General features: G+C 33.2%; 1 protein-coding gene across 1 annotated transcript; it reads left to right on the forward strand.

Moving 5' to 3' along the window:
* The first annotated feature begins 548 nt into the window (after positions 1-548).
* LOC118200566 (translational activator of cytochrome c oxidase 1) lies at positions 549-46845 on the forward strand. The gene is made up of 5 exons (XM_035372530.2): positions 549-990; positions 12985-13091; positions 16363-16490; positions 40121-40304; positions 46608-46845. Exons 1-5 carry the CDS (start codon positions 678-680, stop codon positions 46803-46805), a joined length of 930 nt encoding a protein of 309 aa, XP_035228421.2. The 5' UTR covers positions 549-677; the 3' UTR covers positions 46806-46845.
* The last annotated feature ends 13964 nt before the right edge of the window (positions 46846-60809 follow it).

The following is a 60809-nucleotide window of genomic DNA, read 5'->3' on the forward strand; positions in this document are numbered from 1 at the left end:
TTATTCCGTTTTTATCTGATTATATTTCTGATTTTGGCCATTCACGCTATTAATATTATATCTTATTACATCATTTTTTATTTATAGTAATTCAATATCTTTCACTTATGATGCATGAATGTTCCAGGTACAAAGGTGCATTTTGTCTTTCGAATGTTTTTCTTTTCTCAATAGCAATATTCGAAATATGATTTGGTTTAGAATCGGCAGATTTTTGGACGACAAAGAGTCACTCATAATCATTAAAAGTTAAACATGCTAATTAAAAGTTCCACTTTCAGTCGAATGACCTCCTAACTAAAATCGACCAGCACAATGCCAAATTGGCGAAAAACGTCGCCAGTTTGGAGTAATTCCAGTCAACGACTTCATATAACAGTATATTATCTCGTTGATTCCAGTAGCAGTGGCAGACGTCGGTCATAGACAGTACCTCCTATATATAGGAGGTACTGTCATAGAAGCGGCGGATCATACTGCGCATGCTCGCTGCATCATGACCTGCTGGCCGTAGACGCTTGTAGAAAATCTCGTAGCTCTTCCTATTTTTCCCTCTCTCTCGTGAAGATTCCCTGCGAATAGCGAGTCCCTTTGCAAACGAATGGGAAGGTTATTTATTTTGTATTAAGATTTATGTTGAGTAATGGCTTTGATTAATTTTATTAAGTAAATTAAATATGCTGTTGTTGTTTCCTGCTTGTTGTCGAAATTCAGTGATGGCGAATTTTAGTTCTTTTGTGTGCCGTCAATTTGTCATCGGGAATAGATGGATTTCAATATTTTCTCAATCATTTAAAAAAGAATCAAAATTTCAGTCCCAGATGATTTTTTTAAAAATCAATAAATTAAATTTGCATGGCATAACTAGCTGTAGGCAGATGGCAGGACATGCTAAATGGCAAAACATAAAGCATATAAAAGCGGAAAAAGACAAACAAAAACAAATTTTATGCAATAGGTATGCTCGTTTAGTTGCATTAGCTGTTCGAGGTAAGTAAACGCACAGTATGTTTTGGTATATTATTTAATGTTGAACCTTGAAAACTTCCTTTGTTTCTCTTTAGTGAAATAAATACAATAAAAAATAAAGACTTTTGTTTCTTTTGGTGCAAATTAACGTAGCTAAGTGAAGTTGCTTAATCTGTTTATATATATTTATTCAGCAGTGCTGAATTGAAACTTAGAATTTTTCTTTAGTCTCAAATTAAATCTAAAGTTACTGGTTTTTCATAAAATTTCAGTGACTTTGTGTGCAGATGTGGTCAAATAAGCGTATTTCCTCGTGCAGCGAATTTAATATACAAAGTTATTGCATAAATACACTGGTGTGCAAAAATTAAGGATGAGACAGTTTTTTCAATATAACTTTGTACAAAAGCTTTCCAAATCAACAAATTTAATACCGTAAGATCCCCAATACGTAAGGACATGAGTAATGTAAGCAACACTTACTAAAAGAGAAATCAGAGGGATAAAAAGAAGCTTTATTGAAAAAGTAGCATGGAACGCAATGCGACTGAAGGCCGAAACATCCCTGTGATGGGTGTCCAGCAAGAAACATCCGGTCTTTAATAGGGGATATGATCTTCCCTGACTGCTAGGCAGGTTTCACAGTGTTTGCCCATGCTGAGAATGAGGGTGTCAATGAGTTGTTGAGGCATTGCTGCCCATTCGTCTTGCAGCGCCAATCAAAGCTCCGGAATTGTTACTGGTAGTAAGGTATGAGCTGCCAAGCATCTGCCTAGAAAATCCCATACATGCTCGATGGGATTGAGATCTGGAGATCGTGCCGGCCAATCCACACGTTCAATATCCTCATTCTCTAAGAGCTGTTCGGCAGCTACTGTGCGAAGACATGGTGCATTGTCGTCCATGAAAAGGAACTGCGGACCCATAGTGCCTCTAAAAAGACACACATATGGAAGAAGAATCTCGTTACAATAACGGGTCCCGTTGACTGAACCTGGGTCGAAGATGTGGAGGTCTGTACGACTACCAAGCATGATGCCTCCCCAAACGAGAACATCGCCACCTCCATAAATGTCCCTTTCAATGATGTTCGAGGGATGATTGCGGCTTCCCCGTTCTCTCCAGATGAGTATGCGATGAGAATCGCTACTCAGACTGAATCTGCTCTCATCTGTAAAGAGTACTCGTCCCCATTCATTGTCTCTCCAATTCCGGTGTTCCCGGCACCACAGAGAACGTCTTCTCCGATGGGCAGGCGTTAGAGGTACAGGGTGTCGTGCAAACAGACCAGCACCGTGCAGTCTTCTGGCCACGGTAAAACGCGATATCGGTCATCCAGTCGCCTGTGTCATGTGTCTAGCGATTTCTCCCACTGTCTGCCGCCTGTTTCTTTTGGCCTGTAAAGCAATATACTGGTCATCTGCGGGTGTGGTTCCTCGTGGACGACCACTACTAAAACCCCGGATAGCTGTTCCTGTAGTTTGAAATTGTCTCCAAAGTAGTGAAACAATGCTGTGAGCAATTCCGAACTCTGCAGCCACACTTGTCACACTGCGGCCTTCCTACAACTTCCCAAAGATTCGACCTCGGGTAAAAGCATCCAGATGTCGTCTAACAGATTGATTATTCGCCATTTCTCGCTGAGGCAGCAACTCGGTGTGATTTTAACTGCTATACGGTGTGCAATTTCTTTGCCAGAAATACTGATCTTACACCGACAACATGCTTTATACTACTCAGACACTCCCCCATTACGTCTACCTGCATATCTGCGTATGTGCTACTGTACATCACCTTACTTAATCTCCTGATTGGTCTTTCTGTCTGCTCTGCCTCTTCGTTCAGCTGATATGCTAATTTTTCGACTTCGTCCTTAATTTTTGCACACCAGTGTATTTAAAGAAATAAAATTGGATAAAAAAATTAAAGATTCCTTCGCTTCAGCAGCATTTAAATATTTTAGAACTCCGATATTTGACAATGGGGTCAGCAAGAGGAGTTTCTGTTGGCGATCAGGGGTAACCAGCAGAATTGCTACTTTTTAAATGGAATATTATTATATAGTGTTCTGACCTTTTAGGCCATTCCAGTAATAGTCTCCAATTGTAATGACAGTTACTGTACCAAGAGTTATATCTGAAGTTATTTTGTCTTATTTTTATTGCTGAACATGTTTTCTAATAATTTTTAATCTTTCTTTTATATTTTTGTACATCTGTTTCCTATATAGATTGCAAGTGTTGAATGCTATTAATGTTTGGGAATTGTTTTTAACCGCTCGTCTAATCTGGAAAAGTCACATTTTTTACATTATATGCTATGTACTCTGATTTTTGTTAGCTGTGTAAATTATTGTTCAAGCTTGCACAGTAGCTCTCGACGTTTGACCCATACACCCCTTTCATCATTGCTAGATGACTATCGGCCTTCTCTTTTCTAGAACTAAAAAAATACATGTACATTTATTTAAATTAAAATTATTTTTAATATATTTCTTAAATTAAACAAGAAAAGGTATAGAAAAGTTTGATAATATAAATTTGATTGATAAATACTAAAACTTGAATAAAAGTGGTTTTTTTTTTACTTCCCGAAGTAAAGGAAGTATTGTAATCGTAAAAAATTTTCGATATCATATTTATCCTGCTCTCGAACCCATTTGAGTGAAATTTTTTTTGTGACTTCTGCACATATAAATAGAATAAAGGACTATTTTTCTCAAAATTGATTGTAGAAGGGATTTAAAATGGATTGAGAAAGAGTTTTGTTTCCTATACATCTGTATGTGCATCTGTATATATCTCGCATAACTCAAAAATGAGTAGCTGTAGACCATTGAAATTTTGTGTGTAGGAATACTGTAACATCTAGTTGTGTATCTTCCTTTTTTTGTTGTAATCGGCCATACCAAATGTATATATAAGATAAAGATCTGTATCTGTTATATCAGATGTTTCAAAACAAAAATAAATACAGTCAAAAGTCGTTAATTCGGACACCCATAATTCGGAATGATCTATAATCTGGACCTCAAAGCTAAAAACTTTCTGCGCATGCGCCGCGTTGACACATGCGCATAGGCGTTTACGCGTGCGCATAAGACCTTTTACGACTGCGCATATGAGTTTGCGCAAGCGCAGAATACGTTTTCGCGTGCGCGTTTTATGTATAACGGACAGTATAAGCTAAAATTATCTAATTATCTATTTCAGTTAATGTTGATTGCATTGTTCCTAATTTTCGAATTGGATCCAGCTTGTTACTTTTTGCAGACTGTAAGAGCAATACTATAAAAGTAAACTTGAACTGTCGATTATGTCAAATAGAATTTCCAATTCTGGAGCTCCCAAAGGATCATACAAAACGAAAGTATGTTTCGATGTTCATCAAACAAAAAGTGGAATTGCTGCAAAAAATGGATAAAGACATGAAGAATGTGACAGAGAGGTTAGTGAAAACGAAAAAATTTCGATTGACAAGTTAGTCGGTATTCTCAGCACAGCAATTAATGGGACTTGAACAGCGGAACTTTGTAACTGAACAAGAAATCATGTCTGTTTATAGAATTAAAGAGAAAGTATTATCACATAAAACGAAGCAACTTAAACAACTTACATTGAAAGAAATGTTTAATAAAGTAAACAAATAAATATTAAGCTTTTTTTTTTTCGTAAATTTTGATACCCTTTAGATCATAATTGTTCCTTATTTCATAAATTACGGTTTCATATTTTTAATTTTAGAATTTCTGCATGCCATCTTACGAGATTTAAACTGATGATCTATAATCCGGAAAAATCAATAATCCGGAATTGCCAAAGTCCCGACGAGTCCGGATTAACGACTTTTGAATGTAAGAATTATACCTAATTTTTGTATTTCAATATTAAAAATGGCATTCATCTTAAGATTTTAAGTTTATATTCTATTGAACTGCAGGAATTGTATCAGATTGCTTGTTGCATATTATATTGGAAAACAGTTTGCATTAAAAAATTTCAGCGTTATCAGCAGATAATACTAGTATGAATTTTGGTCGACTTAGTGGAAGCGGTGTCGGTCAATCTTTGGATTATGGTAACTTGTCGATTTTTGGGCGAAAATTTGTCGACCAACCCTGCTACAGCAACATGCTAGTTTTTGTTTGGACGCCATTTTGTATTCACGAAGTAAAAGCATTTTTTTAACTAAACATTTTTTTCCAACAATCTGTTAGCCGAATTATACTTATGCTAGAACGGTTGATCTTTACATTATGGTAACTTGGCGTTTTTTTGGCGAAAATTTGGCGACCAACTCTCCTACAGCAACCCTCTATTTTTTTTTTTCCCGCCGCCATTTTGTCTTCACGAAGTAAAGATATGTTTCTTTTGTTTTTATGTACTGAACACTTCTTCCAACAGTCTACTAGCCGAATTACACTTATGCTAGAAATTTTATCTTACAAAACTGCTTAATCATGACAAATATTCACTGCAAAATTGGGAAAAAGTGCACAATACCATAATCCTTACGCATTTTTCAAAATAACACATACACATAAACCATGTACACGTCGACTTATTTTTACTTAAAAAAACATCCCAGAATTACACAAAAATGGCATTGCGCACACTCTTCACTATATCCATGTACACTGCTTTTTTCTCATATATTAGAAAAATTTCACGAAAATACATGACAATATTCTGAATCTTTAAACCCGGTAAAAAGAACATATATGAAATTATCTGATCGTGAAAAAGTATATACCCTTTCCAAATATCAACATTTCCACGTATAAAATAAATAAAATATCCAAAAACTTTTACCTCTAAATCATCTATTATATTATAAACGTCACCAACGAATTCATACCGTAAGCATTACAAATACTTAGTGTCAAATATTTAAATTATTTCCATGCACGTTTACTTCAACTAAAACGTATACCAAATTCCTACAAACATAAAATTCATTCACAAAATAACTATCATTTAATTAAAATATCACTAAACCATGTACACGTCGACTTATTTTTACTTAAAACAAAAATCCCAGAATTGCACAAAAATGGCATTGCGCACACTCTTCACCATATCCATGTACACTGGTCAAAAAAAAAAAAATGGGACAGTACTATATCTCCTGTCCTACTGGGCTGATTGACAAAATTCAAATTGCGTTTTTCATGTCTCGAAAGCGCGACATAGGATATATATTAAATTTATATATAGCACTATTCTAACATAGGTATTTTGGCACAAAATCGGACTTTTTCTGAAATAACATACCAATTTTTTTCCATATTTCGATTCTACGACTCAATTTATGCCAGAATACCAAGTTTTGTAAAAATCGTACGACCAGTTTTTAAAATATTAGCTCTCAAAATTTTAGCTCCTCAATGTTAATTGAATTTGGCAAATATTTATTAATATCTCTTTTTTTATTGAACTTTTTTGATTTTTTCTCTCACATTTCGAAATTTAGGTTCATTCCAAATAAAATTTACGCATTTTTTGTGTTTTATTTTTTAAATTTCTATTTTTAAATAATTTTTATAAATTTTTCGAAAAAAAATTTGAATTATAACCTATAAAATTTTTACCATCATCATAAAGTAGGTGTATTTTTAAGCATATCTGCAAAAAATTAGACTTTTTTTATTCAAAATTTTCTAAGATATACACGAATTTACATATTTTCGTGTTTTGAAATTTGGCACCTATTTTTTGAGCGATAATAACGCCAAATGTGGTCTATGGATTTTTGTTACACTGAATTGCCACAGCTATTTTTAACCTTAAATTTCAAGTAAAATTTTACGGAGAATTATTTATATGAAATTTTTTCCCTCAATAAGGCGTAATAAATTTTTTATTAATACTATATGAAAAGCTATTTTTTTTTAAATTATAGATGATGATATTCAAATTTTAACAATGTTTTTTAATTTCTCTCTTTCTTCCTTTTTTTAAAAAAAATAAGAGTACATTTTTCTAAGAGTAAATTTTTACCTTCGGCGTTTTATCGTCTGCTACTTTACTTCGTTTAAATCGAATTGTCTAAAACTGAGAATTTTCGTTTAATGTTTATTTGAATTTTATGAAAATATTTTATGACATTAACTGCATAATTTATTTCTAAACAAACTGTTGCTTTTGAAGTGGCTGAAAGAGCGGCAGATACTATCATCCATATTTTTAAAGCACAGTATATTTTTATAGAAACATAAGGTTTAGAATAATTATTTATATAAGTCAAATTTTGATATAAACATACAACCCTTTAGAGACTGAATTAGTGGAAGTTCAATGGTTATGTAGAAATGATCTGCAGCTACTTAATGGCTGGATAAGTCAGTAGCTTCTGTGGACAAGTAAGAATAATTATATAAACGACACACAACATTCTGGACTCAATTAACAACAAGGATACGATGTTTATTAAATGAATTTAAGAAGTTTTAAAACATAAAAAATCAACTCATTTTTTATCCTAAAATGTATTTTTGTGCGTAGCGTATTTTCAATATATCCTTAAAATTCTAATTTAGAATGTAATTGTCAAGAACTGAATCCTAATCATCAGTAATATAATAAGTAATTATTACGGTTATTAATAAATCCTTCTTATAATGTAATTGCAAATATTTCAAAAAACTTTCTGTGAATGCAAATATTTTTCTATGCAAAATTTTTAATTTTATATCAATCAAGATTGCACACGATATTATTTATTTGCACTTAAATTTTTACTGTCAGCTCTAGTAGAAGTTACAAATCAATTATATTTAATTAAGGATTGAATTGGATCATTTAATTATGGCGAAGCACACGAGGGCTATCTGCCTAAAGGGAGGGATGACTTTGTGGAGGACTTTCTAAGGTAAACTGGCTCGTATACACATTACAGACGGGGAAAACCACGAAAACGCCCATACAGCCAGCCCGTTCGCGGGATTCGAACTTCAGACCGAACTACCAGGGCTCAGCGTCTTTACCGCTCGGCCGCTGGTGGGCTATTTAATTAAGGAATGGCCATCTAAATTTAGAAACAGCCAACCTCACCACCAGGAGGGAAATGGCGCTGTATGCAATATTTTTAAATGAAACATGGGTCGGAATCTAACTTAACCTTTTGTTACACGGGTTTAATATGTTGTATACCCTTAAGAAATTTTGAAGTAAGCAAATTACCATTTAAAGGCGTTAAATTCGTGGAAACCACGAATTAGCGATTAGAAAATGTGAAATCGCAAATCACTCGCACAAATGCGTACAAGCTGCAAATCGTTTTCCTACAGATCGCTAATTTGTAATTTTTGAAGCCTGAATTTGGCCCTAAAACATGAAGATACTGATTCAAAACGCTTTTAATCGATTTGGGCCAAAGAAATCAATCATTTTATCTATCTAGTTCCATTGGATTCTCCTACTGCTTTTGACTGCATAGTAGTCATTCCACGCCGTCTAGTTTTGAATGACAGCTAGTTTTATAACTGAACCATTTTTCTCTGAAGAGCTGTCGATACCTGGACCACTGTGATTGCAGCTCACTTAGAGTCAATGTTAAAATATTTCGTGATACATGAACTGCAGTAATGTGGCATTTTAGATACTAAAATTTTTATGCAGGGCTGGGCCCCACCTCAGATGTGTCGCACAGCTACTTAGGGAACATTTCATGAATGAACGTCTTAGAGGCCGACACTTCCCATCTTCCCACCAGGACATCAACCTCTGTGAATTTTAGCTATGGGGTTATCTCAAAAGCACTGTTTATGGTGATAATCTAAACAATTTGGCAGAAATGAAAAATGTGATACACCGACATATCCTTAACATTCCTCCTGATATGCTAAGAGCTGCTGTTGAGAATGTGGTAACAGGATTTAACTTGCTTTCGGAAAATGCTTATTCTTGGCAGGCAAAATAATGGGATGTCTTTGACTATAACTTAAATTTGAATTCTTGGTTTATCTTTAGATTATGGTAACTTGGCAATTTTTTGGCGAAAATTTCGCGACCAACTCTCCTACAGCAACCTTCTATTTTTTTTTGTCCCGCCGCCATTTTGTCTTCACGAAGTAAAGACATGTTTCTTTTCTTTTTATCTACTGAACACTTCTTCCAACAATCTACTAGCCGAATTACACTTATGCTAGAAATTTTATCTAACAAAACTGCTTAATCATGACAAATATTCACTGCAAAATTGGGAAAAAGTTCACAATACCGTACTCCTTACGCGTTTTTCAAAATAACACATACACATAAACCATGTACACGCCGACTTATTTTTACTTAAAAAAACATCCCAGAATTACACAAAAATGGCATTGCGCACACTCTTCACTATATCCATGTACACTGCTTTTTTCTCATAAATTAGAAAAATTTCACGAAAATACATGACAATTTTCTGAATCTTTCAACCCGGTAAAAAGAACATATATGAAATTACTTGATCGCGAAAAAGTTTATACCCTTTCCAAATATGAACATTTCCACATATAAAATAAATAAAATATCCAAAAACTTTTACCTCTAAATCATCTATTATATTATACACGTCACCAACGAATTCATACCGCAAGCATTACAAATACTTAGTGTCAAATATTTAAATTATTTCCATGCACGTTTACTTCAACTTAAATGTATACTAAATTCCTACAAACATAAAATTCACAAAATAACTATCATTTAATTAAAATATCACTAAACCATGTACACGTCGACTTATTTTTACTTAAAAAAACATCCCAGAATTGCACAAAAATGGCATTGCGCACACTCTTCACTATATCCATGTACACTGCTTTTTTCTCATAAATTAGAAAAATTTCACGAAAATGCATAACAATTTTCTGAATCTTTAAACCCGGTAAAAAGAACATATATCTGATCGCGAAAAAGTATATACCCTTTCCAATTATGAACATTTTCCCGTATAAAATAAATAAAATATCCAAAAACTTTTACCTCTACATTATCTATTATATTACAAACGTCACTAACTAATTCATACCGCAAACATTAGAAATACTTAGTGTCAAATATTTAAATTATTTCCATGCACATTTACGCAAATTACTTTACTTCCACCTTACATTTAGAACAATGCATAAAAATAATATCCTCAAATAATTAAAAATACTAACTTACCTATTCTTCTTCAGAATCTTGATTACGTGTCCGATAAACTTTTCTTATTTCTGTTTCAGGATCTTTAAAATCATACTTATAGTTCACACCAAGGTACCCGGTAAAATAAATAACTTAATAAAACATCTTTACTTCTATCTCGCACAACCTTAAAGAAACACTTATTATTACCCCTTTCAATCCCACTAAATACCCATTTCAAATTCACTTTAGTTAGGGCCATGGGATCCAAAAATTAACGAACACTACTGTTTCACACAACCCAGAATAAAGCCAAATACAAAATTTCCCGATTTCCCCCCTTTTCCGATTAAAGAACCGTAATTTGTCCATTAATATCACATGACATATCCCATGATCTCTCATTTCCCTCACACAAAATAATGCGTAATCGGAACTGAGTACTGCTGACATTATTGCCAAAGTCCCAGGTAGTAACCTTTATCGCCTCCAAAATGTCGCCAAACTACCAGTTACCATATTCTAAAGATCAGCCGCTAGAACCTTTATGGAACAAAAGTGCTTAATCATGACAAAGATTAGGTGCGAAATTGGGAGAAAGTACAGAATCGCAAACTGCTGCCGCGTTTTTAAGAATTGCACATACACGGTATCCATGTACACGTCGACCTATTTTCACTTTAAAAAAAATCCCAGAATTGCACAAAAATGGCATTGCGCACACTCTTGACTTTATCCATGTACACTGCTAAAGTAACCTTTATCGCCTTACCAAAATGTCGCCAATCAAAGATTAGCCGCAGTGTCACCTGTTACCATATCAAAGATTACCATATCAACCTGTTACCATATCAAAGATTAGCCGCAGTGTCAATAATGTACACCAAGAGCAGATATTTTGACTCAAGAAGAAATAGTTTGGAAATAGGTTGCAATACATGCATTTTTTTCAAATGCCATTAATACAGCTTCTAGTTCCATGTTGATTGATGTGGAAGTTATAAATACTACTAACATGTATTTATATTGTAGCCCCTTCAGGGGTTTGAATTAGAAAGTGAATTGAATTTTGTTCAGTATAACAAGCTTCTTAGCTATTCAAAGTGAGGTGGCTTCCTTTGACTCCAACAGCAGAGCACATTTAACAATTATTTGATGTGCTCCAATCACTTTTTTTTTTTTTTTTTTTTTAACTTTCGAAAAATGCTTCACACTTAAGAAAGTGGTTTTTCAAAATGATACATCAGAACGTGTGCTTTATTTCATCCATATTTTTTTTTTCATAATATTATCCTAATATTAAATGTGATAAAATTTCAGTTGTGGAAGTTGGTTTTATTTTACAATGTAGAACAAGACATGATGGTGGAATACATTGAACAATGATTGGTCAACTTCAGTGGACTAAATTGCTTCAAAGGGACTTTTTTAAAAAGTATTATTGAATGCGAAAATATTTCTTCAACAATCATATTCATGATGAAAGAAATTGACGACAGTTTTTTGGATGAAAAAATTCAAGGAGTAAATACATATTTAAATGAAGAAATAAATAGATGAAAAAGTGAGGATGGATAGAAGGTGGGGTAGAAATATTTTCACATTTACCCCAAACAAAAATTTATCCCCTAAAATACTCTAGAATTATTGATTGAATATGCAAAATTTTGGCCCTGCAATAATGTTGCTGTAGAGGTGATATTTTTGCTTGGTAATGATTACTGGTGCAGTGAAAAATCACAACTGTGCATACAAACTGTAGCTGCAGTTTTAACAGTTAAAAGCAATTTAGGGAATGGAAGTTCTGATGTGTGTGTACTTTTCGAAAAAATTCACAGAATTCGAAAATGTGATTTCAATTGTTACGTTATTTACAAGTAAAATATTAGAATTATAGTCATTTTGAAATTTAAAAAATATGTAATGAAATGGAGAAAACTCGGTTTCCTCCCCAACAATCCCAATCACCTTATGTAATGAAATTCCACTTGTACCGTATTTGTACAAAAAATACTTGGTCACTTTAATTACAGTTAAATTTTTTTAATCGCAGTGCTGCTTGTGTTTGCTTGAACTAAACTACCAGCAACTTTTAAGTGATTAAATTGAAGTTTAGTATCGGAAGCAGGGCATTAACATAATTTAAAAGAATTAATAATCTGTTCACAATTTATATAAGTAATGAAACTGGCTACGAAGTAGTGAGAAATTGATCAGATAAATGTTACAATTCAATTTTAATAACCATTTTATTAAGCTAAGAGCATTTTAGAAACTGGTTCCACTATATTAGTGACAACTGACTGAATCCTGTTACTGGAGTAGGCTAAAATGAAAGTATTTTCATATTCTGAGTGAGCATTGGAGTACTTTAAATATAACAAACAGTGCAAGAGAAAAGTACATATTTATGCACTTTACTTCAAAAAGACAAAATAGGAATATAATGTAATGTACATTAAGGTATAATATTTTCTCAAAATTAATAATGCTGCGCCAGTGGCTGAGTTGTTAAGACGGTTAACTGTTGGGAATTCAACCTAGGTTCCCAGGCAAACAGACTGACCACATAATTGAATTTCTCCATCTATAATGTGAATATGAGCCACTTTCCCTTAGAAAAATCTTCCTGAAAGGCATCTGTTTCCCTGGGTACATAGCCTTTGTGTGCTTTGCCATATTCAAATACTCAAATTAATAATTTGCATATAACAGTTCAGGCTTTCATTGTTAAGCCTCACTGTTTAGCTAATCTCTTAATTTGATGCTGACTTGGAGTAAAAAATATTTTGGCGGAGGAAAAAAAAGCAAATATGTAATAATACTTTTAGTTTAAAATAGCTTTTCGTTTTTGTACCTGAATAACTTACCTTTTTCATTATTATTATTTTTTTTTTTTTAGAAAAAGGACCTGATCCCAAAACTAATCATAAACTAGCAACTATTTTGGAAGACGCAAAGAAAAATAATGTTCCTTCATCAACTTTAGAAAATGCAATGAAAACAGGGGTAGGTCTAAAAATTTAGTGATAATTAATTACAGTTAAACTCCATTATGACTATGTTCCTTGGAACCTAATTTTATTAAGGTTGGAGATACAGTACAAAGTCTGAAATCCGGACGTCCATTATCCGGAATGATCTAAAATCCGGACCTCAAAGCCACAAAAATATTTTTTTTTGGGGGGGGGGGTGTTTTACACATGTGCATTTGATTTTTCCTTCCATAATAAAACGTGGAGATTTTCACTTAAAGGTTCCGATTCTTAATTTCACTTAGGCACTAAATAAAATAGCTGGTTATAGAAAAACAATCATGTAAGCATAAATTTGTGAGATTTATAATTTGGCTCCGTAGCTGAGTATCTGCTTGGCATACATCTGAAACCAAAACATTCGCCTTTTTTATATCCCTGACGCCGACCTGGCAAGTCATTATTTATTATATTTTGCTTTCATCTCCACATGTTTATCAGTAGATGACAGTTTCAGTAATAACTCATGCAGTGACTTCTAAACTTTTTTTAATATTAGTACAGTCAAAAGTCGTTAATCCGGACTCGTCGGGACTTCGGCGATTCCGGATTATAGATCATCAGTTTTCGTAAGATGGCATGCAGAAATTCTAAAATTAAAAATATGAAACCGTAATTTTTGAAATAAAGAACAATTATGATCTAAAGGGTATCAAAATTTACAAAAAAAAAAAAAAAAAAAAAAAAAGCTTAATGTTTATTTACTTTATTAAACATTTCTTTCAATGTAAGTTGTTTAAGTTGCTTCGTTTTATGTGATAATACTTTCTCTTTAATTCTATAAACAGACATAATTTCTTGTTCAGTTACAAAGTTCCGCTGTTCAAGTCCCGTTAATTGCTGTTCCGAGAATACCGACTAACTTGCCAAATGAAATTTTTTCGTTTTCACTAACCTCTCTGTCACATTCTTCATGTCTTTATCCATTTTTTGCAGCAATTCCACTTTTTGTTTGTTGGACATCAAAACACACTTTCGTTTTGTAGATCCTTTGGAAGTTCCAGCATCAGAAATTCTATTTGACATAATCGAAAGTTCAAGTTTACTTTTATAAAATTGCTCTTACAGTCTGCAAAAAATAATAAGCGCGATCCAATTCGAAGATTAAGGAACAACGCAATCATTAACATTAACTGAAATAGATAATTAGATAATTTTAGCTTACACCATTCGTTATACATTAAACGCGCAGGCGGAAATGTATTCTGCACTTGCGCACACACATATGCGCAGTAGTCAAGGTCTTATGCGCACGCGTAAAACGCCTGTGCGCATGTGCCAACACGGCGCATGCGCAGAAAGATTTTAGCTTTGAGGTCCGGATTATGGGTGTCCGAATTAACGACTTTTGACTGTAATTGAATAACAAGAGTATTGCAACCTTTTCTGCTAACATTATGCTTGGCGATAATTATAGATTTTTAAATGCTCTAAGAAATGTTGACGAGGAAAAATTTCAACAAACATTTCTTTTCATGTGCTAAAAATAGATTTTGTTAATGAAACTCATATGCCAAAAGATTACATTTAGTGCTATTTTAATTAAGAATAACTGATATATTTGTTCACTATAAACCCAGCCCACCAGCGGCTGAGCGGTAAAGTCGCTGAACACTGGTAGTTCGGTCCGAGGTTCGAATCTCGCGAGCGGGCTAGCTGCATGGGCGTTTTCGTGGTTTTCTCCATTTGTAACGTGTATACGAACCGATTTCCCTTAGAAAATCCTCCACGAAGGCATCCCTACCCTTAGGCAGATAGCCCTCGAGGCTTTGCCATAATCACACACACACACTATAAACCCAGAAGCGGCGGCAAAATATGTAGGCACCAGACAGTAGAATTTAGGGAAGGCGAAATTTTTGGAATTTTGGGAAGCATCAAGCGGCAAAATTAAGGGATGAGAAGTTTTTTATGATTTAGGTAAAGCACTGGGATGCAAAGTTTAGGTGTGGTGAAAATTTAGAACTTAGGAAAGCGGTTTGTAGCAGAATTTAGGACATGTAGAGACTGCACCAAGCGGTATCGAGCTCAGGCACTAGATAAAGCTTTAAGTATATGTGGGAGTTTATTTATTCAGGACTCTGAATAAATAAACTAGTTTGAAGCATATGCAAGAAATAAATGTAAATATAGTAAATAACTAAACTAATATAATTCAGGCTTAATTCAGTATGCAATAGGAGGAGCAGAACAACTTGGCTTTCGTCGCCAATCTTGTGATATACAGCCAATAATGTATAATGGGCACTATTAAGCTAGGCTAAAATTATCTCTACTGATTCTAAGGCATTTCAAGTAATGTAGCAGACTGCGCTACTCCCTGATCTTCTAATTTGATCCAGCTTATTATTTTTTGCAGACTGTTATTATTACAGCAATTTTATAAAAACTAAGCTTGAACTTTCGATTATGTCAAAAAGAGTTTCCAATTCTGGAGTTGCCAAAGGACCTACAAAGAGAAACCATGTTTCGATGTCCATTAAACAAAAAGTGGAATAGCTGCAAAAAATGGATAAAGGCATATCTGTCTCAAAATTCTGCGAGGAGTATGGCATCGGAAAGTCCACTCTATATGATGCAAGAAAAAAGAAAAAGGAACTTTTTGAATTTTTGTGGAAGCATCTTTAACAACTTACATTGAAAGAAATGCTTAATAAAGTAAACAAATAAATATTAAGCTTTTTTTTTTTTTTTTTTTTTTTTTTTTTTTGTTGTTGTAAATTTTGATACTCTTTAGATCATAATTGTTCTTTATTTCATAAATTACGATTTCATATTTTTAATTGTATAATTTCTGCATGCCATCTTACCAAATTTAAATTGATGATCTATTATCAGGAAAAATCCCCAAAACCGAAATCGCCGAAGTCCCGACCAGTCTGGATTTTCTGACTGCGACGCACGCGCAGAAAGTTTGTAGCTTTGAGGTCCGGATTATGGGTGTCCGAATTAATGACTTTTGACTGTATATCAGCATTCGTACTAAAGAAATTTACATTAAGTGTCAGAGATTTGAATTTCCCACCTCTATTAGATTTAGCAACACTTTGAATTATTCACAGCTATTCAGTCATTGCATGTCGTCAATTTTCATTTAAAACCTTTCCTTCATCTTATATAACTCTGTGATTACTTAATGCAAGTAATTAATGACAGTGATTACTACTTAGTAAATAATATATATTAAAATATTATTGTACTGTATGAAAATGTTCATAACTCTATTACATTTTTTCTCTGTATAGAATAAGAAAACCAAGGTTGGAACAATTGAAGTTCTGGGTCCTGGAGGTTGTCTTTTGGTTATTGATTATGAAGCTGAAAATATATCAACAATGAGGCATGATATCAAAGTAATTTGTAAAAAATACAGGTACATATTTAGATTTTTATTTAACTGCAGATGATATTATCCTTATGTATTTAATCTTCTCAAGATGTTTTTTCCATTATAGTGTAAAATGTGTCTTTGTTATAAGCTATCAGAATTTTGTCTAGAAATCTTATAACAGCCAGTAATTAACTAGTTTTGCCTTTCATCAGAATGTGAAAATGTTAACAATATAAAATTGCTGTTAGGACTTATTAAATTGAGTATATAAGTTAAAGGGTTCCACCCTTTTATCTGACAGCTAAATGTTGAGGAGCGTGATGAATAGCTAAACGAATAATCGCTTTAGTTCAGGAACAGAGACGTAAACTCAAGAAGGGTTAATTACCCTTTATTGTTCAAAATAAGAGTTTAACAGATGAGCCCTGTCTCAGGGTGTACAGCAAAGCCTTCACTTGGGCTTGAACTCAAAATAATAAGACTTAACTAATGCTTAACTAAAGAGATATAGCCGGAGCTGTCAAAATTCTAAGCAGTTGGCCCCTAAATATCGAATAAGCTAGCGAAGCTATCAAGGGCCTGTAATACAGTCGAACTTATTGACAGCTTAGAGATAGTTAACCAAATGGCAAACACGCGTGTGGTAATGATTCTTTCGTTGGTTGTGGTGGCAAACGTATATGTCACATGTTATGATAAACAGGAATATAGTGGCAACTTACCCCAGGACAAGATCCAGGTCTATAGCCCGCCGTGACGAGAGAGTGACAAACACGTGAAAACAGATTTAATTCTTGCTTTATTGGATACCAACAATACTGAAGAGATATTCCTTTTTTTTTGTAATCCGGTATGTCACATGACGATATGAGGCCTCCTCACTCAGAACAAAAAAAAAATAGGTCAATTCTTCCACAGAGCCCTTCGAAGACTTGGTGTATTTCAGCTCATACACATGCAGGTACTCTTCATCGGGATGCCGGGCGAAAATGCCAAGCCCGGGAAAAAGGAGATTAGCTTAAATTTTGCAGCTACAATATCAAAGAGAAAGAAACTCGCTTCTTTCATACATACTGGGAGACTAAAGAAAGCTTGCACGATAAACTCCTAAAAGTTTGCATTTTACCTCCACTCTTACTGTCTTTCTCTATGCAGCGTCTCCATCTCGCACCTTCACAATCTCCTCCTTCTCCTCCCTCCTGGTAGACAAAAAATACCGCCTTTTATAAAGTTCCACAGTTAAGTTTTGCCGCCCAATGAAAAAAGATCCAGCGTCAGAAGGCAACCAATCGCAAAATACCTTCAGCTACCCAGGCAAACAGAAGTGAAGACGCTAGTTGTCTGACGCAATACTTTCTTCCGCTTACAACAGTTGTCTGATGCAATACTTTCCTCCGCTTACAACAGTTGTCTGATGAAATCTGTTCCTCACCTTACAACACAAGTTAGCGAAAAAAATGAAACTGTCACCAAAGGAATCTGATGCAAATATCTAAATATTGCCATAACGTAGTAAATAATTAATTCAATGTGACCTCGTCACATATCCACCCCTCGTTCGGAAAAAAAAAGGGTAAAAAAAGAAAAAAAAAATTCCTATGTACTCGAAGAACATTCCTAGTGTTAAGAGGGAGCCTCATATCAACACATGCCAATTCATGTGAAAGTGCTGGTTAAAAATACATATATTACACACAAATTGCTATTTACATAATAAATAAAAGTACATAGTATACAAATGCCAGACAAATAACATAATCAAATGCGCTATAAATAAACATACAATTTCTAACATATTGAAACATGGAGATCACTTGGTTACATTGCTATCGTTTAACACCAAAGTATATGGATAATTGTGCAAAGAATCCAATTTTACACTTTTGGCACAGATGATTAAAGTTCAATTGATAGTCTTCTGTGCATCACGCACAGTAATCGAAGCATTCATTTTAAAAGTCCATGAAAAATGTTAGAGTCCATAATATCAAAAAGTCTATAAATTTAGCATAATTACCGTACTGAGTATTCAGGCACTGTCTCCAACACGTGTACTCAGTAATAAGTGATATAATCATTGCGCATTCACATAATTTGTCCAAAATATTGAAGAACCAGGCACATAATTGATAATAAGTGTGCGTTAAATAAGTACACAGTCCACAAAAGTAGTCGAGATGTCAAACAATTTGAACATTGTTCATATAGTTCATAACCTACATTCTGTTCTATTTGCACAGAATTCAGCATTTAAGAGGATATATGGATACACAAACACAGAAATATCATGTGTAAACAAAGTTAACTTGCAAGACATAAGACAGTTGTGGTGGTAAATGCATTAACAGTGAGTCCTCAAAGGCACAGTAATAGAATATCATGACATACAATACTTCTCATGCTATACAACAAACAAAATTCACATACCAACTTTTGATGCAAAACATGTTTCATGCTATAAATATGTAGTATAACACATACAGTTTCAAGATAAAAGTAGGGCGTATAAAATCTCATGGTGACTAAAGATTAGAGAACTGTTACAATAAAATAAGAAAACATTCTTTATGATAAAGCAAAATTGCAATTTTTACATAAACCTAGTTACACTTAATAAATAGCATTTATGATGACAAAATATTATAAGACAACTATAATCACATCATACAGAGAGATTTTGAAAAATAAAACACCTTTAATCATTTTAAATATGTTAGGCACAATGTTGTTGAATCTATAATTGATATTTAAGGGTGATCAAGCCTTAAATACTAATGATTATGCCTGCACAATCATAAGAATTCAACAAAAGAGGCGCAACAGAATAAATTTGGTACAATTAGATATAAATACGCTACTTAATAATATAATAACTTTTCATATATATCAACATTCTCCAATACACTACTATGTTAAGACGAGAAGAAAATTTAAACGTGCTGTCTTTTTCTTAGATTATACTGATGTGTAACTTGAGGAGCAGGAGGTGGATTTTGAACTAAGTGAGAGAATCGTTTTGGAGCTAAACGAAGGCGATTGATGTGAATTTTGAATGGTTGAGCAAACTCATTGTCAAGTGCTCGAATAGTGTAGTTTACATCACTTGATTTTGAAACAATACAGAATGGTCCAGAAAATCTGGGTTTAAATGTATCCTTAGATTTCAGATACACTACGTCATCAATACTGAATGATCTTAATTTGGCATTTTTCAGTTGACGAGTATTTTGTTCTACTTGTTTTCGCTCAAGCGTCTCATAGGCATGTTCATAAGTTAATTTCAGCTGTGTTAGAAGATCACACAAATAATGGGATTTATCCAATTGAGCTGGCCTTGGATCAGGATGAAATATATCAAAAAGTAAAGATAAGTTTCTTCCAAAATGCAAAATATTAGGAGAATAGCCTGTTGAAGGATGAATAGTACCATTGTAAATATTCTGATGGATTAACAATGCATTTTGAAATGAAACACCTTTTTCATGAAGGGTAAGTAAAGAAGTTTTGATTTGAAGTATTAACTCATTCACTTTGTGCATTGCATTCCGGTCTCTGAGGAGTACAATGAGATAATTTAATACCTAATGATTTTGTAATTGATTCAAACACTAATGAAGTGAATTGTGTGCCCAAATCAGTCAAGATCATTTCCGGTTGTCCATGTACAGATATATATTGTAATAAATGCCCTGTAATAGTTTCAGCAGTGAGATTTTTAAGTGGATATAAAGCAAGATGCTTAGAAAAATGATCTAAAACAGTAAGAACATGGCCACAATTCCTTATAGGACCGACAATATCCATGGAAATAAAGTCATTTGGGTACTTAGGTATTCTGGTGGCTTTATATGGTGCTTGTTTAGGAGTGAACGACTTATATTTGTTGCATAAATGACACGAGAGGACAAAGTTCTTTGTGTCGTTATACATGCCCTTCCAAAAGTAACGTTTCGATAAAATCTCATAAGTCTTTTGCATCCCAAGATGGGATATATGGGAAATTTCTAACACTTTAGATTTCAGTGCTTGTGGAACAACAATTAACTCAGCATTATTTTGTTTGTTTGAAATAAACATAAGAAGCTTGCTTGACTCATTAATGAAGAAATTATGTACCTGTGCAGCATTAAGCAAGGAAGGATTTTTCAAAATTGTGATAATTTCTGAAGTAAAAGGATCCGAACTTTGCTCAGCAAGAAACGTTGACTCAGAAATTTCATGAGCAGGATCTCCAGAAGAAACCAGGGCATTCACTTGGGGTCGTTCAAGATTTGTTTCAACAAACGGAAGAATAACTGAGTTATCTTCAGAGTTTTCAGCCAACACTGGCTGATTATGATCAGGATCTTGCATACGTGACATGTAATCAGCTAGAGAATTTAATTTTCTAGGAATGTGCTTAAATTCAAAAGTATATTCACTTAACTCCATATGCCACCTAGTCGTGTTGTCAGCAGGTAACGTAGATTTTTGATAATGCAACAGAGGTTTACTATCAGTCAAAATTGTAAACTTTCGATTATATAAATATGATTTGAAAGCAGTAACACACCGATAAATGGCATAAAGTTCCAATTTTATAGCTGGGTATTTTCTTTCAGATGGTGACAATGTTCGACTATAATATGATACAGGATGCAATTCATTGTTGTGCTCCTGCAGTAGAACTCCCGAAATAGCATGACCACTGGCATCAGTATTCAGTATAAATTCCTTGTCCCATTGTGGTAAGATAACAAAAGGTTCAGAAAAGAATATATGCTGAAGTTTCTCAAATGCAACGCTATGCGCATCAGTCCATTTAAATGTATTCTTCTTACTGGTCAATTGTATCAAAATATCAGTAAGTTCGGCATAATTTGGTATGAGATGCCTATAGAAACCACAAAGGCCTAGAAATTTTCTGACCTGGCGGACAGTCTTAGGTGGTTGAAAGTTAGTGATCTTAGCAATATTAGTTGAAATGGGTTTAATTAAGTTATGAGAGATGTGAAATCCTAAATAATCTATAGCTGTTTTGAAAAAGACACATTTTGTAGGAGACAGTGTTATGTTATATTTAGATAAAAGTTTCAATACTGCAGTCAACTTAGTCATCATATCATCAAAGTCAGAAGCACCTATTACAATATCATCCTGATATGCATGCACACCTATGATGCCGTCCATTTTTAGTTCATCAATAAGCGTATCCACTAAAGCTTGAAAAGTACTGGCGGCAGTCTTTAAGCCAAAAACTAGCCTTCTATTAGCAAAGGATCCAAAAGGTGTAGTAAATGTTAACACATCCTGCAAGTGATCGGGAAGTTTAATTTGCCAATAAGCATTTTTTAAGTCAAGTACTGAATAGTACTTGTAAGTGGAGATGTTGTTTATAAGCGTTGAAATCTTTGGAAGAGGATATGTTGAATGTTCAATAATAGAATTAAGCAATCTTAAATCAAGAGCCATGCGGTATTTGGGTGGATTATTAGGGTATTTGGGATCTGGCTTCTTTTTTACTAATAGCATGGGACAAGTCCATTCAGCAACATTTCGATGAATTAAACCAGCTTCCTGCAATTCCTGAAGATCCTCTTTAACTTGGGATTGCAATGAATAAGGAATTTCAAAAGGGAGGGTCCTAATGGGATTCGAAGACCTAAAACAAATTTGTGGGGTTATCCTATCAGTGCAGCCAAGTGATTTTAAAGATTTGGAAAAAGCTGCATAATTAGAGATTAACACATCCAATAAACACTGCCTTTGTTCAGGAGAAAGATGGTTAAGATCAAAGTCAGTTGGTAACAATTCTTGTTTCCTTATTTCTAAAACCTCTTTTGATGGAGTTATAAGATTGCAATACTCATTTTGAGGAGTATCTGAATTTACGGAATCAGGTATGGTCTCAGCAAATTCAATATCAGATGTGACTTGACCTAGCTTCTGATTTTTGTTTATATGAACATTGTTCGAACCAATATTTTTGATGACAGTAATGAAGGAATTGTCATTTAGAGTGTGGATCGCAGGATGCAATTCAATATTGTGTTTACTTACAGTTGGTTGAAAAAGGACAGGTTGATTGTTAGCATGAGAACTATTGACTCTTAAGTGCGCAATTGTCGATTCTCCAGGATCTAACATAATTTTGTGTTTCAAAATTGCATAACATTCTGAAGGTACAGGATTACAATTATAATTTTTTACATTAGCCATATTAATTAGAGGTACATCAAAATTATTAAATTTTGCAACTGCACTTTTAGCACATATTAAGACATCATGTTTGGATAAAAAGTCATAACCTAAAATTCCATGAAAATTTTGTTAAAAAGCATCAGATACATAAAAGGCGTGTTTAAAATGCTGCTTGTTTATCTTAAATGATATTTCTGCACAGGCTGAAAAATGTAAATTGGAATTGATAGTTTTAATTTGAACATGTCTGGATAAAAATCTAACTTTAGTATCCAATCTTATTGTATCAAACACGGCTTTTGATAACAATGACACAGAACTTCCTGAATCAAGTAATAAAGTGCACAAATTTTTACCAAATGTTGCATGAATCAAAGGAAGAGTACAATCAGAAAAGACATCATTTATATGCGCAATAAGTAAACAATTACTTTTACTTTTGACATGAAATTGTTGCAAAAACTCTTTGATAGAACTCGAGGGTTTACCACTGATTATCATTTGCTTATTTAAATATGTTTCAATACTCTCCGATTCTTTGCTCGTATGATAGTTGGTTTTTGGTGACTTGGTTGAAACATTAGAGGTCACATCGCCACCTACTTGTGAACTCCCCTTGCGTGGGGTACTGTATCTTGGCTGATTATAATAATTTGGTCTCCGACCATAAGATGGAAATCTGTTAACATTTGAGTTATCACCTTGTCGCAAACTATTGCTATAGAACTGTGGTCTAGTGAGATTAGGACGACTGCTAACATAGTTACTCGAACTTCTAACCTGGTTCTGACGAGGGCTACACATCGCCAAATACGCACGACATACTGACATTGAATGTCCAAATTTATGACAGTATAGGCATGGAAGTGGATATGGAGGATATATGGGAGTTTCTTGCATCCAATTTACACACTGGTCATTTGCATCATGAGCATGTGTGGGATTACTGGTCCGTAAAGACAAAACAGCATTACATTGATTTAAGGGATGCTTATCTAAATTACAAAACTGACATTTTTCATTCTGTAATGCAATTTGAAGACTGAGGTTTTCAACTTGACTTTTTAAACTCTCAATTGTATCATCTTTGCTATTCAAAGCAATGGAATGTGTTTGCATTATTTTCAAATTTTGCGAATTAGAATGATGTTGCTGAGCTAAATTCACAAGCTGATCAAAATTATCTGTAGATTCACTAATTAATTTTTCTTTGAGTTCTATTGGTAAAGCAGCTAGAAACTGCAAAGATTTTATTTGGTTCAATGCTTTGCTATTTTGAACATGGTTGTATGTAGCATGAGCCAAAGTTTCAATGCGATGAGCAAGACTTTTCATTGACTCACCAGGTAACAGCTGAATGGTCTGGAAAGCAATTAAATTAGATGAAGAGTTAGAATCCTTCGAAAAGAAATTTATCAGTTTTTCACAAGCCTCGTCTAGGGAAGTCACATTTTGACAAGCAGGCGATTCTGCAAAGAATTGCTGTGCAGCACCAACAAGTTTACTTTTCAGATATAATAGTGCTACTTTATCATTCCAATTATTAAGAGTTTTATATTCTTTAATCTGGCTAGTGAACCAGCGAACGGTATCAGGATCACCAGAAAATGATGCAATATTAAATGTGAATGTTTTAGTTTCCATTTGTTCAGGAGATTTTTGTCGTGTCTTAGGCATACTCAATTAAACAAAATAACATTCTATGAAATGACACATATGATAAATATGCAAATTTTTGCCTAATAAAGGCATATACAATAAATCATATGTATAATACAAATAAAAATAAAATCAAACAAATTTACCACTGCAGCATAAGACTTAAGTTAGACTTTGAATTATTCATGTGATTAATACAATCTATATTCACTTTAAATACATTCATAAATACAACTGCTTTAAATACAGTCTTAGAATAGATACAGTTCAATGCAACGTTAATGTAATTGCCACAGCACACGAAACGGTTGGTCACGGCACCAAGTGTGGTAATGATTCTTTCATTGGTTGTGGTGGCAAACGTATATGTCACATGTTATGATAAACAGGAATATAGTGGCAACTTACCCCAGGACAAGATCCAGGTCTATAGCCCGCCGTGACGAGAGAGTGACAAACACGTGAAAACAGATTTAATTCTTGCTTTATTGGATACCAACAATACTGAAGAGATATTCCTTTTTTTTTTGTAATCCGGTATGTCACATGACGATATGAGGCCTCCTCACTCAGAACAAAAAAAAAATAGGTCAATTCTTCCACAGAGCCCTTCGAAGACTTGGTGTATTTCAGCTCATACACATGCAGGTACTCTTCATCGGGATGCCGGGCGAAAATGCCAAGCCCGGGAAAAAGGAGATTAGCTTAAATTTTGCAGCTACAATATCAAAGAGAAAGAAACTCGCTTCTTTCATACATACTGGGAGACTAAAGAAAGCTTGCACGATAAACTCCTAAAAGTTTGCATTTTACCTCCACTCTTACTGTCTTTCTCTATGCAGCGTCTCCATCTCGCACCTTCACAATCTCCTCCTTCTCCTCCCTCCTGGTAGACAAAAAATACCGCCTTTTATAAAGTTCCACAGTTAAGTTTTGCCGCCCAATGAAAAAAGATCCAGCGTCAGAAGGCAACCAATCGCAAAATACCTTCAGCTACCCAGGCAAACAGAAGTGAAGACGCTAGTTGTCTGACGCAATACTTTCTTCCGCTTACAACAGTTGTCTGATGCAATACTTTCCTCCGCTTACAACAGTTGTCTGATGAAATCTGTTCCTCACCTTACAACACAAGTTAGCGAAAAAAATGAAACTGTCACCAAAGGAATCTGATGCAAATATCTAAATATTGCCATAACATAGTAAATAATTAATTCAATGTGACCTCGTCACATATCCACCCCTCGTTCGGAAAAAAAAAGGGTAAAAAAAGAAAAAAAAAAATTCCTATGTACTCGAAGAACATTCCTAGTGTTAAGAGGGAGCCTCATATCAACACATGCCAATTCATGTGAAAGTGCTGGTTAAAAATACATATATTACACACAAATTGCTATTTACATAATAAATAAAAGTACATAGTATACAAATGCCAGACAAATAACATAATCAAATGCGCTATAAATAAACATACAATTTCTAACATATTGAAACATGGAGATCACTTGGTTACATTGCTATCGTTTAACACCAAAGTATATGGATAATTGTGCAAAGAATCCAATTTTACACTGTTGGCACAGATGATTAAAGTTCAATTGATAGTCTTCTGTGCATCACGCACAGTAATCGAAGCATTCATTTTAAAAGTCCATGAAAAATGTTAGAGTCCATAATATCAAAAAGTCTATAAATTTAGCATAATTACCGTACTGAGTATTCAGGCACTGTCTCCAACACGTGTACTCAGTAATAAGTGATATAATCATTGCGCATTCACATAATTTGTCCAAAATATTGAAGAACCAGGCACATAATTGATAATAAGTGTGCGTTAAATAAGTACACAGTCCACAAAAGTAGTCGAGATGTCAAACAATTTGAACATTGTTCATATAGTTCATAACCTACATTCTGTTCTATTTGCACAGAATTCAGCATTTAAGAGGATATATGGATACACAAACACAGAAATATCATGTGTAAACAAAGTTAACTTGCAAGACATAAGACAGTTGTGGTGGTAAATGCATTAACAGTGAGTCCTCAAAGGCACAGTAATAGAATATCATGACATACAATACTTCTCATGCTATACAACAAACAAAATTCACATACCACCTTTTGATGCAAAACATGTTTCATGCTATATAAAGTTCCACAGTTAAGTTTTGCCGCCCAATGAAAAAAGATCCAGCGTCAGAAGGCAACCAATCGCAAAATACCTTCAGCTACCCAGGCAAACAGAAGTGAAGACGCTAGTTGTCTGACGCAATACTTTCTTCCGCTTACAACAGTTGTCTGATGCAATATTTTCCTCCGCTTACAACAGTTGTCTGATGAAATCTGTTCCTCACCTTAGAACACAAGTTGGCGAAAAAAATGAAACTGTCACCAAAGGAATCTGATGCAAATATCTAAATATTGCCATAACGTAGTAAATAATTAATTCAATGTGACCTCGTCACAACGCGTTAGTCTGAAACTCTGAGGCTCTCTCTCGAAGTCAGTGGAACTTTGACTTAAATACTAATCTTACTCATTTGCATTAAACATGATTCTAAAAACACATAGAAACATAGGTAGGAAAGTGTAAGCTGAAATTAGGAAGGACAAGAAAGTAGCTTTAACTAAAATTATCTATTAGAAACTTAAGATAAACCTTACAAAGTATTCTTGTAGCTGTGTGATTTTATAAATCAGTGACATTTTACGTTCTAAAGTGACATTTTACGTTCTTTCTTCTTAGATTTTCAGATTTACAACTTTTAATGACAACAATATGCTGAAATATTAACTACACTAAAATGCATTAAATACACTGAAATACCAAAAAAACTGGTACAGTCAAAAGTCGTTAATCCGGACTCGTCGGGACTTCGGCGATTCCGGATTATAGATCATCAGTTTAAATCTGGTAAGATGGCATGAAGAAATTACAAAATTAAAAATATGAAACCGTAATTTATGAAATAAAGAACAAGTATGATCTAAAGGGTATCAAAATTTACAAAAAGAAAAAGCTTAATATTTATTTGTTTACTTTATTAAACATTTCTTTCAATTAAGTTGCTTCATTTCATGTGATAATACTTTCTCTTTAATTCTATTAAACAGACATAATTTCTTGTTTAGTGACAAAGTTCCGCTGTTCAAGTCCTATAATTGCTGTGTCGAGAATACCGACTAATTTGGCAATCGAAATTTTTTCAATTTTAATACCCTCTGTGTCACTTTCTTCACTATCGGAAGCGAATTATAATGACGAGGAACTTGTTTTAAATCATATCAAAGACGGAGTACATTGAGATGAAATACTACATTTAGTAAGGAATTATAAGCCAAGTAAAATAAAAACATCTGCTCTGAAGATAAGGATAGTGCTGACAGATCAACTTCCAATTCATTGTGCGCCGTGGCGTTCCCCCTGCTGAGCAGCGAGAAATTGATAAACAGATTTCGGATTTCGAAACATACTTTCGCTTCAGATCCTTTACATATTAGCAAATATATATCGGAAATTCTATTTGATATAATCGAAAGTTCAAGCTTACTTTTATATAATTGCTCTAACAGTCTGCAAAAAATAATAAGCCGGATCCATTTCGAAGATTAAGGAACAACGCAATCTGCAACAGTAACTGAATGAGATAATTTTAGCTTAGCTTATACCATCCGTTATACATTAAACACGCATGCATAGACGCATATTCGCAGCCGTAAAGGTCTTACGCGCACACGTAAACGCCTATGCGCCTGCGTCAACATGACTCACGTGCAGAAAGTTTGTAGCTTTGAGGTCCGGATTATGGGTGTCCGTATTAACGATTTTTGACTGTATATCAGCATTCTTACTAAAGAAATTTACATTAAGTGTCAGAGATTTGAATTTCCCACCTCTATTAGATTTAGCAACACTTTGAATTATTCACAGCTATTCAGTCATTGCATGTCGTCAATTTTCATTTAAAGCCTTTCCTTCATCTTATATAACTCTGTGATTACTTAATGCAAGTAATTAATGACAGTGATTACTACTTAGTAAATAATATATATTAAAATACAATATATAATACTAGTATACTTAATAAATCGTATAATGCTTAGTAATTCTAGTTTAACTGTGCCAGCCTTGACCATGAGAACAAGCATGCATGCACAGTTCGGACCAATTTATTTCTGAACTAGGGTGGATGAATATGAATCGTGAAGTAGAGATTTTTTTCCGTGTTTATTTTCATTGCATTCAAAGCTCGGTGCCAAAAGACCACAGACTTAGGTAGAAAATTACTTTTAAGTAATGCAAGATAATATGCTGATTGTTATTTGTAATTAATTGTTTGATTGCTTTGTGTTTAATTTGTGCATTTATTTTATTTATTGGCAAATATATGAGTGTTTTCAAATTTTAATTTTTCTATATATATATTATATAATTTTAAGATAAAGAGTAATAAATAACTAGTACTGTAAAATAATTGTTGTTATAATTATTATATTTTATTATACAATTTTCATTATTATATTATCATTGCAATGAATTCAAATGTAATAATCATTAACTAATTATAATAATTTTATGATAATAAACAATTATCATAATTATACTATATTAATAATTACATATCTTTTTATCTTTGAGCTAAAATTTATGTACATTAATACAGATGAAAAAAAATTCTTAATCATTCACTGTGTTAACTTTGCGATTATAAGTGATTATAGTTACCTTAGTAATTATAAAAATTGATTGTTGTAACAGAACTATTTAAGTGTAATTGAACTATTTTATTCAATGTCATGAACTCATGAACTGTAACCGAACTATTTTATTTAAACGCGATCTCGTGGTGATATGAAAAAACGTCAGTCGACCTCCAGCCGCCATGATGATGGTTTACTATGTTATTCAAATGTTTGATGTTCCATTTGGTACATGTTTCATTTTGATGTATATTTCTTTTGTTTTTAACCGTTCCTGTGTGCTCTGTTAATAAATCCTTTTAAAGCTAGCCGGCATTAGTGTCTATTGAGGAACGGCTACATCACATTGGTGCCCAACTAAATTGAATCCAAAATGCTTAGAATTTGTGTTTGGCTTTAACAAGCCCTTAATCCCGAATTTAACTTTTAGTTGCTGGAGATTGGCTCAGTTTCTTTTCAGGTGTGGAATACTGGTCAAACATTCTGGAATTAAAATTGTTATGCCGTGCTGCTAGCACATCAAATCATCAACTGACACTTTCAACGGAAAAGATAAGTTTCGTTTACATTATCGTTTAATCTGAGTTTAAAGTTCTTTTAAACTGTTTATTTATTATAAGCTGCTTCTTAAAGCAAATGTAAATACTTTACTGAAATCTCATTTGTTGATACTGCATAAGACTATTAAACGAAAGCGCAAACGGCTTTCTGTTAATCAAACGTTATTTCTTGAACTGTAATTTGTTATTTTAAAATGTTAATGTGCATATTAAATTAATTTGTGGATAATATTGTTTCACTGAATACATGTTTTGATGTTAAAGTTTGAATATATTCATGGACATTGTTCGTTAGAATTTATTAGTTTCGATTCTGACTTACAGCAGCAGATGTTTTTCCCCCGCGGAATGTTTAGACTAGCGATGATTTATGATGTGTTTACGTCAAATCTTTTATTATTTTTATTTCCTTTGAGTGCTGTTGTTCCTCATTAAATGTTTTATTCTACATAAAATAAAATATTGTACTTGTTGATTTATCTTTGGACGAACATTTTGAGAAAATGATTATACAGTCAAAAGTCGTTAATTCGGACACCCATAATCCAGAATGATCTATAATCCGGACTTCAAAGCTAAAATCTTTCTGCGCATGCGCCGTGTTGAAGCATGCGCATAGGCGTTTTACGCGTGCTCACAAGACATTTACGACTGCACATATGCGTCTGCGCAAGCGCAGAATACATTTTAGCGTGCGCGTTTAATGTATAACGGACGGTATAAGCTAAAATTATCTAATTATCTATTTCAGTTAATGTTGATGATTGCGTTGTTCCTTAATCTTCGAATTGGATCCGGCTTATTATTTTTTGCAGACTGTAAGAGCAATTTTATAAAAGTAAGCTTGAACTTTCGATTATGTCAAATAGAATTTCCGATTCTGGAACTACCAAAGAATCTACAAAGCAAAAGCATGTTTCAATGTCCATCAAACAAAAAGTGCTGGAGTGCTGGAGCTCCCAAAGGATCTAGAAAACGAAAGTAGGTTTCAATGTCCATCAAACAAAAAACGAATTGCTACAAAAAATGGATAAAGGCATATCCTTTGTTTATCTAACCATTCCGAAATCTGTTTATCAATTTCACGCTGCTCTGCTCGGGGGGGGACGCCGCGGCACACAATGAACTGGAAGTTGATCTGTCAGCACTATCGTTATCTTCAGGGCAGATGTTTTTATTTTATTCGGCTTATAATTCCTTACTAAATGTAGTATTTAATCTCGATGTACTCCGTCTTTGATATGATTTAAATCAAATTCCTCGTCATTATAAATATCACGAATACAAATCAAATAGTTTCCTGGTTGCAATTTTCTAATTTCGGCTATGCGTAAGGTATGCTTTCGCATGCGCGCGTTGAAAGAAATGTTTAATAAAATAAACAAATAAATATTAAGCTTCTTTTTTTGTAAATTTTGATACCCTTTAGATCATAATTGCTCATTATTTTATAAATTACGGTTTCATATTTTTAATTTTATAATTTCTGCATGCCATCTTATCAGATTTAAACTGATGATCTATAATCCGGAAAAATCGATAATCCGGAATTGCCGAAGTCCCGACGAGTCCGGATTAAAGACTTTTAACTGTAGTATATTATTTTAAGAAAATACGATTGTTTTCCTTTAATGAATGCGTGTCTTGAAAAATATTTCTTGAAGCGAAAGAAAATAATTATGAATAAAATCGAATGACCATTTAATTAAAGTAAAAGAGTTACTAAGTGTGTATTGCTTAATTAATTTTGTTAAGATTAAGATTTCGAAGAATTCAGCTTAAATATAAAAGTTTATGGTAAGACATTTATGTATGTTTTGTATGTTTTGCTAAGTAGTAAACAATTTTTGAGCAATTTATTATATGTTATTATCTTGATACAAGTTGAATTTATGAGGGCATTTTATGATATTTTTATGACTCAGAAATAATAAACTTTGGGAGTATTATTGTTTACATTTGTACATGCTGTTTAATAGGGGTATATACATTTTACTTAAAGGTATAATTATTAATTCTAAAATACTGTATTGTGAATAAAATCGAAATAACAACAAAATCGACTTCATCTTCCCCCCCCCCCGACCTCTCATATAATTATGGCTTACCTTGCCAAAGCACGAAAAGAGGATTTAAAAACTCTCGCTACAGAACTGGGTTTCACTGTAAACGACACTATGCAAGCAATAGATCTTAAAGATCTTATCGTCAATTCTGACACTTATGATAAGGCTTTTACCAGGAATCTTCTGGAAACTTTAATCGAAACTAGACAAAAAAAACAACGTGAAAGGAACGATCTAGAGACACGTCAAAGAAAAGAACAAGAACTTTTATTAGAATTGGAATGTTTAAAATTAAACCTGGCAGCTGCTAGCTCAAATCCTAACTATGCCGCCTTTGCTTCAACTGCAGCTATTGAAACAAATATTCAAAACCTAATCCCTAAATTTACAGGAACTTCTGACATTGCAACCTACCTGCAAATTTTTGAAAGACAATGTGACAAAGTTAATATAAAACAAATAGATTACATCACTCATCTCCTACGTCTTCTGCCTATAGACATTTCGCAAATTATTTTAAGAGAACCAAAAGACAAATTAGAAGATTATTCTTACATCAAGAAGATTCTGCTACAAAGATTCAAATTAAATGCTGAATCATTTCGAATTAAACTTACCACACACAAAAAACACCCTGGGCCCTTATGGAAAGATTTTGCTTACGAATTAAACAATTATCTCGAAGAGTGGCTTCATAGTCTCGATGTTACAGACTTTGAATCACTCAAAGACTTGGTCCTGATGGATCGCATAAAAGAAGAGTCAGTAGTGATGTTAAGGAGCATTTTATTGATTAAAAATAAAAATAAAGAGTTCATCTGAATTAGTACAGAAATTGGATGATTATGAAGCTGTACGTGTTAAAAATACGAACTATAAAACTCAACTTCCTGGCAGGCGGAACTATTCTTACAAACCGACTAATCCATCCAAACACAAAGTAGAAAATCGAACAAGTGACGTACAGGGAACTCATAAAACATTTTCAAATCGTGGTCAGCAACAAACAGAGGGAAAGCGACCTCCTTTAACATGCTATGGGTGCGGAAAAACTGGTTTTATCAAGTCTAAATGTCCAGACTGTAACCCCCCAAAGACTTCAATTTCATCAAATTTTGGCACTATCCAAATCCAATCCTGTTTATCTTCCACTCGGACTGCTGTATTTCGAATTAGTATTGGTGGTGTTTCTAGTACAGCTTTCGCCGACAGTGGTGCTAGTCACTCAATCGCAAGTGAATCCCTCTATCATATTCTGCAGAAACAAGATGCAGTATTTAAAAAGACAACACTACAGGTGTCTTTCGCTGATGGTTTGGTATCTGAAAAAAAGGTACTTCGCACCGAACAAATTATTCTTCTCGAAGGCAGAGAGTTCAAAACTCTGCTCCTTGTGTTGCCTGATGCCAAAAATAACTCGACTCTGTTAGGAATTGACTTCCTTCAAAAAGCTAAAATTGTTTTAAATCTTGCTGAAAATAAGTGGAACTTTTGTGATGAACCTCGAAGAAAATATAGCTTCGTGAAACCTCATCAATCCCAAGTACTGGAAGAAACCCCAGTTGTTGTAAACCACTGCTGACTACGAGAAAATGAAGGACAGCAATTAACTACAGCCCAACGGCTTGCAACTGATGCATTGCTTAACAAATATCACACTGTCTTCAAAGTAGGGGGAGAAGCCACTCCATTCATTGAACATCATATTAATACAAGAAACAGCCCCCCCTGTTTCAGTCCCTCCATATCGGATGAGCCCAAGTAAGAAAGAACTGTTGGAAAAGGAACTTGATTCCCTTCTAAAACAAAGTATCATAAAAGAATGTGAAAGCCCCTATGCCTCTCCTGTGGTTCTGATTCCCAAGGCGGATGGAAAAGTACGGTTATGCATTGATTATCGCAACCTAAATGCTCAGACCGTTCCAGACACTTATCCTTTGCCATGTATAGATGATTTGTTGAGTGAAGCAAAACCAACACCTTATATGTCAACTATTGACTTGAGATCCGGTTATCATCAGGTGAAAGTAGCTGAAAAAGATCAAACTAAGACTGCTTTTGTTTGCCCTTTAGGTACATATAAATTTACCCGAATGCCCTTCGGATTGAGAAACGCTCCTGCCACTTTTTCTAGATTGATAGATAAGTTCCATTCTGGACTTAATAATGTGTTTGCTTTGTCATATTTAGATGATATCATCGTGCTGTCATCTAGCTTCGAAAAGCACCTTTCTGACTTAGAACAAGTTTTCCAACGTCTATCGTTATTCAAGCTCAATGCTAACCGGAAGAAATGCCACTTCTGTTGTGAAAAAGTAAAATATTTTGGCCATTACATTACTAAGCATGGTATAGCTGTTGATCCACACAAGACTGCTGCCATTGCAGAAATGCCATCACCGAAAACTGTTAAGCAAGTGCAATCGTTCGTACAAACATGTTCCTGGTATCGTCGATATATTCCAAATTTTTCTCAAATAGCCAAACCGTTAACGGATTTAACAAAGAAGAAAGCACTGTGGAAGTGGGAAGCAGAACAAAAAAATGCTTTCCAAGAGCTGAAATCCAAATTAATTAGTCCGCCGATTCTTAAGCAAGCTGATGGAACGAAGCCTTTTATCATTCGCACAGATGTTAGCAATGTAGCCATTGGAGCAGTGTTACTACAAGGGGAGAAAAATGAAGAACACCCCATAGAATATGCCAGCCGCTTGCTGACCATTGAACGAAACTATTCACCATAGAAAAAGAAGCGTTAGCAGTAGTATGGGCACTCAACAAATTTAGAGGATATGTTAAAAGCCAGTCTATCACAATCACCTCCGACCACCAACCATTAAAGTGGCTGATTTCTTTAAAGTCACCAACTGGTAGGCTCACAAGATGGGCATTACAAATCCAATCCTACAATCTGACTGTCACTCCTGGACGATTGAACTTTATTGCTGATCTATTGTCTCGTCCTATTTGTGAACACTCAAGTACAGATTCTTGTCAAGTCTGTGCTGTCTCTGTCAAAATCCCTACTATTAGCCCTGCAGAATTAAGACAATCACAGCTAGAAAATGATGATCTTCGGAAGATCATTGAAACTTTTGAGAGTCCAGAGAAAGAAGCAGACTGTGCAACTTGGACTGGAAGAGGCTACGTTATGAACAGAGGAGTTTTGTACCGATATTCCCCTGATTCAGAAGAGGAAGAAGCTCAACTAGTTATACCTCAAGAAAGAAAAGCGGAAATCTTGAAAGAATATCACGATTTGCCAACGGCTGGTCACTATGGATCTGAAGGAACATTTTATCGAATAGCAAAAAGATACTACTGGGTTGGAATGAGAAAGGATATAGCAGAATATGTCAAAAGCTGTCGAATGCTGTCGTTATAAAGCCACTAATCAAAAGCCATCTGGCTTACTTCAAACTCCAGTCTATGCTCAACGTTTTGAGACCTTGTCAACTGATCTTTTCGGTCCCCTTCCTGAAACACCGTCTGGTGAAAAATTGATTTTTATTGTGCAGGACTGTGCCATGAAGTGGACAGAACTATTTTCTTTAAAGGAAGCCACGGCCAGAGAATGTGCCACTATTCTTTTGGAGGAAGTCGCCCTTCGATTTGGGTTACCAAGGAAAATAATAAGTGATAATGGTACCCAGTTTACTAGTTTTAATAATGGTACCCAGTTTACCAGTTTACTTACCTGCAACAACTATGCTATATCTTGAACAATGATCAAAGTCTTACTCCTGTGTATCACCCACAATCTAACCCAGTTGAAAGGAAGAATACAGATCTGAAACTACGTTTAGCAATACTTGTTGGTAACGACCATCAGTCATAGAAGGATAAACTGCCATTAATAAGGTTTGCTTTGAATACATCCAAATGTGATTCAACTGGACATTCTGCTGCTTTTCTTCAATTTGCACAAGAGTTACGAACCTTAGATGATGTAAAGCATGATATAAAAGCCGTAATTGAGAACGATAATTTTGTTCCCGAAATTACTCCATATTTGAAACGTTTTGCAAGAAATGTACAACAGGTACGAGAAAGAGTCGAATTGCATCAAGATAAACAGAAACGTTATGCTGACAGAAAACGAAGAGAAACACCGAAATTCGTTCCTGGAGATAAAGTTTGGGTCACCCTCCACACAATCAGCAAAGGTCCACTGAAGAAAACTGCTAAATTCATGCCGAAGAGAGATGGTCCTTATGTGATAGTGACTACAAGATCTCCAACCACTTATGATATTACCGATCCTCATGAACCAGACAAAATTCTCGGCAAGTATCATGTTTCAGCCTTGAAACCATATCAAGATCAAAATAAGTTTCAGAACTCAGCTCGTGTAACCCCAGTGGTTCCCTTAAAGAAAAGAGGACGCCCGAAACGTGTAATACCACCCGAATCTGCACCTGTTGCACAAGATGCTGGTGATGCTAAATCTACTGCTAGTCAAACTGGAGCCCATTCATCTGATTCTCCGCCCGCTGCACAAAGTAGACAAATGTCAGTTCCTGACTTCTTGCTGAGACATCTACGAAGTCAGAGGGGTAGGATGTAACAGAACTATTTAAGTGTAATTGAACTATTTTATTCAACGCCATGAACTCATGAACTGTAACCGAACTATTTTATTTAAACGCCATCTCGTGGCGATATGAAAAAAACGTCAGTCGACCTCCAGCCACCATGATGATAGCTTACTATGTTATGTTATTCTCAATGTTTGATGTTCCATTTGGTATATGTTTCATTTTTATGTATATTTCTTTTGCTTGTAACCGTTCCTGTGTGCTCTGTTAATAAATCCTTTTAAAGCTAGCCGGAATTAGTGTCTATTGAGGAACAGCTACATCACATTGTTATATTTCTTTATGATTTTTGCATTAAAATCTACATGCGTTATGAAACATATTTGGATTTAGTGGTGGGAAAAAATGAAAAAAGTTCTTTTATAAAAGATCATAATACTGATAAATGTGCTGTTAAATCTACTACAATCAGGGAAGATTGTGCCCAAATGGGGAGGAAACCTACAGACCCCTTTTTTTTAAGCAACCACTCCCCAAAATGCTTCATTAAAAAATGTAATTCTATTATTTTCAGTGATTGTATTTAAAAAATGAAATGAAATGTGCACTATTCACATAAAATTTATATATTATGAAACACAGATTTTTCGACATTTTTTATTTCTAAGGTTGCAAATCGGTGCAAATCTTCACATTTATATCTGCGAATATAAAACAAAGTCACAAAAGGCAATTGAAAACAACACCAGTTGATGACTTGGGACTTTCCCTCTTTCCTACCACTAGGACAAACTTTCATGTGACCCCTCTCACGTTGCAGCATGTAATTAACACTTGTTTTGGAGATTCTAAGTATTTCGGCAGTATGCCAGCTAGGGTTGCATTTGGCATAGTAAATTTTTCATAGGAGCATAGAATGCAGGGCTCTGGACTGCACAAATATAAGCTACATTCTGCAGGCAGTGAACATTGTACTTTCTCTGGAGTGGCCTATATTTGTTCTTGTACAGTATCTGTTTCCCAGCTACATTGCATCCCAATTGTGTAAAATAACATTGAGGTCTGATTATATAAAATTGCCTTCACAAGATTTTGAATTCAATTAAGTTTTCCTCTAATCATAATTTGTCATCACGAGACTTATATGACTGTACATTGTCCTGTTTGAAGTTGCAAAACTTGCAATATATGCTTAATAACAGTTTTAAATACCCTTGGTTTTTCAGTTGATAAATTAAAAATAGCTTTAATTAAAACTTATGATATTACCATCAAGCTGAAGAGTTAATCAGTCCTTTATAAGCTTGAAAACTTGACCTATTTTTTGCATCTTTGTGAATGTATATCTTTTACCGGGCATATATTTCAAAACAAATCAATTTCATCAACACTGAAAATTTGTTAGGGTTCATAATCAGCATTAAATCAAGTATTACAAATTTATGTGCTCCTTCTATATCTGAGCTAGTGTGTCTGTCACACAAATACCATGAAATGTTTGAACCAATGTGCTGTAACTAAAAAATTTTGGTGGTTACCAGCATAATCTTTAACAGTTTTGAATCAGTCAATGACATGCTTTTATTTAAATAAAAACTGGTGATAATTATACCCTCCTCCCAGTTATCCATGTATTTTTACATTTCATGGAATTGGTTCAGTTTGTCATTTAGTAATAACCACCATCTGCATAGAAGGAGAACCTATTGCCAGCATTGTAAATTCTTTGACCTTTAAAATTATTCATACTGTATTATGAACTAACTTCAAATCACATGCAGTCGCACTGATTTTTTTTCCGTTCTTGTATTGTTTCATTGCTTTCATTTTCATGTCTAAATTAATCGTCTTTCTTTAGCTTTTTGGTTGCTAGACTTTTATATATTAAGTAATCACAAAATTGTATAAACATGAAAGAAAAGATGTGCATGAAAATGGTGTAAGCTTTAAGCAATGTGTGGTGTTGAAAATTCATATCTCTGACACTTTATAAATTTTTTTGGTTAAAATTGTTGGTAGAAAATGCTGTTGCAGTAATGATCATAAAGTTGGTCAGAAATAAGTTGATGATACTTTTACTGATTTTCAACTATTGAAGTTGCTTGGAGAAATGTTTTCAATAGCTAAATAATAGCAATCTTGTGGCACATTTGAAAAATATGCAGTGTATTGGATTAAACAAAGGATTGTGTTAGGATTAATAAAATTTTCATGTCTGTTAATTATGTTTTATTTTTAGCATTACAATAAAACTTTAAAAAAAAAAAAAAAATGGGGAAAATGATTGTTTAGCAAAGATTATAAATAGATCTACTTTTACAGATTTTACTATAAACTACAGAGGGTGTTTACACATTTTTATAGTGATTTTGGGGCCATTTAATGAATGTTTAAAATGTAAAGATTATTTGTTTTAATGTTTGATCTGATAGCCTTTTTCTTCTGCGCTGTTAAGTCTGCATTGTGATTTCTATGACAAAAGGTCTTTTCCTAAAATTTTCAGTTTTAGTAATTTCCATTCCTCATCCACTACTCTCCAAAGCTTTTGAGTTGTGTGACTTTGCACTCAAAAAGAGCTCTTTTCAAGAGACCAAAGGCGCAATAGTCCATAGGTGAAATCTGAGAAGACTTTGCAGGAATGTATTGAAAAGATATACATGCAATACTTGTATCATTCTTCATTTTTTCAAGGAATGCAGTAGTACTTTTTGAAGGAAGCCTTATTGCTTTGTCTTGATGAAATTCACTCTTGAAAGTCATTAGGGGTAAAGAAATATGGAATAGGAATATTTCTCTGTGGGAAGCTCAAAACCATATCCTTTAATTCACAACTTGTTTACATCTGACATTTTGAAAAAAGGATGAATTGATGATATTTCTCATTTCAAATAAGTTGTTACCAAAAATTGTTATTCCAAAATATTTGCTTTTTTGTTTAATTCTTTATTGAAATCATTATAAAAATGTGTAAACACCCTCTGTGTGTTACTTAAATCATATTAATTTATTATATGGTAATTGATTACGTGGATTGCACCAAAAAAAAATTAAGAAAAGTTTTGCAGACGCTTACAAAAACCTATACATTATGTGTTCCCCCCCCCTCATAAATAACTTACCATTGTATTTTAAAGGGAAGTTTCTTAAACTCCTAGAAGAAGGGCATTTTCTAAGCTTAATTCTTACAGCTAATTTGTTTGACATACAGCAAATGTTTATTTATGATGCAAGTTATAGAAGCAATAGGTGATTATTATTTATATCTGAAATTATATAAATTCAGATCTCCTGCATGACTGTAACTTCAATATGCATATTAGAATATTTTAGTTACTAGTACAATATAATATTTTAGAGACTTTAATTCCTTATCTAGAGGGTGAGTCCAGAATATGTCTGTGCATTTGATTTTTATCTGTGATAGCTATGCTATGACTACAAGAAGTGAGATAATGCCATTGAAAAGTCAGTTCTTTTGGCTGAAGAACAGTATTAATCAGACATCTTTTGTTATTTCATATTGTTAATTGTTTTTATTGCTTTTGTAGTGCTGCTTGTTTTATCAGAAGGTTTTTCTTTCCTAGAAGCTTCCCATTGCAAGCAATTGGTTTTTTTTTTTTTTTTCTGCTTTCCCATTATTGATAGCAACAATATTGTAATTAGTAACATTCTGCCAGTTGAGAAACTTCTTTCTCTTTCCAGTCAAGAGATCATAAGATGCAGTCAGCTTGTAACTTGCTCTGCACATGAAGTGCTAATATAAGCTTGGAAATGTGACTCATATTTAAAATGCAAAAAATAAAATTTTAAGTTTACTAATAGTTCACCACTTCTCTGTATAATGTATAGTAACACACTGCATTTACTTCAAGCATGTAGCTATATTTCTGATTCACTTGTATTTTCTAGTTTAAAGTTTCATACATTTACTTTTACATAGTTAAGGATTTTCTTTTTATATGATCTAGTGCAAATATGTTAAGCACTGAGGGTCGCTGGAGAGCTGTTTATGAACAGAAAGGTATTGTTAAAGCTGTTAGTGAGTTAAGTGGACAACCAGTAGATGCTGAAAAAGCTCTCGATGCAGCCATTGAGGCAGGAGCTGAAGAAGTTCACACAAAAGAGGATGAAAATGATAAAACTTACCTTGAAGTAAGTGCTTAATTCCATGCATTTTCTAGAGCTGCTAAAAAATTAGATTTGAATTGAAAATTTTTGTAAATTTTCACCGTCTTATTATTTTTCACTAATACTTTTATTATTTTTTGGCTGTATTAGCTGTCTTTTCTTCTGTGTCAATTACTTTTCAGTGTTTTGATCATATAGAAAATTGTTATAAATGCCAGGTAACCTAAGCATTATTTGTACATGTCAAGAAATACCGATGTGAACAAATACATAAATAATATAATATATGTTTGTGTAAGATATATATGTGTATAGAAGTTTTCTTAAAAGTTAAAGAAAAGAAAAGAAAAAAAAAAAAAAAAAAAGGCTGTATACAGTGTCTGACCACCAGAATCATCCGACTTCAGCTAAACGACAGAAAATTATTCAGTATTTTCAAAGCTTTTTTTCTTTCACTGCTTATATAAAATAATTGAATTCTCAATTCCTTGGGATTCTACTCCTATATTTTTTTATAAAAATATTTAAGAAAAGGAAACAGTCATGAAGTTGGATTATTTGTATATTAATGAAATTAATAATAAATACATCAAGAAGTGCACTTTATGAAATAACTCAACATTTTAAAACTATTAACACTAATTAACTATGTACACTATAATACACTGTAGTCTGCTACATTTACTAACCAACAAAACTGATATAGTATGCAATAATAAGCAATGCATTAATTATTAGCTTATTGAATTTAAGTTAAAAAAGTATTCTTAGTAAATACATAACTTCTATAACAAACATTTCCGTCATTTAAATAAGTAATACTAAGCTTTCTAAAATAATATCAGAGCAATGCATACACTAGTACCAGTATTACACACACCTCATTACACTAGCTTTTAACGTTCACTTCCCATGCCAATACTTTGTAAACTTAAGTTTTTTTTACACTCAGTGTAGGTCTGCTACAATGCCCTCAATGGATGATCTCAGCATATTGCCCAGAGATGGCCATTTAGGACATCAAATTATTTCTTACAAAATTAGTGATTACAAATAACTATCTACAAGAAATACAGCTTATTGCACTTAAAACAATTACATTTACTAACCAACAAAACTAATATAGTATGCAATAATAAGCAATGTATTAGTTATTAGCTTATTGAATTTAAGTTAAAAAGGTATTCTTAGTAAATACATAACTTCTACAACAAACATTTCTGACATTTAAATGAGTAATACTAAGCTTCTAAAATAATATCAGATCAATTCATACAGTGATTTACATAAACTTAATAGCAGAATCAACATTGAAACTTTAAGTATTCAAAATGAATATTAACAAATATTAGATTATAATTAAAGTTTATAATTGTTCTCAATCTTTAACTTTCCACAGGTTAGGGTTGCACTGTTTATTAATAGGTCTCTTGAGTTCACCATTTTACAGTCTTTAATTTCATAACACAGGCTCTATTATCAGTATCTGGGTAAACGTCTACATTATGGCCCAGTTTTTATTTTAAAAGTGCTAAGTTATCTTCCTTAATTGTCAGTTCATTTATTTTAACATTTGTTAAAGTACAGTGCTGAATTAAATAATCTGTAGACCATTTCTTCCAAAATGACTGAGATATTTGTTTCCTACGGTTGTGAAGTGGTAGTTTAAAACTGCAGATATTTGGTTCAAGAAAAGCCTTTGGCACTTCCTATCAGGAAATGACCCAGTGTAATCATGGGAAAATCATCTGGATCATTTGAAACCACTGTTAATGGTCATGAGTTTCGACATGCTTCAATTTCTGCTGAATAAGTAGAAAATTCTTCAAACTGGAGAACTAGCTGCTCTTCTTGTGTAGATTCATAGCCTATGCTGCAGCTTCTCACATTCCACCAAAGTGTGGTACAGAAAGTGGATTGAAATTCCACTTAACTTTTTTTTTATCAGGTATCTAGCTACTTTAGAGTCAGAATGCCACGTCTTCAACTCTCTTTTGGCATTTATAAAATTGTTGCCATAATCATTGTATATTTCCTGTAGTCTTCCTTGTCTGAATGAATTATTTTAGAGCTGCTAAGAAGGAATGACATAATGTCTAGAGGTTTTGAGTGAACTGCCTTGGTACTAAAACACATGAAAACACAAACGTTGATCTTCACTGCTTAAACACTTTGTCATTTCTTTGGTTTAACTTGGAAAAGAACAGCAAATCCACTCTACATTTAAAAAAGTTTTTGCAGAATTCACAAGATCTCCCATTACTTGATATGACAGCTCGCTTCTGTGTCAACAGTATGCTACACATTTCCAAGTGGTCTTCTAATTAGCTTCTAAGCAGGTAACTATTTATCTCTTTGATTTTATGCATCTATGTTTTCCCGTGTGAATATTTTTATTGATAATGTCACATTAATAGTTCTCTATTTTAGTGAAAATTAAGGAGGATGACTTAGGATATTTTACATTCTGAGGTAGGCTAGTATTTCTTAGTCTTCCTTTAACACTGGAATACCCTCCTCATCTAAGAGAGGACTCTGTGGTTTTTCTTTTTTGAAAGTATTCACTTCTTCCCTAAATTCTTACACTTGTTTAATTGAGAATGAGCTACACAGGGTTCGTAGCGATCCTTATAAGTCCTTATATTTGAAAATAAAATATAAAGGCCCTTATAGGTGCTTACTTTTTCTTTAAAGCCCTTATTTTTTTTTTTTTTTTGCTTTTAGTGCTTATTTTATGCTTTTAGTGCTTCTTTTTTTTTTTAGTGCACACGCTATTTTTCCCGGTACCAAAGCCGAAACTAAATAAACAACTTTTCTTCCTAATATGGAATGTCAGATGGTGAATCATACTCCCGGAAATAGCTTTACCCCCTTTCTCTGCATTAACATAACTTTGGTGTGCACGACAGGTGCAAGAGTACAGACAGGTGCCCGTTGTTCTATTGGTCAAAGAATTGCGAAAGCAGTAGAAAATTCCGGTACATTCGGCATTCTTTTCCTTCCACCCAAATACTACACACATTTGAAATTCTATCAAGATCTTAAAAATTTGCATTCTCGTTCTGCATGGTCAGTTCACATTCGTGTTTATTATGATCGTTATGCTTATATTATGAGCATATGTATGAATGTTTATAATAACATAGTTGCAGTAACTGCTGAAGTATAGTAAACTTCCAAAAATGGTTGTGTTTTAACATAGATTAGCTTTCTTAAGAATAATATTCAGAATGGCTTAAATAAAGGGAAAGTAATCGAATAGTCAAAATAATTTCATTTTTTTGGCCAATACATTATACAGTACGAAGGTTGGGAGGTCTCCCCTTTCTCCGCAAAATCTCAAATATTGAAACTGTTACAGTTCATTGCAAAACAAGCAAGGGACCCCCCCCCCTTTTTTTTTTTTTTTTTTTTGTCGTCACTTTCCAATCTGGATAAAATAGGACTAAAAGTACTGCGGTCTACCAACCCAAGCGAAGAATGATTCTGTTCCGGAAATTTAACACCGTCTGTTGAAAATTAGAATGAAAAATACCCCAGTTATTTAGTTCTTTATTCTCCCAATATCGGCAGTTGTTGATTCCGATTGCATAATATCATGTAGGGAAGAATTACGGTGCACGTATTGCGCACTAACGTTTGCGATATTTTGCAGAGATAATTAATTTTGATGTTCAGTCTGAGATTTGTTTAGGAACACTTAAAAGAGTTTTACTGTGCTTGCTAAGCAGAATATTTTTTAGTTTCGTATAGTTTATTTTTATATGATGCACATATCAAAATGTCAAAAGCATTTATTTAGCTGAAAAATCTAAAGAGTGGCTACAGTCTACCTCCCCCCCTCCGCTCCTTCAAGTTACGCTCGACTGTCCGAATATTCGCCAATTTCCAAGTATGCGGGTTAGTTAAGCTTTTACTGTTAAAGGATGACAGCATGAAGCAAATTTCTGTCTTCTAATTTCAGAAATGTTCCTCTTTTTTACTTAAATTACTTTGCTTGCAATATCTGTTAAGGGAAAACTGATATACAATGAAAATTTAGAAAATGTTCAGAATTTAGATTTAAATTATTTAAATATCAATATGAGTGGGAAAATAAATTGTATTTATTATTAGGTTCCAAGCGAATACAAGAAATATGCCTTATTATTATTTATTTTCTCTATCTTGAACTGAAATTTCATCATTAAATCTCGTAATATAGTTTAGTTCATAGTTTTTTTTTCCTCTCATTGTAAACTAGTTCTTTAAATTGAACTATTATTTAAAATTAAAAACAAAAAAGTATTTATTTTTCATGGTTGAGGTAATGCTTATTCTCTCTTAATAAGTACTGCATTTCTCATATTTTAAATTACAAGTCTAATTTTTAAAGTTATGCAGTTGTGTATGATGTAATTAGAAAGGTGCTTATTTTTTTTCTTAAAATGTGCTTGAAAAGTGCTTATAGGTGCTTATTTTTTTAACTAAAATTTGGCTATGAACCCTGGCTACAGCTAGCTTTTTAATCTTGAGAAAACTTGATCTTGTTCTTGTCATTGATGACTGTGTAAAATTGTCAATAAATCTATGACACCATGCTGGAATTCATAAAAGTTTTGCCCAAGAAGAATATTTATGAAGCATTCCATCAATTACATAATATTTAATCACAGCAGTATGCAGAACATTTCTTTTCTTTTTTTTTTTTTTTTTTTTCTTTTTTTAAATTTCTGTTACCTCTGATGGTATATCCTTCATTGAATGCTAAGGAAAAAACTATCTTCTCTTTTCAGCCAATGTAGATCACACCTCTGATATTAATCTTCCAACTAACACAAACTTAATTAGTACAGGTGTGTCCTGAGTTGACACACCTGTACTAAATAAATAAGCAGGATCTGATTTTTCCTACACTTCAACTGGTCAGTTATCAACTAACTGTTTCCATTGTTTCAAGGAACCCTTTATTCAATACAAAACAATTAAGAGATCTATAGAATACACAAACTTATCAGTAAGACCCTTAACCTCTCCAAAATACTTTTTTTATTCGACCTTTTATGACTGCTGCCATGTCAATTTCATCAAAGAGGCTACTCTGCTTTTTGACTTGATAAATGACAACGAAATGTTGCCTTTATCATTTAAGTAATAACAATAGCACTTTAAGTAAGAAGAGACGCATCGCAAAATGTGTGTATTTTCATTTTTTAATTAAAGTTCTGGTAATATACAAATAAATTTCTTGGAACAAAAATATCCTTTATACATCTAGCTTGAATACCAGTTATTTCATTTGATTTTAAAGTCATCTGGCAAGTCATCATCCTAACCTATACAAAGCCTCTAAATTCCCACTTCAAGCCTAAGATCTTAAAGGAAAATCAGAAAAATTAGTAGCTTCTTAAAGTCCTTTCTGCACTTTCAGTGACCTTAGTTTCTCAGAATTAGTTTTTAGATTTTGCAAAATCAACGTTATTTAAAATCATCGCTTTGGAAACATCTTAAAAGACTTTTCGTCACTTCTCTCCCCCCCCCCCAGAATATAAATCATCTACATACAGTGAAGGGTTCAGCATCTCGATAGATTCAGGTTTATTTTTCCTGCATTGCTTTAAATGACTTTTTATTGTTGCACTTGAAATAAATGGTACATACATACAGATTATTCATTATTTAATAATAGATACTATTACTCATAATAATATCTTTTTTCTGTAGTATTGTTATAAATAGTATTGATTGCATTTATTTCAGCTGCATTATCAAATACAAAACAAACAGTCCTTTCCATTTTATGAATGGGCCAATATAATAATGATTTTTAGTTTACTACATTTTGGTATCATTCTTTGAAAACTTATATCACGCTAACAGTTTCTGATATATTGATATCTCTTGCTATTTAAGGAAATATATTGTCTCTGATGAATTATAATTTATTCTCTCTCACTTATCTTAAGATTTACTTGTGTTTTTGCTCTGAACAATGGACATAAAGTGACAAAAGAGTGCTATTCGTTCTGTTGTTTCTAAACTAGCAACAGAATTTTCTTTAAATTACTTATTAGATTAATTGTCTTAAAATCTGCTGTTATCAGAAAGAAGTGCTCTTCGCATTTATACTATAACATTTGCCAAACAAGACTTCGAGAAAGCTAAACATAGGTATACAAAAAAAAAAAAAAAAAAAAAAAGATACTCATGTAATGTGTGTACATTCATTACATTAATTCATCATAAACTTATGCCTCCTTTATGTATAAATTAAAAGAAATTAATGAAATTTTTACATTAAGATAAATTTCTGTTGTCAAAAAAAATTTTTTTTTCTGTGTTTTCCAGTTTTTATGTGCAGTAGAAGATCTTCATAAAGTTAAAAAAGAACTTGAAAAGAATTATGAAATAGAAGAAGCATATATTGGATATATACCATCTACAACTGTAAAATTATCTGAAGAAGATACGACTTTAGCAGATCATCTTTTGGAAGAACTTGGAGATTTGCAGGAAGTAGTTAGACTATATGAAAATGTACAGTAACATTTTATAAACTATAATAAAATACTTTATTCAAATGTCATGCAAATGTCAAATTATTTGAAACTTGCATATACACGCATATTAAAAAAATTGAAAGTAATGAACAAGGTGAAACTTTACGGAACATTGTTTAGGTACCAATATATAAATGTTTTAATTAGTTTTAGAAACTGGAAAATATCTAATAATTGCATTCCATTATTCACGATGAATTTCAGAGATCTCCATTCTGTAATATGTAATTAATGTCCTAGAGAGTGAGGAAAATACCTGTATTCATACTGTTTCAATGTCTATATCTGTCTACTAATTTAGCAGGCAATGAATGAGGGTTAATGTACTCTTCTTATCCAGCTCATGAGAATGATGTATATAATACTGTTTTCTGTGACTTTTTGTTTTTATCTCAGCTATTTATATATTCTTAATGCATACACATTTTAGCATCATGCATTATCTGATGGCATTTCCCAGTGTTATGCAATCAAAAACGTTGGGCAATGCATAATACTTTGCATTTTATGCAAAATTATTTTCTTCCAAGCTCTTATCCTGTAGCTTCGTAAATGCAATATCAACATCTTGCTAGGCAAGTGTCCATTGTTTTCACAATTCATTTGTAACTGTTTTAGGACTAAAGAAGAAAGTGCAATTCTAGTGTCTTTTTATTAGGGTAAGGAATATATTTCAAAATAAAACAAACTGTATTTTTTTATTTTAATGATTATTTTGGTTTAAAAGCATTTAAAACTGATAAAGCTAATTAATGAAAAAAAGCTTTTTAATCTGTATCATTTGAATGCTGATATTTACATATCCCATACTCTTACAATAATCTAAAATTATTTTATTATTTATTATCTGTTTTTTCGTTTTATGGATGTTTTTCCAATTAATTTTACATAATGAAAGATTTTGCACATTTGTCAGTAAAAATATCTGTTGTATCCATTCAAAGCTAAAAAAAAAAGCTTTAAAAGCGTTCAAAACTGATACATCTAATTAATGGAAAAACAATTTTTTTAATTTTTCAAATTTTGTCTGCCAAACATATATAAGCTTATCATTCTGTTGCTGATATCTACAAATTCCATACTCTTAATATAATCTGAAATTATAGTTGGTTTCTCATTTTGAAGTTGTTTTTCTAATTAATTTTATGTAAGGGAAGATTTTGCACATTTGTCGGCATAAACATCTTTCTTGTCCATTTAGCTCACAGCTGTTAAAATATGTCAAGATTTTGGCTGAGAAATCATATACAGTCAAAAGTCTTTAATCCGGACTCGTCGGGACTTGATTAAAGTTTGCTTCAGGATGAGTAAAGTTTTTGCTGATTATTCTTTTTTTCCCTACTCAAAATTATAACTGGTAATAGTCTCTCCTCTCTATTCTAAAAAACAGTAATGTTGTTCTGTAGTGTGTCAGTTTCTAAATCAAGCCGTATCGTATGACTTGCATAACATTGATAATGTGGCTAATAAGAAAACATGAATGTAAACCAATTCAAAAAGAAAGACAGACGTGTTAATTTTTTAAATACTATTCTTTTTTCCATAAATATATAAGAAATAATGTGAACAGAGTCAAAAAACATGTTTGACCATTTTCTTTTCAAATCACTTATGTCAAGAAATAATAATGTGAACAGAGGCAAAAATGCATTTCACCATTTTCTTTTCAGCTCTCCTACTTATGGCAGAAAATAAATAATATGCATAAAGGCATATGTTTGATCATTTTCAACTATGCTACTTTGCTTATGTCAGAAAATAAAAACAATAGGAATATTAAACATGTATAAGTCAAAAGAAAACAGGACTTTTGCTTAAATAAACAAATTTATTAAGTTTTATTTTTTATTATACATCTTTTTACATAATACAGTCAAAAGTCGTTAATCCAAACTCGTCAGGACTTCTGCGATTCCGGATTATCGATCATCAGTTTAAATCTGGTAAGATGGCATGCAGAAATTATATAATTAAAAATATGAAACTATAATTTATGAAATAAAGAACAATTATGATCTAAAGGGTATCAAAATTTACAAAAAAAAAAAAAAAAAAAAGCTTAATATTTATTTGTTTACTTTATTAAACATTTCCTTCAATGTTATTTTTAAGTTGCTACGTTTTATGTGATAATACTTTCTCTTTAATTCTATAAACAGACATAATTTCTTCTTCAGTTACTGTTCAGTGTCTGAAAGAGTTTTGCTTGGCAGCATTGTTTTACGCCAAGCAGAGTTTGGCTCTAATGTAACCCTAAAGTTATTTCGTTTTTGCCTTATTAGTATGTATGATTTTTGACTTGATGTAAGAGCATATGGTTGCTTGCTTTTAGCTAAGTTACATAGGTAACTATAAGCACATGCGTGTGCTAGTATTCAATAATGTTGTTTTTGTTAAAATAAATTTGTTATTGTTAATATTACAGTCCACTTACTGCAGTTAAGTTTTATTAAATACGTTGGAGCTATCTTCGGCAAGAACAGTTTGGTCACTTTAGCCGGAGAAGAATACGGCTACTACAGTCAAAAGTCGTTAATTCGGACACCCATAATCCGGAATGATCTATAATCCGGACCTCAAAGCTAAAATCTTTCTGCGCATGCGCCGCGTTGGCACATGCGCACAGGCGTTTTACGCGTGCGCGTAAGACTTTGACTACTGCGCATATGCGTGTGCGCAAGTGCAGAATACGTTTTCGCCTGCTCGTTTAATGTATAACGGTCGGTGTAAGCTAAAATTATCTAATTATCTATTTCAGTTAATGTTAATGATTGCGTTGTTCCTTATCTTCGAATTCGATCCGGCTTATTATTTTTTGCAGACTGTAAGAGCAATTTTATAAAAGTAAACTTGAACTTTCGATTATGTCAAATAGAATTTCCGATGCTGGAGCTCCCAAAGGATCTAGAAAACGAAAGTATGTTTCGATGTCCATCAAACAAAAAACGAATTGCTACAAAAAATGGATAAAGGCATATTCTTTGTTTATCTAACCGTTCCGAAATCTGTTTATCAATTTCACGCTGCTCTGCGGGGGGGGGGAAGACGTCGCGGCGCGCAATGAACTGGAAGTTGATTTGTCAACACTATCGTTATCTTCAGAGCAGATGTTTTTATTTTATTCGGCTTATAATTCCTTACTAAATGTAGTATTTAATTTCGATGTACTCCGTCTTTGATATGATTTAAATCAAATTCCTCGTCATTATAAATACCACGAATACAAATCAAATAGTTTTCTGGTTGCAATTTTCTAATTTCGGCTATGCGTAAGGTATGCTTTACGCATCCGCGCGTTGAAAGAAATGTTTAATAAAGTAAACAAATAAATATTAGGCTTCTTTTTTGGTAAATTTTGATACCCTTTAGATCATAATTGCTCATTATTTTACAAATTACGGTTTCATATTTTTAATTTTATAATTTCTGCATGCCATCTTACCAGATTTAAACTGATGATCTATAATCCGGAAAAATTGATAATCCGGGATCGCCGAAGTCCCGACGAGTCCGGATTAAAGACTTTTGACTGTAATATAGTTTCATTGAATCGCCAACGCGGCATAGTGAAAATGAAGCTCGGAGCTTTGATAAAATTCCTTGATGAATATAAAATGGAGGAGAATAAACTCAACTATGATGTTATTATGAAGACTAAATTGGATTCTTTGTTGGAATTAAAATCTCGGGTTAAACAATTCAAAGTGGAATACACCAATTTACCAGAGGAAATTGACTTGAAAGATAATCTAAGCATTACACAAGAATTGGAAAAAATAATCAAAGAGTTCGAAGTAAGATTTAAAATTTTTCTTTCTAATTGTGAAACAAATAATAAATATAAATTTGAAACCAAAACTGTTTCTAAATCAAATTTTAAACTGCTTGATTTACCTCTTCCTCAATTTTATGGTAAATATGAAGATTTTAAAAATTTTAAAGTGCAATTTATGTCTATGATTGGTAGTAATAATGATTTAAATGATACTGAGAAACTGTTTTATTTGAAAGTATCACTTAAAAGGGAAGCAAAAATGTTAGAATCATGCCAGAATACATTTCAGACGCTATTTTCTGCACTTGAAAGCAGATATGAAAACAAAAGAGCAGTAGTTGATGCCTTTATTAATAATTTATTGAACTTTGAAAAAATAAATGACTCACCTTCTCAGTTGAGATCACTAGTAAATAATGTTAAAAGATGTTTGAGATCTTTTAAGTGTATTAGAATTTGATAGAAATAGTTTATCTGATGTTTTGATATTAAATACTTTATTGCATAAATTAGATAGAGAATCTAGAAAAGCATTTGAACTAAACGTAAAATCAAATGAAATTCCCGAACTTGATGAATTTTTAGAAAGAATTCGCATTCTTGAAGAAATAAGCAAAGTTAGTTTTCCTAAGCAGAGCTATGGTACTAAAGTATCAAATTAATTAAGTCGCTCTAGAAATTTAAAACCCTTGGTAACTAAAACAAACCCTTTTCGAAAGTGTATTATGTGTAAAGAACCACACCCAATTTATCATTGTTCGAAATTTAAGAGCATTTCTGTTTCTGAGTGGTGTGATTTTGTTAAGGAATATAAATTATGCATTAAATGCCTTTATCCATCACACGTATTATCGCAGTGTAAAGCTAAATTCCACTGTTATGTCTGTAAGAAAGACACACATCATTCGCTGTTGCATAAAAATGACGAAAAACAAAATGAATCATCGAAAGAAAAAGAATTGACCTTGAACCTTTCGTCAATGAATGGGAAAGAAAACTGTCCCTCTACCCCATACACAACTTTGATGGCAGCTGCAAATAAATCTAAATTTGTGTTAATAAATACAGCGATTGTTTATCTTCGCGATGTTTACGATGAACGAATTCCTTTTAGAGCCGTGCTTGATTCAGCTTCGACTTCTAATTTTTGCACTGTAGGTGTTATGAACTCGTTAGGAATAAAAAAAGAACGAGCATTTATTCCAGTTAGTGGAATAGGCAACACTACTTTGAATGTTAAATCACAAATACAGACGCGTTTATCGAACTTAGAAAAAGAAAATGAATGGGAAATAGAGTTATTAGTTGTTCCCAAAATAACTGACATGACACCATCGAAATCTATTGATATTTCGAAATTAAATATTCCGAAAGGAATAAGGTTAGCTGATGATGAATTTTTCAAGGCAAAAAAGGTAGATTTATTATTAGGAGCGGAATTATTTTTCAAATTTTTAAAAACAGATAAAATACGTTTAAAAGATAATGAGTTACTTCTTCAAAACAGCTGCTTCGGCTTTTTAGTTTCTGGAAGCATTAGAATTCCAAATATAAAAAATTATGACTTAAATTATTGTTTTTTGTCAACAGAGATTAATTCGTTAAATAACTTAGTAAAATCATTCTGGGAAGTTGAAGAAGTAAATGAAACTAAATCCACAGTTAATTATGAATTAAATTATTGCTATGAACTTTTTGAAAACTTATTTTACCGGCATGCGGATGGAAGATATGTGGTTAAAATGCCGTTCAAGCCAGATATTTGTGAAAACATACAATTAGGGGATTCAAAGGAAATCGCTGAGAAAAGACTGAATCAATTGTGGAAACGTTTCTCAAGTGATTCTGTAATGAAAGAACTTTATGTTTCATTTTTAAGGAAATATGAATCATTAAATCATATGGAAAAGATGGAAGACTATTCTGAAACTGAAGAAGGATATTTTCTTCCTCATCATGGCGTGCTGAAACCTGATAGTAAAACAACAAAGTTACGCGTCGTGTTCGACGCGAGTGCCAAAACTACTAACGGTTGTTCATTGAACGACATATTATGTAAAGGTGGAATGATTCAAGAGGAACTTTTTCCCATCATGATACGGTTTAGAAAACACATTTATGCATTTACTGCCGATATTGAGAAGATGTTTCGACAAATTGAAATATTGCCATCGCAGACCAAATATCAAAAAAAAATACTTTGGAAGGAAGATGAAGATAAGCTTATAGAAATATACAGACTCAAAACGGTAACTTATGGCACAGCATGTGCTCCATATTTGGCACAAAGGACTCTTCAACAGTTAGCGAAGGATGAAGAAAAGGATTTTCCTGTAGCATCAAAAGTGGTCTTGGAAGATTTCTATGTAGACGACTGTCTTACTGGATTTTCGAATTTGAAGGAATGCATTAAGCTCCAGAAAGATTTGACAGAATTGCTCCAAAGAGAAGGAATGAAGCTACACAAGTGGTGTACTAGTTTTGATTCGCAGAACTCTGATTTACAGAATTTTTCATTTGATCGTAATAGTAATACAACTGTGAAGACGTTAGGTATGTTGTGGAATAATAAGAAGGATACATTGCAATATAAAGTTACTGTTAATGAAAAGCCTGATGTTACGAAAAGAGATGTTTTATCTCAAATAGCGAGATTATATGATCCTTTAGGCCTACTCTGTCCTTTTATTAGCAAGGCAAAGATATTCATGCAAGCACTTTGGTTGCTTAAGCTAGGCTGGGCGAAACAATTACCACCACCTCTTGCCAATGAATGGAATTTGTTTATTAAAACTCTTCATAGTATAGAAAATATACAAGTACGTCGTTGCATTTTAAAAGAGACTTTTTCAACGCTCATTTTACAAGGATTTGCGGATGCCTCCGAGAAGGCATTTGGGGCAGTGATATATCTTCAAAGCATTACAAGCCCTGGTGAATATTGTAGTAAACGTCTTTGTAGCAAATCTCGTGTAGCACCAATCAAGACCTAGATTAGAACTATCAGCATGTCTACTCCTATCCAGACTTCTGCAAAAGGTTTTAGAAGCTTTGAAACTCAAAATTGATGACATTAAGCTCTGGTCAGATTCAAGCATTGCTTTAGCCTGAATCACTACATCACCACATCTTTTGAAAACCTTTGTGAGTAATAGAGTCTCACAAATTCAACAACTTACTTCTAACTATTAGTGGGGACATGTGTCTTCAGAAATGAACCCAGCCGACATCATTTCCAGAGGATCAGATGCTAAAACTCTTGGATCTAACGAGCTGTGATGGAAAGGTCCTGATTTTTTAAATAAGGACAATTTTCAAGATAAAAATGGACTTAGTAATGAGCTTTATTCTTCAGAACTGAAACCAGTTACGACTTCCTTGTTGACTCTAAAAACTGATTCATTCTTTGATGACTGCCTAAAAATAACTAATGATTTCATGAAACTAATACGAATTCTTAGTTTACTTTTCAGATTTAGTTACAACTGTAGGAACACAAGTGAGAAACGAACAGGTAGTATTAGTATAGATGAAATGGAGCTGTCAAGGAATACACTTCTTAAATATATCCATCAATATATTGATCCTTAAATATATTGATTGCTGTGTGTGTTTTCTTGAGCTCTGATTTTCAACTTTATTTTGCGGTAATTAATGTGTGTAAACTATTTATTGTGTATAATTTTATTTGTGTAAGTGCTCTGCTCTATATTTGTGTAATTTATTTCAGGTTGAGAGAAGTATTGTTAATATTATGGCTCTTGCAAGATTTCGGCATAGTTAAGCCTAGCTTGACGATTTGTTTACTTCTTTGAGTAGTGCTACGAAGTAAAGGAATGCCAGGATGGACGAAGAAGACGATGATGCGTTTTATAGTGCGCTTAAATGTTGCTATGATAAACTTGAAACGGCTATTGAGTCAAAGTGTAATATGAACCAGAATATTCGTGAAGAGGCAAGGCATGCAATGTGTGAGTTAAAGTGTTTGATTACTAAGAATTTTGAACGTATTAAGTCGTTGGGTTACCGTGAAGCTTATAGGGAAAGTCTTAAAGACATTTTCGTAAAACCAATGTAAGCTAGTGCTGTGCTGCCATCTCCTGTGAACAATGTGAAACAGAGACCTAGTTATGCTAGTGTGATGGCGCCATCTGATGTTACAAGGATTAATGAAAAGTCCTTGATTTCTTCGGATTGTTGTTTAATTGTAGACTCTGAAAACTGCTTTTCTGACGATGTTAAAAAAGTTATTAAACTAAAAATTAATCCATTAGAAGCTAAGTTAGGTGTATATACTTTAAAAAATATTGGAAAAGATAAAGTCTTTGTTAAGTGTTTGACAGAAAATGATCGGAATCGACTTCAAGCCGAGATTAATGAAAAGTCTCCGGAACTGAACACGTCCATGCCAAAAAAGAGGAATCCTGTTTTACTTGTAAAAAATGTGCCAAATGAAATACTTAATGAAGATCTTCTGAAAGTGATTTTTGAACAAAATCCCGAAGTTGTTGAAATCTGATGAAAATAGAAGTATATGTAGTGTTCGTTTTACTTTAAAAACCTCCCAATTCACGAGGCACGTTGTGATTAAAACGCACCCCATGGTTCGTAAACGTATTTTGAATCAAGCCAGGTTGAAAATTAACTGGAGTATATGTGAAATTGACGATTTTATTATCATCAATAGATGTTTTAAGTATCTTGGGTACAACCATCGTGCTGATGAATGTCGTGAGCGAACAGCCTATTTTAACTGTTCTGGAGAACACAAGGCAAAGGATTGTTCGAATAGGAATACTGTAGCTTGTATAAATTACATCCGCTTCAATCATAAAACAAATAAAAGCTATAAAAAAGTGAATGTTAATCACAAGCCCTTTTCAGAATGCTGTCCTAGTCATGAATTTATGAGAAAGAACATTCAATCACGAATTGATTATGGCTAGATTGGCTAGACACTTTCTGAAGTGTGTGCAGTTAAATCTTCATAAATCCAAATCTGCGACACAACAGCTAATTTTAAATATGGAAGCTGATGATATTGTGCTTTGGTTCAAGAACTCATTATTACAAGAATTTTCTTCCAGGATATCCTGGCACTTATAGACTTTATTGTGATCCTAATTCTGACAATGTAAAGGTGGCAATCATCATTCGATCACGTGATCTATCAACATTTCTTGATTATAATATAAATATTACTGTTGGCTCAACTGTGCTCACTCTTTTTTCATACTATTTTGAACCCTCAAGAAACATTGACTTAGATCTTCATAAAATTAGTCAAGTCTTTTTGTCCAGAAATCTTAATCGACTGATTTGGTGCATGGACTCTAATGGCAAATCTGAATTATGGCTTAGTTCCTATTCAGACTCTCGTGGAGATAAACTTGAGTGAATTTATTTCTGCCAACAACCTATTTGTTATTAATGAAGATTATGGACCTACGCTTCAGGCAACTCAAGGTTCTAGTTATATTGATGTTACTGTTATTGGTTCAGATCTTCTCCAGGATGTTTCGAGTTGGCGGCTGTCTGAAAAAGAATCCCTTTCTGATCACATGATGATTGAATTTGAATTTTGTCTCTCTACGTTCTTACGAGACACCTCAAATGTTCCTTTTAAAATCTTCAATACAGGGAAAGCAAATTGGGATCGTTTTCGAAAATTTTGTTCTCGCATCTCCCGTTTCATTGATATTCTTAACGACTGTAATGACGGTTCTCGCTTAAATACTCTTGTTGAGAATTTTAGTTTTGTTCTTCTCCAGGCATCTCAAATTTCCATACCTGTTAGGAATCATGGTAAGCACAATGTTCCTTGGTGGTCTGCCGAAATTTTTTGTATGAGAAAGAGGCTTAATGCCTCTAGGCGTAGATTTCAGCGTTGTAAAAATCCGCCTCTTAGAGAACTTTATAAAAGTAAATATCTTGAATATAGAAAAGTTTACAATCTAAAGCTTGCCGATGCTAAATCTCAGTCTTGGAAAACATATCTTTCGACCATTGATGTTCACAGTGTATGGAAAAAGATTTTCATGAAAAAAAATTGAAATAACTGGTATTTGTCTTTCCACTGGAGAGACAACCAACTCTTTAGAAGAGACAATTACTGCTGTGCTTCAGAAATCTTTCCCCTCGGATCTAGAGGAAAATGATGATGATTTGCATAAGGAATACCGTCAAGCTGCGTATACTGCTTATTCATCTTTTGTAGATCTTATGTTTTCTTGTGATGAAGTTAATACAGTTATTTCTATACTGGAACCAAATAAATCACCTGGTCCTGACTCTATTTCGAAGGAGATTATTAAACAGTTTCATTTAATGTTTCCTCAATTTCTCCATAAACTTTTTAACGTTTGCCTAAATGTTGGCATTTTCCCACGTATTTGGAAACATGCTCAAGTAATTCTTATTCCTAAAGGAAATGAGTCAAAGATTCCTCACCTAGATAACCTTAGATGTATAAGCTTACTTCCTGTTTTAGGTAAGTGCTTAGAAAAACTTTTTATTAACAGAATTTGCTGGTATCTCCGCCATGGAGATCTTCTTTCTGGTAATCAGTATGGTTTTACACCTCAAAAAAGTTCTGAAGACGCTCTTTTACGCTTAAATGAAATTGTTCAGAGAGGAAAAAAGAAAAACTTGCACACTATTTTGGTCTTTTTGGATATTAAGGGCGCCTTCGACTATGCGTGGTGGCCTTGTATTCTCAATCTTCTCAAAAAAGTGGAACTTCCAATGAATATTTTTTCACTTGCTGCTGATTTTTTAAATGATCCGGCGGCCAAACTGCAATTAGGCTGGACTTCTGCAATCCGTCACCTTGAAAGAGGTTGCCCTCAGGGCTCTGTTTCAGGACCTACGTTTTGGAATTAATGATCTCCTATTAAAACTGGAAAATCTTGCTTGTTGTGATACTATAGCCTTTGCGGATGATGTTTTGTTTTGCTTCCAGAGTAGGGACTTTTCTGCTACTTTTTTACAGGCACAAGATACTTTAAATTTCGCCTCAAACTGGTCAAAAGGTTTTAAATTAGATTTTAATCCTAATAAAACCAGGGTTATGATTATTGAAAAGCGAAACATCTGTTATGATGCATTTCAGTTATCTCTCGATGGCACCCCTTTGACTGTGGTAAAGCAAATGAAATATCTTGGGGGTTTTTCTTGACTGTAAATTTTCTTGGACACAACACTTAACTTATGTATCAGAGAAATGTGATAAATTACAGCGTGGATTAAGTCGTATTGCACGCAACACATACAGTATTAATTACAACGTTCATTCGCTCATTTATAAACAAGGAATTGTACCCTTCATTATGTATGGCTGTAGATTCTGGGGTGTATCGCTCAAGAAGAAGATAAATTATAGATATTTACGACGTGTTTAAAGGCGGATACTTCTGCGGGTCATATGTGGATATCGTACCGTAAGCTATGAGTCTATGCAATTTCTGGCTTTCCTCCAATTGACATTGCCATTCTTCATTCTATTGCTTATAAGGAAAATATTTCTGCTTCTACTGTCTCTCAGTATGATTGTACTTTACCTCTATCTGATCTCCCTCATCCTTCAGAAAGAAATACTGTTAATTTTATTCAGTTTAGCAATAAAATCGTATATGATTCGCCTGTAACTTGCTATACTGATGGCAGCAAAATTGATGGCAAGGTTGGTCTCGCATTTGTTGTCTTCAAAAATGGTCTTGAATTTGAGCACTTTCAATTTAGAATCAGAGATGAATGTACCGTTTTCATAGCTGAACTTTTGTGCTTCGCCGTCAAATGGATCTCTAAACAAAACAGTGCTGTTTCAGACTATCTCATTTGTACTGATTCCCTTTCATCCTTGGAGATCTTAAAATGTATTTCTTCTTCTAATAATATCATTATCGAGTTTAAAAAAGAACTGAAAAATCTAAAGGATAAAAATATTTCGGTTTCATTTTCATTTGTTCGTGGTCATACAGGTGTTGTTGGGAACGAACGAGCCGATTTCCTTGCTAAGACTGCGACTAAGCGGGAAATTGACATTGTCAATATCCCGAATTCCTTTTATAAGAAGGTCATGTATGAAAGCATTGTGGAGTCGTGGAATCATGAATTCATTAATTCAAATAAAGGGAGTCTAACTAGGAGATTTTCCCCTTTTATTAAAATGAGTTTGTCATGTCATCATTTCTTCACAAATTACAAATTAACCCAGTTTCTTACTGGACATGGGAATTTTAAAAGTTATTTGAACAGATTTAAGTTGAGTCCTGAGTCTGTATGTGACTGGGGCCTCGGCGGCGAGGAGAATGTTGAACATGTGCTTCTTCTGTGTCCTAAATATGACAGTGAAAGAAAAGTCTTGAAAATGGGACTGAAAAATTTTAATATTAACTGGCCTCCAGAGTTTTACCAATTTATTTCCGAGAGAGGTGCTCTTGAAACTTTTTGTCAATTCATTGTAAAGCTTTGTAATCATCCTTATTTTTATTTCAGTTTTCTCTTCTGTTTATTTTGTATTGTGTTTCATACTTACTTCTGTAAGCCCCATGTGATGATACTATGTGGTACATGGGGAACTTATTGTGTTTCTTTTAATAAAAATAATAAAAAATAAAAAAATATAGATATCCAAGGTAGGTATTTTGCAGAAATTTCTTTGTTGCAGAAAGGTCTACAGGTAACATCAAGGAGTAAGTTAAAATATTTTGATCCCCTCTTAGATGAAAAAGGTCTGATAAGGGTAGGTGGTAGGATAAAGAATTCGGCTGATCTTTAGAATATGGTAACTGGTAGTTTGGCGACATTATGGAGGCGATAAAGGTTACTACCTGGGACTTTGGTAATAATGTGAGCAGTACTCAGTTCAGATTACGCATTATTTTGTGTGAGGGAGATGAGAGATCATGGGATATGTCATGTGATATTAATGGACGAATTACGGTTCTTTAATCGGAAAAGGGGGAAATTTGGAAAAATATCAGTGGCTGTATATTATTTTGTATTAAGCTTCATTGTGTGTTGTGTGAAGTAGGGTTGAATAATTTTGGGATTGTATGGCGCTGTCTAAAGTGAATTCTAGATGTGATAAAGAGAATTTTGCTTTTTATTTAGCGGAGGAAGTGTGGAGGAAAAATTCGCAAAAAAAAATCGTTCAATAATTTTATTGAATCCATAATAAAAGTGTATCCACCATGTAAGCAAGATTCTGAAGAAGATTAGGTAAGTTAGTATTTTTAATTATTTGAGGATATTATTTTTATGCATTGTTCTAAATGTAAGGTGGAAGTAAAGTAATTTGGTATTATTGGGAAAATTGTTATTAGCAATGATTTAGTTTAAAGTAATTAGGATTGTAAGCTAATTTTTATTAATTTAATGTATGTGCTTATTTATATTATATTTTAAGTAGTGTTTTTGAATTTAATTATATTTTAATTAAATGATAGTTATTTTGTGAATTTTATGTTTGTAGGAATTTGGTATACGTTTTAGTTGAAGTAAACGTGCATGGAAATAATTTAAATATTTGACACTAAGTATTTGTAATGTTTGCGGTATGAATTCGTTGGTGACGTTTATAATATAATAGATGATTTAGAGGTAAAAGTTTTTGGATATTTTATTTATTTTATACGTGGAAATGTTGATATTTGGAAAGGGTATATATTTTTCGTTATTAGGTAATTTCATATATGTTCTTTTTACCGGGTTTAAAGATTCAGAAAATTGTCATGCATTTTCGTGAAATTTTTCTAATTTATGAGAAAAAAGCAGTGTACATGGATATGGTGAAGAGTGTGCGCAATGCCATTTTTGTGCAATTCTGGGACTTTTTTTTTAAGTAAAAATAAGTCGACGTGTACATGGTTTAGTGATATTTTAATTAAATGATAGTTATTTTGTGAATTTTATGTTTGTAGGAATTTGGTATACGTTTTAGTTGAAGTAAACGTGCATGGAAATAATTTAAATATTTGACACTAAATATTTGTAATGCTTGCGGTATGAATTCGTTGGTGACGTTTATAATATAATAGATGATTTAGAGGTAAAAGTTTTTGGATATTTTATTTATTTTATACGTGGAAATGTTGATATTTGGAAAGGGTATATACTTTTTCGTTATTAGTTAATTTCATATATGTTCTTTTTACCGGGTTTAAAGATTCAGAAAATTGTCATGCATTTTCGTGAAATTTTTCTAATTTATGA

This window comes from Stegodyphus dumicola, chromosome 2, assembly GCF_044657685.1.
Source record: "Stegodyphus dumicola isolate Sdum_Otavi_A_Nest chromosome 2, ASM4465768v1".
In the NCBI taxonomy this organism is placed as follows: domain Eukaryota; kingdom Metazoa; phylum Arthropoda; class Arachnida; order Araneae; family Eresidae; genus Stegodyphus; species Stegodyphus dumicola.

Bases quoted from the DNA above. Each gene is read 5' to 3' on its own strand.
- LOC118200566 (XM_035372530.2), top strand. From the start codon at position 678: ATGCTGTTGTTGTTTCCTGCTTGTTGTCGAAATTCAGTGATGGCGAAT. The intron at 991-12,984 runs GTAAGTAAACGC...TTTTTTTTTTAG, and splicing joins AGTTGCATTAGCTGTTCGAG to AAAAAGGACCTGATCCCAAA. The intron at 40,305-46,607 runs GTAAGTGCTTAA...TGTGTTTTCCAG, and splicing joins ATGATAAAACTTACCTTGAA to TTTTTATGTGCAGTAGAAGA.